Source organism: Chinchilla lanigera, unplaced genomic scaffold, assembly GCF_000276665.1.
Source record: "Chinchilla lanigera isolate Chin_1 unplaced genomic scaffold, ChiLan1.0 scaffold00083, whole genome shotgun sequence".
Classification (NCBI taxonomy): domain Eukaryota; kingdom Metazoa; phylum Chordata; class Mammalia; order Rodentia; family Chinchillidae; genus Chinchilla; species Chinchilla lanigera.
Genome location: NW_004955484.1, coordinates 805,010 through 877,098, shown reverse-complemented (window position 1 = coordinate 877,098; position 72,089 = coordinate 805,010).

Genomic DNA, 72,089 nt, shown 5'->3' with positions numbered 1-72,089 from the left:
TTTCTGATAAAATGCACTTTCATTTTTCTACTATGTTCTCTGTCTTTTTCTGTTGCATATATATACATATATATGTGTATATACTATATTTGTGTGTGTCTGTCTGTGTGTATAAACATTCTTGATAATCATTTGTGGTATTTTTTGGGGGAATGGCTCCTCCATTTCTCTTTGTTTCACCAAGCTCACTCATATTTTTCCTATGTACTATTATAAAATTTTTGTTAGTTTTTTCCTGTATTATTTACATTCTCAAAAATTTCCAAGTGATTTTTGTCTATTATGTGACAGTCAAGAATCATTTTTTCCACCTTGAAATCTGTGAAGCAGCACTTTTATTGAGAAGACCATTCTTTTTGACATTTTCCTAAGTTTGACTTTTGTTAAAATCCACCTGTCCTTATCATTGTCTGTGTTTGGACTCTGTTTTGTTTAATTGGAATATTTTTTCTATCTTGTTTTGTACCACGTTATCTTAATTACTGTGGTTTTGTAATGAAAATCTTAATTCCTAATAGTGTGAATCCTTCAACTTTATGTTCAAAATTGTTTTGGAGGGGTTGGGGATTTGGCTCAGCGGCACAGTGCCTGCCTGGCAAGCACGAGGTCATGAGTTCAATTTCCAGTACCAGGAAAAAAAAAAACCCAAACAAACCAACCAAAGAAACAAAAAAATTGTTTTGGAGTTTTGTGGGCTTATATATTTACATATATGTTTTACTGTAAGCTTTTCAATTTTCTCTATATAAAAATTCAGCTGGGATTTCCTTATGTATCATATTGCATGCATATATCAGTTTAGAAGGAAATGTTATCTTTATAGTATTTTGTTTTGAAATTCACAGGCATGTGTGTTGTTTGTTTAGATTTTTAATATTTTCTCTCAACAGCATCTTCAGTTTTCTGTGGTGTTGTACATTTTTGATTTGTCTAATTCCTAAGTATTCTTTATACTTTTAATAATTATTGATTAAACATGCATTGCGACTTCTTTTTGGTATATAACAATGAAGCATTTACATACTGTCTTAACTGGGTAATATTGCTAGATTCACTAAATTCTAAGAGCTTTTCCATGGACTATGTTTGGATTTGTCAGATAAGTAATTATTGTCTGTGATTAATCAGAGGTTTATTTATTTTTCCATTTCCTTTAATTTGGTAGTTCTTTTACTTAATGCATAGCCTGGGACCTAAATTATGATGTAATTTATTTCTTATTGCCATTTAGATATTAATAACAAATTAATTTTTGTTAATCCATGTTTGTAGTAAATAATATTTAGACTTCTTATGTGGCGATGATATATGTACATAACACTCAAATGTTATACTACTGCATACCTTTCATGTCCCTGCTTTTAGGAGGTAAGATTTCAATATTTTACCATTAACTATGATGGTAGTTATCAAAGTAACACTATCAAATTAAAGTAGTATTATTCCACTTTTAGTTTGCTAGAATGGTTTTTTGAGACAGAGTCTCAGTAGGTAATTAAAGCTGGCTTTGAATTCACTATGAAGCAAAGGCTGTCCTTGAACTCGTAGCAGTCCTCCTACTTTAGCTTCTGAAGTGCTGAGATTACAGGTGTGAGGCACTATGCCTGTCATCTGAAAGTTTCCGTAATGCATTTCAAGTGGCTTTCTGATACCTATTGCAAAGATTATGTTTTTTCTTTTATTCCTCAGGCTTATAAATTATATTATTTGGTTTTTCTAATGCAGGAACAACTTCTGCATTCCTGGAATAAATTTAACCTGATTATGGTATATTATCATTTGTATATATTTTTACATTTTACTGAAATCAGTTTTGTGACTATGTTCATGATGGATTAGTCCATAATTCACATAATACCTATTTCATGTTTTAATAAGAAAGTTATCCTCTTAATTTTGGCTATTAAAATTTTATTCTTTTTTTCTTTAAATCATCAAATATTTGAGAGGAAAATGACTCCGGATATTGAATTCATTTTTCTGGGCTTTCTGTCTCTCAGCTACATGGTTCCTTGAATACTGGATGCCTTGGTAGTTCTCTAATATCTTCAGTAAAGATGTTTTATTAATCTTTTCAAGATTTTCTTAAAAATCATTCTGCTACAGACTCACACATCATAATGAAAAGGGAGACTTCTCTCTCTTTTTATATTTTTGTGGCATTGGACCTAGGGCCTTTGCACTGAGCTATCTCTCCACTCTGTTAAAAAATTGTTTTTATTAGTGTATGCTTGTAGTACATAATGTTTAAATATTTTATGTGGAGTTAGTATAAGTACATAACACATCTTCACTCCTTTTTCCATCCCTTTCCCCTCCCCTTCTTTCCCTTTTCTTTGTCTCTAGATACTTCTCCCACTTGAGAAAGATCTCTCTGTATTTCCTACTATATCTCTTTTAGTTTGATCTTTCTTTATATTATGGATTTCTCATATATGATAAACCATGCAATATTTAATCTTTTTTGTCTGATTTATTTCACTTAACATTATGGCCTCAATGTGCATCTATTTTCCTACAAATGACTCAAGTTTATCTTTCTGTATGGCAGAGTAGTACTACATTGTGTGTAAATACTCTAGTTTTTTTTAACCCATTGTTCTGTTCACAGACATAGGCTATTTCAAGATTTACCTATTATGAATTGTACTGCTCTAAACAGGTATGCATGCATCATTGTAAATGATGCCTTTAACTCTTTTTAGAAGATATCTAAAAGTGGAATAGCTGGGTCAAATGGAATTTCTAGTTTTAGCTTTTGAGGAAACTCCATACTGGAGTTTAGTGGTTTTACTAGTTTACATTCCCACCAAAATGTAGAAGGGTTCCTTTTCTCCTGCAGCTTCTCTAGCATTAATGTTTTTATTTGGAGACAGTGTTTCACTAAGTTGTTAATTGCACAGTCTGGGCCCAACTTGAAATCCTCCTGCCTCATCCTCCTAGGATTACATGCTTGTGCCACAATGCCTGCCTCCTTTTTCTTATTTTTAACCCCATCTCTTCAGTTTCTATCTCTCACAAGGAGCAGATAGATCAAAAGTTTTTCAGGTTGTGTGCTACAATATTCTTTAGAGACTTTTGGATTGTTGTCTGTTCGACTTCTTACGCTTGAATGGCTTAAGAATGAAGAAGAATATTTACCGAGACAAATGCTCTGTCAGTTTGACAATGCTCTTTTCAAACTGGATGTCTCTCAAAGCAAGTCCTGCATGGTTCATTACCCATTTGTTGCCCTAACCTCATCTTTTAAGATTTGCTTTAGATGATGCTAGTCTGTAGAGGCTTCTGCTTGCTGGTACATACAATGTTTAGTTGTAGAGATTTTGGAAAAGTTAAGAAATATGTTCTTATTGATTTCACTAATAATGAATGCTCATGCAAATTTTGATAGGGTCTCTTCCAAATATGCTCGTGAAGGGAGTTCCATGGGTTAAAAACTGGGTAAATATTAAATCCAGCAAAAACATAGGCATACACATACACTCACTAATTATGAAAGATTAAAAGTTTTTAACAAAATAATAATTTCATAGTTAAAAATATTTTTAGTAATTTTTGGTGGTAAAATTGCAGATTAAATAAAATAAATCTTTAGTATGCTTGTTATTCAAATTCTGAACAATGGATATAACAGTCTAAATTGTGTTCAACACCAAACTTTTAGTCTTTTACAACAATAATTTGTAAGATTTTGTGGTGAAAATAACAACAGTAATCTGAATTCATATATTTGGAGTTTGTTTCACTACAAATGAGGCCAATTATAGCTTGTGAATGAGCAAATTATTAGAAAATAATTTTATGAGCAAAACATATGGTCTCTCTTCATGTAAGAATTTATTTCAACATGATGAAAACTTAATTCATATTATTGTTTGCATTTGAGAAACTGGTGTGCTATAGTTTTGAGTCCATTGTTCAAGGTAAGACTGAATAAGATTTTGGTGCTTGAACTTAAGTGTCTTTTAGTATTACAATTCTTCCCTAAAAGACTAATGCTAGAAATATTTAGAACCAATGTGGAATTAAAGACTGACTCCAGTAGTTACCCAACCATATGATTTTAAAAATGTAGATAATAACATCAGCAGAAACATTTTGTTATAAGGATGAATAGAGTAGTGTGTGTGAAAGTGCTTACTACAATACTTGGTGCACAGTAGAGGAGCAACATATTTTCTCACTTTCTGTCTCAGGAGAAGAAGCAGTTTTTGCTTTTGTGTGATATTAATCTTTTTTCTTGTGCTCTAGGTCCTGTTCTCTCCCTCTTTCACTATCTATTATCATTTCTCCAAAAATCTTGCACTCTGATTTTTCCATTAGTCAGCTTTCCTTTACTGTAACAAGTAGTTGGGATAATCAACTTATAAAGAGAAAAGGTTTATTTTGGCTCATGGCTTTGGAGGTTTCAACCCATGATTGGTTGATCCTGTTGCTTTTTGCATGTGGCAAGGCAGCACATCATAATGGTAATGCATGGCAAAACCATTGACCTCATGGCTGGGATGAAAAAGAGCTAGAGCAAGAGACCAGAGTCCTACACTCCCCTTCCAGAGCACATATGCAATGACCTAAAACCTCCCACAAATCTTTGCCCCTTAAAGATTTCACCACCTCTTAACAGTGCCTCAGAATGTGAGCCAAGCCTTTAATACATGGTATTTTGGTGGATATTGCACATCCCAACTATATCACTCTACACTTGTGATTTACCAATTTCAGTCTCTCCAGGCAGTTAGGATTTTCTCTCATTTAAACAAAAGTTCCTCCACCCACCCCTTCACTCCCCTCCAATTCTTTTTCAGCTTCTGTTGAGCTTCTTTGAAGGAGAGCAATCTTTCCTTCTTGTCTTCAGTTTTATCTGCTATTTTCTTCTCTACCTGGTATAAGACAAATATGACCTGGGCTACTCACCCACAACCCAGGAATCATCAAGCTTGCTTTCTCCCCCCCCCTCAAACTTGTCAGTCCCAGTCCAATCTATTTCCACACTATTTCTAGGTACCACTTAGCTCCATCTTCAGCTCTGTGTATTATTCTCAATTTTTGCCTTGTTGATTCCAGTATTAATCATATTAACCAATACTTCAATATTAACCAAACTAATGGAACAATCATGAGTTTAAAAGTTACTAGCTATTGCTTTTGTTCCTAGGCTCATGTTTTTTGACATGGCAGGGATGATTTTCTTAATTGTGCTATGTGCTTGGTCTAGAAAATGGGTACAGTAAAAACTACTACTCACATTTGTTATGAGGGGTAGATGATAAGACCATGAATCACTTACAACTTCTAAGTGTGAAGCAGGGGTTATGTCATCTGTTTGTCTTTTAAAAATTAATTATTTCAATAACACAAATGTATGGGTTAAAGTATGATAGTTTGCTATATGTATAGTGTGTAATATAGAAGTAGTAAGCACTTTCACACACACTACACTAATATATAGTTGCTATATATTACAGTGTGTAATGATTAAATTAGTTTGCATTTTCTTCTCACTAAATGTTACATTTTTTTAGTAACATGTAATAATTGTGCATATTTATGATGCATAGTATGATATCTCAATACATATACATAGTATGTACTGATCAAATTCAGGTAACTAGCATTTCCAACTTCTAATCATTATTTTATTTTATTTTTTTGGTACCAGGAATCGAACTCATGACCTCACACTTGCCAGGCAGGGACTGTGCTGCTGTGCTATGTCCCTGACCCAATCATTATTATATTTGAAGAAAATTTCAGCTCTTCTTTTCTAATTATTCATACAATATACAATGTTATTGTGAGCTATAGTTACCCCACTGTGCTATAAAACATTAGATTTTATTGTGTCTATCCAACTGTGTTTTGATATCTGGTACCTAATGTCCCTTTACCCAACCCCTACTCTTTCCATGCCTAGTAATCACCATCTTATATTGAGATCAATTTTTTTAGCAACCACATATGGAGAAAACATGCAGTATTTGACTTTCTGTGTCTGACTTATTTCACTTAACCTAAAATCCTCCATTCTATACATTTTGCTACAAATGGTAGAACATCATCCTTTTTTATGGCTGAATAATATTCTGTTGTGTATGTATTCCACAGTTTTTTTTCATCTGTTGAAATGAATGTAGTTTGATTTCTTTGCTATTGTGATAACTGTGGCAATAAATGTGATGTACAGTTATCTCTCTGACAATCCATAGTGGCTGCATTAATACATTTTCTTTCCACCCTTTCCAGAACTTGCTGCTTTTCTTTTTTTAATAATAGTCATTTTCACAGGTATGAGAAGTTGTCTTTCTACAGTTTGGATTTGCTCCTTGTTTTTCATGTAAAGATTGTTTAATTTCTTCTTTAATTTCATCTTTGACCTGTTGGTTGTTCAGGAGGTTGTTGTTTAATTTTCATGTGTTTATGAAGTTTTTGTGACTTTTGTCAATAATTTGCAATTTCATTGCAGTGTGGTCAAATAATATGGACGGGATAATTTAAATTGCTTTGCATTTACTTAAGCATGTTCTATGGGCTAGTTTAAAGCCTATTTTAGAGAATTTCTCATGGGCAGCTTAGAAGAATGTGTATTCTGATGTTGAGTGGAACACTCTGACAAGGTCTACTAAATGCATTTGTTCACAAGTTTGGTTCAGCTCTGATATTTCTTTGCTGATTTTTTGTCTAGTTGATCTATCTTTTTGTGACAATGGGGTGTTGAGGTCCTCTGTAATGACTTTGTTATTGCTTATTTGATTTTTCATGTCTATTAATATTTGTCTTGTATAGTTGGGTGCTCCCATATTTGGTGCATATATATTTATGATTGCTATCTCTTCTTCTTGAAGTTTTTCCCTAACAAATGTGTAGTGACCTTCTTTATCTCATTTGATAATTCTTGGTTTGAAGTTCACATTGTCTGGAAAGAGAATAGCTGCTACTCCTTTTCTCTGGGTTGCTGTTGCATAGAGTATTGTTTTCCATTCTTTGACTTTCAGTCTGTGAATTTCCTATTGAATTAAATGTTTTTTGTATACAGCATATTGTTAGATTTTGTTGCCAGTCTATTTCTTTTGATTGGTGAATTGAGGACATTTATACTAATGGTTATAACTGATGTGTATTGGCTTATCTTTGTCATGTTATTTTCCTGCTGTTGGTTCCCTACTTTTCCCCTCTGTTAAATTACTTGCCTTGCTTGGTGATTTCTTTCTATTGTTGTTCTTGAAATTGTGGTCATTTTCTTCTCTTTCTAGAATATCTTGCAGTACTTTTTGTAGAGTTGGTTTGGTAGTCGTGAATTTTTTCAGTTGTTCTTTGCAGTGGAAGTATCTTATTTCTCCATTAAATTTGAAAGATAGTTTTGCAGAGTATATAAAGCTGGGTTGCAAATTTTCTTTCAGGACCTGAAATGCTTCACTCCAAGGTCTTCTTGACTTGATGGTTTGTGTTGAGAAGTCTGCTGTGATTCTGATGAGCTTTCCTTTATAGATGACCTTTTTTTTCCTCTAACAGCTTTTAATAGTCTGTTCTTGTGCTTAATATCTTGGATCTTGACTATTATATATCTAAGTGTAGATTTAGTTTGGTTATGCCTAGTTGGAGTTCAATATGTCTCATTACTTGTATGTCAGATTCTTTTCCCTGCTTGGGAAATTTTCTGCTGCTACTTCTGCAAATAGGCTTTTTATGTCACCCATGTTGATTCCTGCTGTTTGGCTGATGCCTATCAGTCTTATATTGTTTTTCTTTGCCTCATCTTGCAGCTGTTTAATTATTATTTCCTGGTTCCTTGTTATCTGTGAGATTTTTCCTTTTGTGATCACTAGCTGCAGTGCTGTCTTCAAACTCTGAAAGTCGATGTTCAGTTTTGTTCAAGTGGTTTTGCCAGCTTTCAAGGGAATTTTTAATTTCCTGCATATCTCTTTGAATCTGTTTCATGCATTCTAATTCTTTCTTATACTGTTCATCAAGGATTTCATCATTTTTCTGTGCTCCTCTATTTTTTAATCTATGTCTTCTTTAGATATGCGGAGCAATTCTTTCATTATGATTATCATTGCTTTTACCTCAGAGATTATTTTTGATCTGATTTCTTCTATAGCCTGATGGAGTTGTTTGTTTTACTTCAGTTGCTATCATTTCACAAATTGTAAATTGTGGCTTCTAATGTCTTCTGTGTTGATCCCTCCTGAGCTTGTTTTGTATAGGATGGAGATCTGAGATTGCATTTGCTCCTTTATTTTGACATGTTCTATTTCAAAAAAATTTTTTATTTTATTTTGTGCGATGATTCTTGTGAGTTTTGCTAGTAGGTACTTATATCGCTAGTATTAAGGCATCCTCCCAAACCATCTGTACTTCAGCAATATTGTCTGTGTGTAGGAGATTCTTGCTTTGTGTCTGTCCCAAGATCCTATTTTCCTAATTAACTGAGAGTGAGATGTTCGGCTCTGTTTGGCTCAGTCTGCAATCGTTCAGTGTAGGGCTGTGCTGAGGTTATTACTTCAGTGCTTCCCAGTATTGTTGCACAATGGAGAACAACTGATTACAATGGATATGACAACCTAGCTACAGTAGTACAATTAGCAATAAGTATAATTTAGAAGTTGACAAACTGTGGTAACTACTGATTTTGTACTTTAGATCACAGGAGCAAAGTCTATAGTTATATAACAGAACCAATCATTAATTAGGAATTTGTATGCAAAGTGTTTCCCTTTGTTAGGGTGGATTTCCCCTGAGTTCCTCAGGACAAGATGGTTACCATATTCTGTGCACTTCTTATGCTGGCTGCTCAATCTGTAATGTAGGAGTGTGGGCCAGACACCAAGATTCCTGCAGATTTAGGCTTCCACAATGTTGGGGGGCTGAGTTTCTCCCTTGTTAAGCAGATTGCTGAGGATTCCGAGGCTCCAAAGTCTCACTGTTGCTTCTGTGACAGTGAGGCAGCAGTGGGTGGGATATCGTCCCTCCGAAGTGGCTCACTGTGGCTCCTGAGGCTCGCTGGAACTCACTATCACTCTCATGATGGTGGGGAGGTGGGGTGCAGGGTTTCTTCCCTCCCAAGTGACTCACTGAGGCTCCCAAGCCTCACCAGGACTCACTGTTGCTCCTAGTATGATGAGGGAGTAGGGGGTGGAGTTTCTCCCCTCTTGTGAGGCCCACTGAGGCTCCCAAGGCTCAGCTTCACTCCTGTGATGGTAGAGGTGGGGAGAGGGACCAGATTTTGTTGCTGGTTTCTATTTTTTCTGGGTCATTCTTTTCACTTACCATATGTGTTCTTTCTAAGATATTTCACCAGACCTTAAAATCCTTATTAATTTCAAAGAAATTTCAAAACACATGTCTGACATCAAGCCATTTTATGGACAGGATACCGTCATTCCAGTTTCACTTTTCTTTCGTATGTTTTATTTTCCATCATATATCTAAGCCTTGTTCAACAGCTGTGGTTACTCAAATTAAGCTCCTCTGCTCTTGTATGAGTAAATCTGTCTTCCTAGAATGCTCTTACCTTGCCAATCTTTCCCCATCTAACTTGGCTTACACACATTCCAAGAATCAGTTCACGCATCATCTTGGGAAAAGCTTAATGCAGAAAACAGACAGAGAAGTTTCAATATTCTTGAATTTCTTGAGGAAATAAGCATAGTACAATAGAATGCATAAAGAAAAATATCACTTAAGAAAAGTTTGCCAAAATAAAAGGATGTGTGGATCATGTACATACTGAGAGGACACATCACAGATGTGAAAGCATTGACCAGAATGGTCAGCACTAGATATATTCTAGTACAACCAGGCAACAACACCAAGTCATGTATTAAGGAAAGGAAGTAAGATCGGCAGTAGCCTTCATTTTTGTTATTGTTTTGTTTATAGCAATTTAGTTTTAGCCCAAGAAACAGTTCATTTTTTTCAGACTGAGATCAATCAAGACAACAAAATCACTTTACCTCACCTCCTCTACTTCATGACTGCCCTATGCTTCTTACCTCTGGAGGCCTTGACAGTTCCTCTGGACCCTGGTGAGGTGCTTTGCATGAACTCCCACCATCATCCTCTTCTCTTGTCATCTTTGAAATCACATCACATGTGCTCACTTTGCAGAACCCTCCCTGCCTGTTTCCATAACACTCCAGGCCATTAAACATTTTGGAAAAAGTTAGCCCTGTATATATGTATTTACTAGATGAATAAGAAAGATGGAAGATGCTGTATTCCAGTTCAAATTCCAGTTGGGCACCTTGTGCTTGTAAGTTGCTTGCAGGGTGTTGATGTAATCTGTTCTGAGAAGAGTTCATACTTCATTGAATTAGAGATTTAAAAATTTGTTAATCTGAAAAAAGCTTTTTTTCTATACAAAATAAAGCTACTCACTCAGGCATTAGACTTTTTGAGAGCAAAATTTTGTGACAGAAGATGGTGGAGTAACCTAATTAAGACTCTCCAGGAAAAACTAAAGAGAAGTACATCATATGCAGCCAACCTGATGTTCAAGTATACCATCTATATTAAACTGATGAACTTTTGAGAGTTTGAGGAACATTTTCCCTGTGAACTCAGTATGAAGAATCTATAAGAGAATCTGTTTAAGGATGTCCCTCTAGCAACCACACAAGAAATACAGGAGGCAGGAGGATCACAAGGAGTTCGAGGCCACCCTGGACTGCATCACAGCAAGACCCTGTCTCAAAAAATCATATATATATATATATGACATCCTAGATGTTAAGTGTTAGAGATAAAATCAGCAATATCTAACAGGTGGAATACTTCAGAGAATAGGTGACATGATATAGCAAACAGCTAAGTTGCCAGTTGAGAAGTAGACAGAACAATTGAGGAGAAACATGGATTAAAAGAGATCCAAGAGACATGCCAGTTAAATGCAAAGCATGGGTCTGATCTGGATCTTTGTTGAAAAAGCAAATTGTACAACTTATGAACCAACTACATACATTAATTGAGTATTTGATGACAAATTGTTATAAAATGTGAGGTGATGAGATTGTAGTTTTTAAAATGATGAGGCTGGTTTTTAAAATACACAATGAAATATTTAAGATGAGTTAATATAATGTGTAGGAATTTGCTTCTAAATCTTTTAGTGGAAGGGGTTTTGGGGTGGTGTATCAATGAAACAAGATCACAATAGTTGCATGGTTTTATGAGAATTCATTCATTCATTCATTCATTCATACACACCATTCTTTCATTTTTTGATTCAATTATGATTTTACATAAGGAAAAATTATTCATAAACAGATGGGACTGTGGAGGTAGGAATACTTAACAGTAGAAATCAGTGACAGATGGTCATCTGTTAGTTGGGGGACTATAAAACTACAAAATGACAAAAATGTTAGCACCAGAGTTATTAGACTTACACCATTTAACAGAAGAGCTAGCATACATCAGTAGTCCCCAAGGACATTACTGTGTTACCTGTGGGTCTATAATTAATCTTACAAGCAAAGACACTGGATAATCCAACAAATGTTAAATTATGTTTTGCATAGTCATTTCAGAAAGCAAGGGCTTAGTTATTATATTTAAAAATTTTTTGTTAATGTCTTTTCATGTCTGAGATGTCTCCACATACAATATGATTTGATCCAGAGTCCCCACGACACTTTGGCATGTGTCTGCAATGATGTAGGGACCCTGGAAGAGCTCTGCCAAGGTCTCCATCAAAAGGACTCACCTCTGAGAGTATAGTGGACTGACAGCACCATCTGCCACAACTTGGGCTTCTCCATGGTATTGATGCTGAGACCATGTTTTCATGGGCTGCTTTGTTCAATGTCTGAGCATGGTGAGGGCTACCAGTATTGGCTTTGTTTTTCAGCCTAACACTGGATTCTTCTCATAACAAGCAACTTGATCAAGGATATTCCTAAATCTAGATCAAATTTTTGCAGAACTGCACTGAGAGAAAAGCCCTTTCTTTCCTGTTACAACTGCCTTCCTTCCTATCCTGCTCACTCTCTTTACCCACCACAGGCACACCCCCAGTGAGCATGCTGTGTGTCTGATTATGACTTGGCTTCTACTTCCAGGGAGAATCAAACTGTCAGTGACATGCACTGAGAAGATTGGTTGAGAATATCTCTTGAGAATTCTGTTGGCCTGCTTAGATCTTTTGTTTCCCATTCTAAAAGGCAGTAAGAAAGTTAAATCAGCAAATAATGAATTATCCTGTGAAGTTTCAAAGAACATCTGATTTTTGATAAAGTCAGCCACAGGATTCTGAAACATGGCTTTGGATTTATGCACACAAGTAATTCTCATGGCAGGGATGCTAATATTTAGAATTTATTAACTGATGTTAGGACCAAATTTTTTCTTGGGGCACAAAGAAAGGTTTTCTAACACCATGTTGAACATTATGATTCTCTAATACCATCCTGAATGACATACGATTCTAATATCTACATGTTTCATTTCTTTAACCACTTAGCACAAAGTGCAGAACATAAAATAGTTCATAAACTTATGCATATTTTTAAGTATCTCTACGGAATGAGGGTTGTTATATGTTTTAAATTTATTTTAACGATTTCTTTTTCACTATTGTTCCTCCCATCTGATGAATTTCACCCGTGAAGTAGACCAAGGCCTCAGTGGTGGTGTGTAAGGGACAGGGAGAATGGTTTGTGCACTCTTGGCCACAATACTCCAATGTGGAGTAGGAAAGATTCTTGGAAAGCGAGCTCCATTCTACTCAGGGCTCATCTTTACCATCCTGCAACAGTGCTGGCCAATAGGAACTGGGTGAGACAATACACTTTAAACTCCTTCCTTATTGATTATGGTTAAACACCTTACCTGTGAGAGAAATAGCAGGCCAGTATCCAGTTGGAATCTTATGCAATTCCTCTGGCTGAACATGTTCTCTTTCTTCAAGATTCATGCAACTCCAGCTATTATTGCATACACAAAACCTTTCTCAACTTCTCCCCATCTCCTCCCACCTTCTTGGGTGTCCACACTGCCATAGCTATGCATTCTCTTCCTCCATTTCACACCAGCATCTCCATAACATAGATGAGCTTGCTCTAATTTATCATCTCAGTGTGTTTAATTTCCACAAAGGAAACAAATTATATCAAATGTGTCTGACTGTGCCTGTGTAAGCCCAGAGAGTTTGGTAATGTGCATTTCTTACATACAGATTTCTTAACCTAACTTTTCACTTTAAGAAAATAAATACCTTTACTGATCTTATTAAGATACTCATATTTAGATATTAAGATATTCATATTTTTAATATGAGCACTAAAGATAAGCACACTCTATTTACAATAGTAATCACATCCACTCTCAAATTCTGAAAATTTCCTTTAGGTTAGGGATAAAATGTATTTTCTTTTTAACATTTTGGTGCTATATTCAAATAATGCAGACCAGGCGGAACATTCAAATTTGTTGTGAAAGCCATCCATCTTGAGCTGAAGGACAAAAATTAAAACAAACTGCAATTGTATATAAAAAACCTTAGAAAATACAGTTCCCACCATTTTGGCCAACATGTTTTAAATGCACTCTTTAGTGTAAGAACATATGGCACAGTATATCATTCTTTCTGGGATTGGGTTAGAAATAAAAGGTAGCTCAAAGAGAGAAGGAGATAGATTTTCAAAACATAATAGATTAGAGAAGATTTAGCATAGCTGGGGTTAAAGTGAGAGCACAAACATGATCCCAGGACTTTGAAAAGGTCAAGATAACGTTGTTGTCACCTGCACACCACACACCATTCAAGAGGAAGCATTTCATGAGCATAGCTTGCACTCAAACCTCTTGTATTACTGTTTAGTGAGTAAGAGCAGGGATCCTTCAACAGCAGCTGGCTCTAAATCTTAGAGTAGAAAGAAACAGATTGAGCTTGGATCATGCTTTGTTTTTATAATTTATTAGAGTTTTGAAGGTTATCTGTTGTAGTCTGATAAGAAGAGAAAGGATCTAGCCTTGCAGTTATTCTAGGAACCTAGTAGTGATGTTGAATGTGAGAAGTATGATGTGTGATTGAAAAGCACATTGCCTATTTAAATTAAAAAGATTTATTGCAGTAAAAGACACATTGCCATTAATCTCCCTCAAAATGCTCTTCCTCACTTAGAACACATTTATTTTATCATTCTTGTCACTCTCTGAAGCAGTTCTGGAAATCCTCCTTTGTGGGTGTCTTTAGTTGGCTTATCATGATTACCTTGAATTTGCACAGTGCCAGGTCTAGTGAATAAGGTAGATGATGACACCCTAAAATACTTTTGGAACCCTGCTTTTCCTTTGAATCACACTCAGCAGAAGTATTCACCATTTTTTTTTTATTTTAAAGGAAAAAGAAAACAAAATAATAGCACAGATAAAAACAAAACAACATAAAAATGACACAGAATTTCAAAACAAGATTATAGGAAATTAATTATGGTCTATCAGAACTTAATGTCTCATCAAAAATGCCACAATTATACAGTCACATTGAAACAGGGAAGGCTAAGACAGCAAACACACCAACTTCTAGAGCTATCTTGTGTATGAAATTTGTATGTTCTTCAGTTATACTTGGTTAATGTCACATTAACTACCACCGCAGTGTTTATTGATGTGGATGATATTTTCAGAACATATATTAAGAAGAAAAGTAGAAAACAGTGGTTTTATGCTGGAGAGTGACTGGTGAATATTGGTTATGAAAGAAGAATGGTCAAGAAGCAGATAACTGGGATGAGTAAAAGGAGAAAAGAAAGAAGGAAAATTATTTGTATGTACAAGGATAGCTGGGATAACTGTCCTGCTGCTATCTATTGGTTTATTGAAAGGAACAGTTAATGCTTAAATGTTTTTCTTTTTAACTTTTTTGACCAATTTTGCATGTTTATATCTGGTAATATGAACCACTAATTTGAAGACTACAACATGCAATATAACAACCATTGTTGAATTCCTAACATCTTCTTTAGTGAAATTCTGTGTCATTTCTAATGTTTTTTAGTTCTCTTTAAAAAATTCAAAAAGTAATACAATCAAAACATCATAGTAAATACAGTTAGCTACTAAATTACTTAACAATAGTTTCTATTATTAAAGAGTTATATACATTATAATTAATGGTAGTAATATTTACTTGGATGTCAACCTGCTTGGAAATTCTATTAAGATACTTTGTGTTATGAACAAGCACCTTTTCCCTACTAAGGGAAGTTCTCTATGTGACAGTACTGTAAGCCCAAATTACAATGTAAATCATGCTGTTTTACCTTCAGTGTTTTGGGTATCAATTTTCAAATGAAAGCTGCAAACATTCTCAGGAGAAAAAAGGAAGCAGACAAAGGAATAATGTGCTGGGAAAAAGCATATTTTACTAAGATGGGAAAATTATCAGGTCAATTTAGATGCATAGGAACAAAATTTCACTTGTAGTCCTGCATGTTTGGAAGCATGTTGCCTATTAACCTTTGTGAATAAAGTCAGTAACACTTAGAGAAAAATGTATGTACTAACAATGTTTCTATCAAGAGCATATTTAGTGTGTATAAGAATGAGGTTCTAACTATTGTGACTTTTTGTGCTAATTAAGAGAATCAGGTTTGAAAATTTTTCTAGCGAATAGTGGCTTCCTTTCCACTCTGAGTTTCTGCTCTGTTTTCCTTTGAACTCTTTTTTAGTGCCTTGCGGAGCCCTCAGAAATTAGTATTGCTTTTATTTCCATCATTCTGAATACAGTTTGGAATATTTTCTCAGCTCACTTTTATGTCACACAGAGCTTTAAAAACTGGGATTCTAATTTATTGTGTAGTTGAAATCCTTTTTTCTTTATGTCTGTTCAAGTGACTTTAGGCAGAATATTATTGATTTTTTGTGATTGAGAACTCAACCCCCAAATACCCAATTCACTCAAATCATGGAAGAGAGATCAACAAAGACATAGGTGCCCAGATACAGTATAATGGGCTAAGTGGTGTCTCCCCAAATTTATATATTGGAGACCTACTGCCCAGCACCTCAGCACATGACTGTGTGGACATAGGGTCTTTAAAGGTAGTTAAATTAAAATGAGGCCATCCAGGTAGCTCCTAATGCAGTCAGAATGGTGAAGAGGAATGTGGACAGACACATGGGTGAAGACTGTGTGAACACACAGTAAGAAGGTGATGACCATCTGCAAGCCAAGAAGAGGGTTTTCTCAGAAGAAACCAATTCTACTGACATCTTTAGCTTAGACTTCTCCCCTCTGAATCTGTGAAAAAATACATTTCTGTTGTTAAGCCACCCAATCTTTGGTGTTTTGATGTGACAGCCTAAACTGAAGCATACAAAGATTCCTGGATTTAGAGCCATACTGTCTTCTCACATTCAAGTCAGACATTATCTTGTACATGTGCCACTTTTGGCAAGAGACTTCCCCACTGTGAGGATGGTGAGATACTGTTGGTAGGATCTTTAGCGTGACTTCTAGAAGGATGATCATCGAATAAGCATCCTGATAAAGAAATAGTATCCCAATAAAATGGTGTTTTATTTTTTTTCTCACAAAAGCCATCAATTGACCATGGAAATAGTCCTTATCACTTTTCTGACAAGGGAATGTTATAGAGATTAAGTTGAGGAACACTTTACTGTGTGGAATAGCTTTGGTTCAGCTGCAGACCTAAACCCGCACCTCAGTTCTAAATAGGAACTGGCTGTGAGTGTTTATAAATAAAAGCTTGTCATTGGCCAGGTATCTTCTGTACAACAAAAGACAAGAACAGGTGTTTTTTTTTAGTATTATTGTGTTCTAACAACTGGTTTATGTAGTGGAGTTGCTGACTACCCTTGTGTGCTTTGTTAAATTATTGCTTTTCTGGCCTCTACAAGAGAAAAATCGCTTCAAAAAGATAAGCTCTGGGCAGTACAATGACAGTTTCTTGTACATACATACTTTTATCTTCTTTTTTTCCCAAACCCATTGAATTTTGCTCAGCAGATTAAAAAATATTACCAGTCTGTTTCTTCTTATCTAAGCAATGTCTTATGTTAATTCCATTTATGTTTGTTTCAAAATTTGATTCCTTTTGAACTTATACCAAACTTCTAATGAAATATAGTAATTATAATTTTTTTTCTTGATTTCATGTTATAAAGTATTTGGTTCAGCTTATAGGAGTGGCTATATTGTAACTTCCTCTAGATTGCAATCTTTGGCTCTGTCCTTATTTTTTGTCTATTTTTATCCTTTCTGAAACAAAAGAAAAGTAAAATACAATGCAGTATCACAGCTACAAAGGAAATCAGTATGAATGTTTACAGGTGAAAGTATCATGCAGAGCTGTTAGGGTAGGATAAAATTTTTGCATCTGCACCTCCTAGGAAGCACAGTAAGAAAGAAAACACATTTGTTTGCAAAGAGAATACTGTAAGTAAGTGTAGAAAAAGCTATTTGAGCTTGAGCAAATGAGGTAATTATCTGGTCCTTAGTTTCCTTATAAGTTAAAAGGTATGACAGAAGTAGCTTCTTCATAATCAAATTATGAATAAATCAAATATGCCAATCTTAGTAGATAATTTAGAATGGAAACCAACACAAAGTAAGCACTGTTTATTTTTAAAGTAAATTTCTCCAGAAATGTACAGTTTTTCTCTGCAATTAATTTTAAAACAGTTCACTGAAGCTTTACTTATCGGACAGTGAGAGGTGAAGTAAAAATGTTCTCTGATGACTTCTCTATTGCAAACACATTTATGGGATTCATGGAATGTTTTCTTGACTTATCCCTCAATAAACACTCAGAACAGAACACTGAGCTCAGGCAAAGCAATTTTGCAGCAAGCCAAGGTAATATGTTCTGAACTTGCAATGTTCTGATGATCAGGCTTTAGCTCTAGATTATAAAGAAATGGATGGGCTCATTTCCTTCAAATAACACTTCATAAATACCAGTTCTCTTATCTAAGGATTTTATAAGTTGTGCAGGGGAAGCATGGAGTTATGGTGTCTGCTCGGGCTTCACATGAAGAGACTGCACCCTGCTGATAAAGCCAGGGAGGCAGCGTAGCATTTGCTGGTCCATAGCAGACACCCCTATTTTTCTATCCTGGCTGCAATGCATGGGCAACTTGCTAAGCCTGGGCATGTGATTCTCCTTCCTTGGATCCCTGGTTCTCTATCCGAGCATCTTCAATCTCATAATAGTGCTTGAGAATGAAGGAGATGATGTATATGTAGCATTAACACAGTGAGTGATTACACAGTCAGGATGGATGACAAATAGCGACTCTGCCTTTGGCTGATTTGGTGACTGTGCAGGGCCTCAGACTTCTCATCTGAAAATGGGTGTAGCTATGGCTTCTTTCCTAAAGGATTATTTCAAGAACTGAATGCGATCACAGAACATAGTGATTAACAAATATAAAGTGTTTAATGAAGATTCCATATTACTATTTTTTGTCAGTCCTATTAAATGCTGTAAGTAATACATTTAAATTGAGTTCACATTTGGGACAAATGGTATTTTGGGGAAGATACTTCTAGAAAACATTTTATAGCATTTTCATAAGGAAAAGTGAAGTTACTCATATAAAGTTCTATTATTACAGAAGCAGTACTGGACATTGTACAGGATTAGAAAATACCTGCAAGCCAAAATACAAAATAAAAACATGACATTCCCTTGCACAGATATTACTGCAGAAACACTCAAGAGCATACTCATTCACAGCGTTCTTATGAATATGTGTAATATATTTTTAACAACACAAGATCGATTTTATACACACCATTTTATAATATACCTTTTAAGATTACTATCTTGGTCTGCAATTGATATATTTCTAAAATCTCATGCACCTAAACAAATTGAAATACTCTCAAATATCCTAAGTATATTTTTATAGCTAGTTTGTCCTATTCAATACCCAGCATAGAACTATGAAGCAGCTCGTACCTTGATAAGTTTCTGTTCGCTTTCTGATTAGCTCTATTTTGGTCTAATTTATATACAGAGAAGTGTACAGATCTAAGCGCACACTTCAGTGAGTTTTGATAAATGTGTAAACCTTGAAACCAACATGCAAATGCAGGTAAAGCTAATTCCGTCACCTGCACAGTTTCTGAATACCGCATTTCAATCTGGTGTACCACAGAGGCAACTGCTCTTCTTCTATTGGGGTAAGTTAGTTTTGACTCTTTGTGAACTTCGTGTGAATGGGCTGAGACAATATTTACTCCTTCCAGAATGATTTCTTTCACTAAACATAATGTTTAAAAAAATTCATTCATGTCGTATGGATTAGAAGTCCACTCCTTTCTTTTCCTGCTAAGTAGAAATATATCAGCATGCCAACATTTATTTGCTTTTTCTTTGGTTGGAGTGGATTTAACAGTCCCCAAATCCTTTGACACACTCTTACCACTGAGAAGTGAAGTTCACGCTTAACAAAAGCTGGCAGCTACTTCCGTCTCATGGGACACTTGGTCTCAGAACTCAGCTGCCATATTATGAGGCAGTCCATGCTACATTTAATTATCTGAAAAAAATTGTGTTTTTATTGTGATAATTTCAATTTTTATTTTTGGGGGCCTGTATTCTGGGGATTGAGCCCAGGGTCTCAGGTGTGCTAGGCAAGCTCTCTACGCTGAACTACCTCCCCAGCCTTTTAATACTGATTTAACTTCTGGAGACAGAGTGTCCCTAGTTTGCCCAGGTGGAATTGTGATTGTCCTGCCTCTGCCTCCTGTGCCCCAGTTTCAATTTGATGTTTTAAGCTTATGAACCCCTCATAACATCCATCATCTATTGACTCATCCAACCCTTTTTTTTCTTTAAATATTTTTGCACATTTATGATAGTTATTTTAAAATCTTTGTCGGAAAATTTCATTTGTAGGTCTGCTTTTATTGATTTCTTCTATTACTTATGGGTAAATTTACCTATTTATTTATGTATCTCCTATTTTTTATTTCTTAGCAGTCATCGTGTTTCAAAAAAAGTGGAGAATGAAATATGATGCTTTTTCTCTTCTCATTTTTCTCAGAGGGTATAAGAACTTTCTTTTCCTCCAGACAGCCAAGTCGAAGCCTCCTCTCTTAGATTTCACTTCAAATAGCATCAAGGTTGGACTACAGCTGTAGTTTGTGGGAGTTTTCTTTATTTTTGTTTTGGCTTTGTGAGACAGGCTCTCACTATGTAGTTCAGGGCAGTCTTGAGCTCACTATGTAGTCCAGGCTGGCCTTGAACTCATGATGATCCTCCTGCTTCAGCCTCCTGAGTGCTGGAATTACAGGCAGGCACCACCATACCCAGCTTTGTTGGAGATTATGTCTGGGTTTTAAGGTGATTTGGAGCTCACTTTGTTCTTCCACCCTCCGCTTTCTTCACAGCTGCTGCTACCATAAAGACACAAATAAATCTCTTTGATCTTCTGAGGATTTGAACTCAGAAGGTTTGATTTGTAGCATAGTTTGTTATGATTCACCCATGGCTTCAATTTTAGCAGAACCTTGGGATCTGAACACCTTGAAATGGCTAAAAATTCTGCTTTCTGGCCACCCTGCCTCCAGAAGTAGTTCTGCTACTTTCTCAGAAAAGTTCCCAGCGGTGGAGATGTGTTGGTTTGAGTAATTTTTTTTTTTTTTTTTGCATTTAAGCAAAAATTCCACAAATTCCATTTTCTTTTGCTAGCCCGCACTATTGCCAAACCTTGGATGGATCCTCCTCATGCCTCCCTCTCCCACTGATGGCCAGCTTCTTCCTCCACATAACTGCAGTCAGGTTGAGCTTCTGCCCCCAGGTATTCAAGCATCTGTGCCCTTTGCTCATCTCCCTGTGGAATTTAGCTCACTAGGACTTGTTTGCATGTACTGCTCTTTTATAGCTCTATTGAAAAAATATTTTCTATTGCCAAATTGTAATAAATAATTCTCTCTTACACTATTCTACATCCTCACAAGAAGCAGATCTGCCCCAATAATTTAAAAACATTTATTCTTTTCCAATTATGAACTCTAGCTTGGGTTAGTTGGGTGATTTATAAGGTTTGCATTGTAGAATTCCTTTAAATATTAAACAGAGAGAAGGATATTCGATGTGCAATTGGAACTTCGGAAGCACCAAATCTACCACTTATTAATTTTGCAATTCCTTGCATTTTTTTTCCAGAAAGGAGAGAGTGATTGACAGTGAGCTCTCAATACACCCAGGCAAAGGACACAAATCCTGTGAGGTAAGTAAAAGATAAAGGACTTACCTGTGTAGAGCTAGCTAACCAAGTTGGGGGATCTGCTGTGTCCTTCTTTTTGAAGGGGCAGCTTTTGTGGCTCTCCCCACGTGACCCAGCCCATGTGGAGGGAATCAACAAGCACATTCTCTGGGAAGCTCAGGCTGGGTCCAGACAAAGCCCATTCTGCTGACAGCTGTTCTCTCCGATGACCGTGGAGAGGCATCTGCCAGTCTGCTGTGTTATGTATTCTGGAGCCAACAGGTGAAAACTTGAATGAACACGGCCAGTTGTCCTGGGGATATTGTGTCTGTCTTTTACCACTTTGGGTGCACTTTAGTCTTAGCCCCTCCTCAAAACATACAGTGGGACGTAGCAAATCAAAGATTGCTTCAGTGAACCCTGGAATCTGATCTTCCCATATAGAAATGGGCTCTAAGCCTTTCTTAAGTTTTATCTTGATACACGTGTAAGACATTTAAACTCTCTCAGCGAGTAATTGTAAATATTAAGCAGTTTTATGTATCAGTTGTGCCTGAACAGCAGGATTTTTGTGAGTTCAAGGCCAGCCTGGGCTACAAAGTGAGTTCAAGGCCATAGTGAAATCCTGGCTTGCAAAAGAAAAAGGGAAAATAAATTATGCCTGAATAAAGCTGTAAAAATGAACTCAGCATCAATTTTCTCGCTAATGAAGTGGGATCAATGGTAATTCTTAACTTATTGCCAGTGATAAATAATTTTGAACTTACTTTGAAAAATATAGGAAAGCTAGTCATATTGAGCTGTTAGGGTATCTCATAGGGACTTTGGGTTTGGATGTGTTCCAATGTTTGTATTACCCATTTGCAAATATTATTATGCAAACGAAGGCTTTAAGAGCAGTATTAATAGACTTGGCAATTTCCAATTCTTGGATTTTATTTAATTATAAATTAAAATTATTTATTAACTTATATAAACAAAGCTGCACAGGTTAAAGGAGTTCTATGTTCCTCATTTTCTGTAATACCAACTTTTCAATATTTCACATATATTTGAAATTGTGCAATACTTGTCTTTCTATTCATGGCTTATTTCACATCACATAGATTTCCAGCTCCATCCATTTTATCACATATGACATGGTTTCATTCTTTTTTATGGCTACATAGAGTTTTACGTTTAAGGGGCACTGGCTCTGCATTCATGACAGGATGTAAGAGAAGGTATTTGATTTGCTCCAGATTTGGTCAGTTTCTGGTATGGTAAGAGAAGAGTTTATGCTTTATATAGTTGCAACTTACTGAAAGATTTTAAGAGAGGAGATATATATGCTCTGGATTTTTTTCTGAGACGTAAACATTACTCTCATTTATCTTGTTTTATGCTCATTGATATTTCCACATCTTTTAGTTAAAACATTCTTGAGCTAAATTAACTATATTTAAATTATATTTAATATCAACAAAAGTATAATATTGCTTTTGCTTAGATGGGTACATGTACTCTAATGTGTCCAAAGCCATGCTTTTGTAAGTTTGCATTGAAATGCATTTATTCTGCAATCTGCTTTGTAATATGTAATGTTCTAATGCAGAGAAGAGAGGATGGACACTCATTCATGGTAATGACTATGAGGGAATAATTTCACATTCCTCAGCTTCTTGTAAGTTTAACTTGAAAATGTATACTGAAATGAACTCATACTGATGATGCTGATGTCTATATGTTGATTTACATATGGAAACACATGCTTTCATTGAGAGATCATTGTTGGATTTGTCAGTTTCAGATTAGCTCCTCTCTTCCGGGAGGTTATAGGTTATTAGAGTAGTGTGAGATGTAACTCTGTAAGTCACAAGTGGACTAGTGAATTCTAGTATATCTTTATTCTCTTATATATTTATGTTAAAGCAAAAATTGCACAGAGCAGAGTCAAACAGGCAAGGAAGACTTTATTTAAGGCTGTTCCAATAAAAGAGAGGCCAGAACTAAAGTCTGAACTTAATTCTCCTGAAATACAGGCTGGGAGAGTTTTTAATAGCTGAGATATAGGGGAAATCGCAGGTCATCAGTGTTTCCTCACTGACCTCACAGAAAGGAAAAATAAATTTTCTCTTATCTTCATGGAGGAGGTAGTTTACCTGGAGCAAACTGCCCTGGAAGTTAGGCTCCTACCCTCCAGAAAGTGCAGATGGGTGTTCTCTATCTTTATGTTTGCACCTCAGAGACATGGCAGGTGCTTGAGGAAGAAACTCCTAGTTTGCAAAAACAGGTAAGAAGCTTTTAATGGGATTTATATGTCAAAGAGTCCGAGAAAGAATTTGCATTATGTGTTGTATTACATGAGAATGAAAGGGTGGTATTTTGGGGTGTCTGACTCCTATGCTCTTCCCACCCTACTTCTGATTTAAAGGGAAATTGGTGATAATTTCTTCTAGAAAACAAGGATAATAATCACATTATATTTTGTTACTCTAGATTCTAATATTTTTCCTCTTTAAATTTCTTTAATGCAAAGAAAGTAGATACTGTTGGAAGATAATCAGTTATGAGCTATTAGATGTTTACAACAAAAATCGATTATTATGAGTTACCATTTCTAAAAAATTCTCCATGAAATAAACCTATAAGAGCATTGTTTAGAGAAGGTATCATAATAGACAGATTTTATTATAAATATCTAATATCTCAATTATTTTTATGCTTATTAGAAATACTTCCTAGCATATCTGACATTTCTTGCTAAAAAATGTATGGGAAATACTTTAAATTTTAATACAAATACAGGAAAATGGGAACTTTTAATTGAGGTGTGTGTTTCTTCAGCAGATTCTAAACGTAATTTCTCTGTAGTGAGAATCAAGGTGAAGGTTTTCTTTGTCATGATTTCAACTTAATTTGGGGAAAATTCTGCTAAGGGAGAGAAGATCTTTTTTTTTTTTTTTTTTTTTTTTGGTTTTTCTCTGGTACTGGGGATCGAACTCACAACCTTGCTCTTGCCAGGCAGGCCCTGGGAGAGAAGGTCTTTCCCTGAGGACTTCTTGCCTAGGACCTCTTGAAATATGTACAACAGCTTTGTAAGTGTCCCCTTGTTTACCAGTAGCTCCAGGACAAAGTCATCTGCTCTGGAGGTCTGTCACAGCTGGCACAGGTCTCATCCCTCCTATGTGCTTGAGATTTTCTGTCATTCCTTTATGTCTCCTCCTCCTCATTCTGTTTTGAAATTTATTGCAGTTTTGATTTCTTGCCGTGGTATCAGGTTATCTTTTATAACCACTGATGAGTGGTTCCATTCCTGTCAGCCTCTAGGCAACAGCTTAGAAGCCGTATTCATCTAGTTTCTTAACTATGTCAATAGTTCAGGACACCTTGTCATCTGTTTTACAGTGTCTGATGGTGTTTTCAATTCATACAATACAGGGTTGGAGTGTTACTGAGGTGAGCAGCTCAGCAACTTTTACAACTGGGGACAGAGGAAGGTCTATAATGACAAAGGCTGGTTGAAAAGGGAGGATGAGAGCAATTTCAGTACATACAGTTATTCTCTGGTATCACACCAAAAATTTGCATCTGAAAGCTTTCATCCAGTGACTGTAATCATGGTCATTCTTAGCTGAGGGTCTTCTTTTTTTGGTAGATATTTTGGCAGCATTTAAATGTCATAACTGGAGACATACAACTGTCTCTAATGTGTAGAGAAATATACATCTCTGTGGAACACATCCTTCTATGCACAGGAACCTACATCTCCCAAGAATTATCCACTCTAAAGTATCAATAGTACTAAGATCGAGAATTGACCCCAAATCACTTTATGTTATTTTATTGTAATTTTTTTTTAGGAGTAGGAAAAGTTTACTGAGAGAAAACTCCTGAGAGACAGGAGGCTTCCCTAAAGCAGGTTGCCACTGAACCTCTTTGTCCAAGGACATCTTGTACAGCAAAATCAAAACATGGGTACAATATGGGTCAAACTACAATCAACCTATAGGATTACAAGTATAGTTGCTTAGCTAATTTTGATCTAATAGGGAAGTGAGGCACACACCAAGGGTAATGTATATGGCAGGCATCATTAATTTTAGTTTATCTATAATTTCTAACATAGAACAAAGGTAAAGGATGGGACTGTAGGTCTGGATGTTCTGGTCTCCCACCTAGGTGCCCTATCTTGGCTCAGTGGACCAGGTAGTGCTCGTCACAGTACAATCTCAAGCTGCTGTTTATTGCTAAGAAGGCCAGAAGGTCTGAATTTTCCATCTCTATCTTGAGGTCTTGTTCTTTTCAGATTGTCCTCCAGCCACCATTTAGATGGGTCTCATCTTCTGCACTGATTTCCCCCTTAGGCCCGAACCCTGTCTGAAGCCTCTTAATTTTCTACCTAAACCTACTATATAATACTAAGACCTTCCTTTGGAGTCCCTATCTGAAGATGATTTGAAGCACTTCACTATTGGAATCCTGCTTTCTGGGTGCCTTTAGCCTCAGGTTCAACTGGACAGTGTTTCCGAGGTGAAGGGGCATACTGCATACAGGTAGCTCCCCAAAAACACTGGAAACATTTTTGGTAGGAGAGAGAAAAAGGTTTATTCAGAGTTGGCTCTGACTGATACAGGGAGGCCTCTTAGCTGTATTTTAATACTACTAACTGATTACATTATTATAAACAGTACTTTTTATAGTACTTTTCAGTATCTGATTTTTTGGTTTTGTTTTTGTTTTTTCTGGTACCAGGAATCGAACCCATGACCTTGCGCTTGCCAGGCAGGCGCTGTGCCACTGAGCTAAATCCCCAGCCCCCTGATGTTTTCTTGTTATTTATTTTTCTTGTATGGAGTTTCTCCCTCTTGCCTGTGTTGGCCACTCCCATTTTTTCATTACACTGACAAAGTGCTCAATAAGAATTTCTTGGATACTATTAGTTCCACTTCAGTTGTTTCTTCTAAACAATAGGAAACTGAGGCCCTAAGTGGGCGAGAAAGTTATAGTACAGCGTGGCAGCAGTTAGTATCATGACTGGTGTCTTAACATATGTCAGTGTCCCAGTCTGCTGGTATTCTGGGTTGCTTTCAGTAGGATAATTTGGAACATGCTTGCATGTTGAAGTAAAGTAGGTGTCTTCTGTAGTCCCCATGTTTCAAGAGATTAGCAGTATTTTCCTGGTAGTATTAAGTGCCTGATACCACAGAACTTTGCCCACTTCTTTAGTTTAATTCTCTGAAGTTGTAGAGAAAAAATAACCGGGAAAATTAGGACATCATGTCTTAGTCACTTTCTTTACGCTGGGACAAAATACCCAACACCCACAAGTTAAAGGAGCAAAGGTTTATTTCAGCTCAGTTTATGGAGGTTTCAGAGGAGAAACAGTCCATGGTAAGGTAGTCAGAAGATGGCATCAGAAAGCAGCAGCGACCTGCCTTTCCCTTTTAAGATACCCAGGCTACAACCCTTTTGGATGGTGCCGCCCACACCCAGGTGGGGCTTCTGTCTTCAGTTAATCCATTCAGCCACATCCAGAACTATACTAATTCCAATCAGTGGGCTAATTTAGCATCACACACCCTTCATCCAAGTACCATGTGGCCTAGCTCCAGCCAGCTCTGAGAAGCCCACCTATGAGTGCATGAGGCTTTGGGGGACACCCGGATATGGGCCGTACCACTTCATAACTACTGCAGAATATATGAGTATTTATTCTCACTGATTCTAGAGTTTCTCTAAGAAACTTGTAGATGTGGTTTATATAGCTCTTCATTCTTTTTGCCTTTTTCATTTTAATTCGACATCATCTAGGCATATAAACCTCCATTTGACCTTGAATTTTAGTAACCCATGCTTCATGGTGAATTTTTCCTAGAATCTCAGTAATATCTATTTTGATTAAAATTTTTAGAAAATGTTGTTACGCCTTCTCCTTTGCTGTGCATAGTTAGAAGGGGTTAGTAGAGAGTAATGGGCAATTTCTTTTTAAATCCGGCAGGAAGTTACAGGTTTAAATATTTTCAGTAGGGGATCAGCCAGTAAGAGACAATTCAACACTTTTACAAAACTGAGCAGAACCAGTATGTATTTCAACCACCATTTTAGGTAAAAGCTTTATGCTTTAATTTACACATATATTTATATTAAATTTGCTTAGTATTTTCTGACTTATAAAGCATTTTCATTCTTAATCTCCATAACACCCCTTTCAGATACATAGGGAAATATATTCCAAACCCAGTGTGCTTTCTTCTACAGCATGCAAATTTAACTCTGAACAGCCCCAAGCAGACGGTAAGCTTTTGTAAGGCTGGAAGCACATTTTATACTTCTGTGCAGCACATCAGTACCCTTAATAGAAAAAAGCAAATGTGTTTTTGTGGATTTATCCATCGTAATATTTTAACACAGGGAACTCAGAATACCTATATAGCATGCCAGATTTCTTTTAAGATTAAGCAAATTTTAAGGATCTCAATCAATCAGTTCCCAATGTACATTTACAGATGTGAGATCTAGAAGTTGCAAAATCCATGAGTTGTTGTGAAACATTTTTCTGTGCCTGGTTAAAATTTAGCTTTATTTTAATTCCTGAAATCTAGTCTGTTCCTTGTACTGCTGAAGGTAAAATTACAGAGAAATCATCCTGTTATTTTCAAATATAAAGAAAAGCAAGAATTGGCTGCCATTTAGGCTCTCTAGGAATTGCTTTATTATATTTAAAAAATTTATAAGAACATATAAATGTGTGAAGAGACAGTCAGTCTGGAAGCAACCAGCAAACGACTAACACTGTTAGTTTTTCCATCTTCATCAGTGTTTTTGAATACATCAAATTTTTAGCCACTTAAAATATTTCATCACATTTTCAGAGGCAGCCCTGTGTTAAGGGCCATTGTTTTGGAATAGGATGACATGGATCTGAGTTATATTTGGCATATTAAACATTTGTCTGAACCTCAGGGATTTGTAATAATTATTCATGCTCACATGACATTTATAAAAACCAAATGAGATAATTTATGAGGTAATTGTACTTTGAAAATTGTAAATTGAAAAGCGTTAGAAATATTAGGTATTTCTACTTCGAAATTTGGGGAATGATTAAAATTGCTTTTCATAGGTTGTTTCAGATACTATTGCTGCACAATAGATTACTTTAAAATTTAGTGGTGCAAAGCAGCCACTCTTTGAGTGGCCCACGTTTTCGTGGTTCAGGAGTTTAAAAATGGCCTGACCAGGTAGATTTTTCTGGAGGGTTACTTATGCAGTTGCAATCTGATGTTGGCTGTAGCTATAGCCATTCAAAAACGTGTGTGTGTGTGCGCGCGCGCACGCGGGTGTGCGCGTGCAAGATGGCTTACTCAGGTGACTGAAAGTTGGACTGCAGCTGGGGCTGTGGGTTTAGAACTTCTTCACTCACCTTCCCAAATGGTGGTCTCGGGTCAGACATTTGTTAAATGAAGGCTGGATCTTCTAGCATGAGCACCTCTAGAGAATCAGTTGTAAACTACATCATCTTTCCTTACCTAGCCTTGATAGTAACTCCACAATCACTTCCTTCCCATCCTATTGATTCCAGAGTAATGACTGATATCCTCAGCCCAGTTCTGGAAATTCTGAGAGTCTTACAGAAAGCACGTGCTGTTTGGATGAGAAAAAGGCAACAGGAGAGCTCTCTCTTCTCTCAGTGGGAAGCATGTCAGCAATATTGCAGACATGTCTTTTTTTATTTTAAAGAGAGAAAAAACCCAATAAAAACCATACAGAATTTCAAAACAAGATGGTAGGAAATTAACAATGGTTATTATATTGCATATTGTTATCCTCAAAGTAGTGGCTCAGGTTATAAAACATAGGCATGCAAAATTGATCAAACAATATAAGCACTAACTGTTCCTTTCAATGAACCAATAGAAATTAGTAGTACAATTAGCTATCTTGTGTGTACATATATATATATACACATATATATATACATATATATATATATATATATATATTTTTCCCCTTCCTTCTTTTTCTCCTTTCCCGCATCCCAGTTGTTCTTTCCTTTTGAGCAGTTTCTTTTCCTTTCACAATATCTATTGTACCTTTTGGATCTTATTTACTCTTTCAGTTTCTTATATTAGGGAGACATATGATGCTTGCATATGCTAGTCTGGTTTACTTCACTTATGAGTATGATCTCTAGTTGCATCCATTTACCTATGGAAGCCTCGAGTTTATCTTTCTTTGCAGACATGCTTTAAAGCTGCCTTTGTCATTAGAACATGCATGGCCAGGAAGAAAAGAAAAAAGGGAGTGTTTTAGAAATGATTTAGGCCATAGATTCTAAAACTCTTTTAAGAATATTTTTCTGTTTCTGGTTATAGTCTGTGCTAAAATCATTATTTTGGTAGGTTTGTGTTAGAGAAGGTTCAGATACCAATTTTAACAGAAAACCATCTGTCTCTTCATGAAAAAGGATGATCTTTCTCCTAATTACCTACTTTTCTTTTGCTATTTAGTAATATGTACAATATCTTCCTGTAGAATTGCATTTCATTAGTTTACTTGTACTTTGATGGATTTCCATCCTCATGAACTCTGTAATCAATAGGCAAATGTTCCTAACCTTTCAGCAGGTTAATAACCTTGTGACTTGATTCTATTATTAGCATTATCTCTTTGAGGGGCCAATTATCTTAGTAAATGACTAGCGTTATCTCAGGCATCCCAGGTGGGGATTTTCCCAGCCTGCTTTTTGGCAGTCCCTCAGGTACCTCACAATCGCATCCTCTCTGTCTGGCACTCCTACAAACTGATTTCCAGGTGCAGCTTACTCTTCCAGAGAAGGATTAGCTTATTTGCATCCGTATGTGTTTTGTCATGTAGAAGGACTGGCAGAGAAAATTGCTAGTGGTACAATTTCTTGCCTCTAGGTAAAGCCAAACCTCTCACTGTGAAGTCCAGTGGGCATATTTTGAATAGGCTGCCTGCCAAAGAGCGAACCGACCTTGCTGGTTTGTTCTCAGCCAAAGAGTGTTTTCTTTAAGACTCTCAGACTTTCCAGAACTGGGGTAATGAAGCTGACTGAAGTGGTCGTCCTTGGAAGAAATACATCAACGTGTGCTTTTCATAAAAGACCAGGAGAATACAGCTAACATGTCTCCCAGTGACGTGATACCTGGGGAATAATGTTTTTGTGGTTGTTGTTTTAAGTACAGGTCCTACACTCAGCCTTTTTGTTAGAGATTTTATGACCCTTATGGGCCCCTTCCTGTGGGATCCATGGTGAAATGTTCTCAGGATTTCATACACCAACATAACTACTACTGTAAACTGGTTGAGAAAGTTTCCACAATACTTGGGGAGAAGAGAAAGATTTAAGAATGCCAATGTCATCACAAAATTAGGTATAATTTACCTTACATGAATTATCAAAAATGATCAAAATGACCACTGTCTTACCGTTTATTCACCATTGTGAAAAGTCAGTTCCTGAGGCAGAAAATGGTTTGGATATTAAGATGGTGTTTCCTTTGCTTTCAAATTCTCCTTCCTTGCTGTCGTCACTAAGGACAAGTCAAGCTACATATCTAAACTGTGGGATCCTTGGCGATAGATTGGAGCTGATGTTTGTGGGATCATTATCAATATTCATTGATGGGATCTATGTGAAGGACAGTGCTCCTCTGTGGTCAGATGGATGCTGTTTAATTAACCAATCATGGGGCTGGGGATTTAGCTCAGCGGCAAAGTGCCTGCCTGGCAAGCGCAAGGTCGTGAGTTCGGTTCCCGGTACCAAAGAAAAACCAAAAACCAAAAAAAAAGTACCAAAAAAAAAAAAAAAAATTAACCAATCATGTGATCACATGCTTCCAGTTTGTGTCTGAAGGTAAAGTATAGTTGGAAATAGTTATTATTATCTGACTCAAAAGAAACACTAATTTTAAATTATAGCTGTACTTGTTTGAATTAAATGCAAAATACCATTTCGTATTTTAAACATTAGAGCTACCAATCAGAGAAAAGTTTTTATTCCTCACTGGATTAACCAGGATTTGGTCAGGAGACGAAACCACTGTTAGTATGCTAAACTGCATGGGAATTGGTATGGGGAATTAGAGGCTTTCAAAATGAATGAAAGGCTGGAGGGAGAAAATGTCTCAGGTAAATTCAGGGATTTGGGAGCCTTGACCAGGAAACCTGTTTGTCTGCATCTCTGAGGTTGGTGATTTGTGGGAGGGCATTCTGAAGGCTTGGCTAGCTGTCACTGCTGCCTTTTGCTGAAGTCTTCCATCTACCCAGCACTGCTGCAGGGGAACCAGTGGCTGTTTCTTTTCCACCTCCCAAATCTCCTCATTGTGTCCAAAGAACGAAGAAATTGATCCGCATTCTTCTGAAATAATTTTGTACGTGAACTAGTATCTGCTTGAATATAATTTTGCAGATTTGAACATGGGGTATTATGGGTAATTTTGGCAAAAATGACAATATCTTTTGTACCATGAGGTTTTGTCTTTAGATGAATTCATTGGGAAAACAATAGACTGAATTTTTTTTCTGTTTTTTTTTTTTTTTTTTTGGTACTAGGAATCAAACTCAGGACCTTGTGCTTACCAGGCAGGTGCTGTGCTTCTGAGCTATACCCCTGGCACAGTAGACTGAATTTTTAAAACTATAGGTAGACACAGATTTGTTTTTGATTGTGTACTCTTCAAATTAATGCTTTGTATTTGACAGTGAGCTGCCACTTACTACTTTGCTCTGAGTGGGTTGGCTAAGGAAAGGGTGTTCTCTCAAAGCCAAGCTGCTACCTTCTTCTGAGGATGAGTTCCCTGGATCTATAGCCTTTGAGATCTCCTTTTACTGAAAAATTGCTAAGTACCCTGTTGATAGCCATCAATCCCAATCTACCAGGTATATATAGCTGTGTCACAAGCCATGTCCACGGTCTGATTCATTGACAGGATGGTGCCATTTAATTAATAAGAAACTCAGAACAACCCATAAAACTATTCTACTACTTTAGGTCATTTTCTGCTTAGGGAGTGCTCTGTGTGTGTGTGTGTGTGTGTGTAACAAGGCAGACAAGGGATGGAATTGACTGATGCTCTCTCTCCGACTTTAATGAACAATAAGTTTAATGAATAATAAGTTCCTTTGTAACTTATGCTATGCTGGGGGAATTAGAAAGATGAATGCTGTAAGGGGAGAAGCCCTTTATGGACGATTCTATACCCAGTTAGGCTAAGCTCCTCCGTTTTAAGTAGTCCAGGGTATTTACTGTGGTGTTTCCTGTGCTCCTTCTAGTGTCTGCTCATTTTTTTTATCACAGCATTGCTTATGTAATTTATTTTCTATGCCATATATATAAACATATATATGCATTTTTTTAAAGTATAAGTTTGTACATTTTAGTCTCAGTGTTTTTTTAAAAAATTTACATTAATATAAACTCTTTATGTGTTCTTCCTTGTCCTCTAAGGAAATGGTGCCTTTCTCTATTCCCTTATTTTGTTTTTGTAATAAAATTTTCATAAAAAATTTGCTACATCCATGAATTGCCCTTGAAATGCTAAAAAATCCAAACAAAAACAATCCCCCCACAAACCAAACCCAAACCCAAACCAAACCCAAACAAACCAAAGCAAACAGAACGGAGCCAACCGATCCAAACCATACCAAACCCAAGTGATAAAGAAAACAAAGCTTTGTCCGTGGGAGATTGTAGCTCAGTGTAATTTGACTAGAAATAGTTTTTTGTTCTTTTTTTTTTTTCTTCCTGTGCTAGGAATCGAGCTCATGACCTTGCACTTGCCAGACAGCCGCTGTGCTGCTGAACTAAATTCCCAGCCCCTTGACTAGAAATAGTGATTGTAAGTGAAGTTTTACAGCACTGGAAAGAGGTGGAACCATTTCAGATATTTGTCTTGGTTTTAAGACATTTGAGTCAGTCTTTAAAGCCCTATTAATCAGCACTTCTTTCCATCCCCTCTCGGCCTGCTGACCCTGAGCTGGCAGCAGAAGTTAAGTCTTTATGTGAAAGTGATTTAATGTTACTTCTGCATGGATAAAGGTACCGAATAAATAGAGGCAAAGCAGAAGGCTCCTACAAAACAGAGGTTAAAACTGTCAAAAGTATTAGTGGTAGATAATGCAGTATGTATTCTTATTTCCAGCCCTGTGTAAAGCAAAAGCCACTAGAGCTTGATAAAGAGTGTATGCTTAACTCTATATGTATATATAAACATATGTAACATACTATATATCTATGTTCCTTACATGTACTTGTCCATAGACTCATACTACTAAAAGAAAATAAAATAATACTATTACTCTTGTACCTTTTGCTTTTCTTTAAAAACATTTGGGGCAGTTTTATTTTTCATGTAATCTCTACACTTAATACAACAGGCTCAGATTTGGGGCTCATGAGAATTCTGTAAGGTCACATTTAGAAAAGGGCACCCACTTGTGTCAGTGTCCGTGAAGGAATTGAACCAAAGCGGCAGCTCAAGTGTTAGTTGTGATGCACCTAAAGTTCCCTGCCCCCCAGCATCATTTGTAATAGGGTAAAACAAAAGCAAAAACAAAACAGAACAGCCAGCACAGAAGAATAAATAAGTAAACATTTGTATGAATGTGCAGTGAAATACTCTACAGCAGTCAAAATAAACAAACCTATATCAACATTGACAAATGACACCTCACCTATTATTATTTTGTACCATCACGTTTGCAATTCAGAATGGTGATGTTTATTTTTGGGAATTGGTGCATGTATATAAGATATCTGGATGATTTTCAATCATTTCACCTCCCTGTCCCTTTCCTCCTCTACCTCATGGTCCCCCTCACCATCTCCAAGAGCCTGTCTACAGCTAAGGCTTTTGAGTGTATGCTGATGCGAGTGATGGGAAGAGGAAACGGAGGGGAAAGAAATGACCCTCTTTCCCCTCCCCACTCTTGTCCCAAGTGCTTGTAATTCGACTTTCCTGTACTGTGTTTGCTTTCCCCACTGCACTATAATTTCCTTAAGGGTAGGCTTACTCCAGCTGCTTTTTCCCCCCTCAAAACACTTAGCAGTACTCCATGTAAGCATTTCCCTCAATAATTTAGGAGTACCTGGAGACTTTATAACTTACCATACTTAAGTTATGCAATGTGATAAAAATGTGGTGAATATTAAATTTAAAAATAGAAAAAAATGATCACAGTAAAAGCGACATTTACTCCACATTGCTATAAACTCCCCCCACGCAACACTTTCCCTTGCTTCAAACATACTTATCCCACTTTTCTTGCCACTTTCGGAAGCAGTTCTGGAAGTCTTTTTTTTTTGTTTTTTTGTTTTTCTCCAGTACCGGGAACCGAACTCACGACCTTGCGCTTGCCAGGCAGGCGCTTTGCCGCTGAGCTAAATCCCCACCCCCTGGAAGTCTTCTTTCATGAGTGTCTTTAGTTGAACTTTTGTGGCTGCCTCAATGTCCTGAACTGATTCAAAACATTTCCCATCACGGTCATGTTGACTGTCACAGTCATGTGACTTACGATCATTATTTCTAGTCAAGGGGCTGGGAATTTAGCTCAGCAGCACAGCGGCTCTCTGGCAAGTGCAAGAAGAGCCAGAAGTTTTATGGTGCCAGGTCTGGTGAATTAGATGAATGATGACATGCTGAAATGTTTTTATTTGACAGAAATCACAGTAAACATTTTGAATCAGTTCAGGACACTGAGGCAGCCATGGCAGCACAATGAAAGACATGAAAGAGAACTTCCAGAATTGCCTCACAAAGTGACAGGAGTGATGGGATATGTGTGTTCAAAATGTTGGGAAGTATTTTGAGGGGATTAATGGCAATAAGTTTTTTACTGTAATAAAATTTACAAACCAATTTAAACTTTCAGCATATATTTCTATCACTCCTCATAAATGATGAGCGTACCTTGTGAACATCATTGTTAGAGAAAAAAAAATCCATCTAATTAGGTTACTATGAAACTTTGAGTAGTGGACTCAATAGTGGCCTGGCCTTAATTCTTAGAATCTTGTGAATGCGACTGTATTTGGTAAGAGGGTCTTCGCAGACATAATTAACTAAAGATTGTTACATGATGAGACCATCGTGAACTATGTAGATGGTCTCTAAATGCAAATACTTTTCCTTATCAGAGACACATAAGGGAGATTTGACAGAGGCAAAGACAGGTGACCTTGGAGACAGAGATTGGAGCAATGCTGCCATAAGCTAATGCCCACCAAGAATTGTTGGTGGCCACCAGAAGCTCCTCTCCTCTCTTCTCCTCTTCTCTCCTCTCCTCCCCTTCCCTCTCTTCCCTCTCCCCTCCCCTCCCTCTCCTTTCCCCTCCCCCCCCCTCCCTTGTTCTTTCTCTCTCCTCTTCTCTCCACCCCTCCCCTCCTCTTCCCTTCCCTTCCTTTGCTTTTTCTTTCATTCTCTTGTCTTCCCTTCCCTTCCTTTCCATTTGCATCTTTTCCCTTTCCTTTTGCTTTTCTTCCATCTCTTCCCTCTCTTGCTTTTACTTCTTCCCCCTTTCTTGCCCTCCCCCTCTTCTCCTTTCAGCTTCTTCCTCCTCCTCCTCCTCTTCTCTTCTTCCTATTCCTGTTCCTTCTCTTCTTCCTCATCTTCTTTCCTCTCTGCCTTTATTTTTGTACTAGGGATTGAACCCAGGGCCTTCACACTGAGCTACACCACAAGTCCTTTTTTATAAGTTTTTAATTTTGAGATGGGATCTCATTAAGTCACTAAGTTTTCCAGGGTGGGCTCAAACTTGCCTTCCTCTTGCCATGCCTTCCAGAATGCTTTGATTACAGGTGTGTACCACTGTGCTCTGTTCTGGTGTTCCCTTTGCACATAGCATACTAGAAGGCTAATCCTCAGTACAGATTTGGGGGCATGGGAAATGTATTCTCAGTGAAACAAGATTTTAACTGCTGCACTGGCCAGAGATCAGCTCAACCTGGGAGTTAGGGAACAGGGAGGACATACTGTCTGTCACAACCTTCTCCTTCTTGAACTGTCTACTAGGACCCTTAATGTATTATATTTTAGAATTTTGCCCCTATTGGGAGACAGGGTACTCAGAGAGAACACGTAGTATTATACTGGAACAAATTTATGGCATTGCAATAGAGAAGGGAATTGTGGTAAAGGAAATATTTGTTACACAGGCAGATGCTTCTTGGAGGAAGTAAGGTTTGAGGTGGACCATGGAGAAAAGTAGTGGCAAGGAGAAAGGAATACACTTTCAGAAGCAGCTCAGAGGGAAGAATAAGCAGGAAGGAGGAAATCCATTGTTGCTTAAAGGGATGATCAAGAGAACTACATTTAATGCAAATTAGGCTGCTGAGTTGCCATCAGAAGATTTCAGATTTGTTGACTTATTATATCTAGTGATCAAGGTAGGGATGTTACAAGCCTTTAAGCAATTATTAGTAATGGGGTGATGGATGACTTTGTTCCCCATCACCGCTAAGTCTGCTCCCTGAGCAAATCTTTCCTGACTTTTCCAGGCAAGGATGATTGCTCCCTATCTCCTGTACCCTACTCATGAATCCATCACTGCTATCAAGTGTCTCCCTACCTGGTTTGGATACCTTCTAGATTAAAAAGATCCTATAGAGAAATGTATTTCAAACATCTACATGAAGCCTGGCTTCCAATAGGTAATTTAGTGCCTCTTCTGTTGCGCTCTACTGAGTTTTGGGAATGACTCCTGTAGAAGACTAAAGACTCTCACTCCAGCCCTAAGAGCTACTATCTCTTCATAGCTAGGAACAGTACAAAGGGTCTTAGCATTGTCATGTGTGGGAAAACCATGCCCATGGTGTCTAGCTCAGGAAGCACACTCACATTTTCACTGTGTACATATGGCTCTCCAGGTGGGAGGGATATCTTCTTTGAGTCTGTAAAGTTTAGAGAAAACAAGTAAATAAAGTCAGAGAATTGTCCTTGTTTGGTCTGCACCTGATTGTGTACTAACCATGATATTTAAGATCATATGCTGGGGAAGAGTTTTTTAACGGCTTGGAAATTGTTCGACTTATGTTTTTGTCTACTTTCTCTTTGGTGTGTAATGGCGAGGGTGAGTGTTATGGTTTGGGTCTAGATGTTTCCTCAAAACCCCATGCAGTCATAGGTGAGGCTTTTTCAGAGGTGGCTGAATCTAGAGTGTGTGATGCTGGGATTAAAGGGCGTGTGATTACTAACTCAGCCCACTGATTGGCTTGGCACCACCCAAATCCCAGCAGCCTGGATACACTATACGGGAGAGAAAGAGGCTTGTCTTCTCCCTTGCTTGCTTGCTTTTGGTGTCTTCTGTTGCCATGAACTGGTTCTTGCTTGTGATCCCCCTCTGCCTTGCCACCCTGCCTAGGAGCCAGCTGATTTTGAACTGAGGCCTCTATAAACTGTGAGCTAAATAATATTTCCCCTTTAACTTTGGGTGTCAGGTATTTTATCTCAGCAATGAGAAAACAGTAACTAAGACAGGTGGGAAGAAAAGAGCCTTTCTTTGGCCATAGGTTTAGAAAAGAGATTGGTTGGAAACATATAAATTGCCCTGGTCTTTGGGAGACATGAACAGGAAGCCCTTCTTGCATGGAAATATTTCAGAGGTGTCAGGAGGAAGGGGAGTGTAGCATGACAGTCACTCTAGGTATAATCTTTGCCTTGCAAGCTACCAGATGTCCAAGAATGGAGAAACACTTGTTATGATGGACACGTGAAACAGAATTCTTGCTTTTAAAGTAGTGGATGGAGAGAGGAAGTGCATTTCAGTCCTGATGTATAAGTTGTATTTTCCTAGGTTGTATATATCTTTGTCATTTGGAAGTACCACCCCTACAGTTTAGAGTACTGGCTTTCCTTTCTCTTATTGTGGCTTCTTCCTTATACTTATTAATAATTAAGATGAATTGCCTAATGATAAGTTCCCAAGTGTTTGAACATATTTATTTCTTTAGAAGAATAGAGAATATTTGAAAGCTGGGAAAATTTGCTGCAGCAGTTCTGCATTTCACCCATGTCACTACCCATGTTGGGCACTGATATTTGAACCTCTTTGCTTTCCTAGTTGGAAATTTTAGAATGCACATATACTTTAGAGCTACATTTAACTCATCCTTATATCAAGTGGTTTGATGAGGACTATAAATATAGGAGATTAGGAAAAATCCTGTCCTCCCAATAATCCTATGTCTTCTCACTAGAAGTAACCCAGGGTTGGGTCTCATTACAACAAAAATGACTACATTTTTCTGCCCTGGAGCTAAAATTAGAAGACCAGATGTTTACAGTGTTTATTTGACTTTTAAAGGATAAGTAGTTTTTTTTTTTTAAATACGCCTCATCAAATCACACATGTAAAGTATTTCAACAGAATAGAAATATTGTAGACATAAAAGTATGTTAGTTAGGCTTCTCTGGAGAAATAGAACCAAGAGGATGTATATAGACAGGTAGAAACTTAGTATGAGGGCTTGGCTCATGTGATCACAGAGGCTGAGGAAGCACAGTGTCAGTCCTAATCCAAGGAGTGCTGTCTGATAGCAGTTGAGCTCAGTTCAAGAGGGAAGAACAAATTTGCACTTCCTCTGTCTTTTTGTCCCATTCAGGTTCTGAATAGGTTGGAAGACGCCACCCTTGTGGGTGAGGACAATCTTCTTTACTCCGTGCACAGATTCTCTGCTAATCTCATCTAAAACACTCTGAAAGACATGCCTAGAATAACCCAGGCAAGAGGACATGTGAAGTTAACCACAGTGTAAGGAATATTTTGACTCTAAAAAAATGCTTTTATTCAATAGGAAGCTGGCTCAAGAATGGATACGCATGGGTGTTCAGGAAGTGATGGTGACTTGTGGTACCCCATTTGCTAAACTCTCCTGGAGTGTAGTCACAGAGATGTCAATATTTCCACCTCTTTTTTTTTGCTGTTTACATGAGGTGCAAGGTGCAGTTATCCATTTTGTGTAGGAACATCCTTTTATTTCCTATCAGCATCAATAAATTTTCCTGTAATCTTTTTTGAGTAAAGAAATAAAAGCAAGTCTTAGCATGTCTACAAGAATGTCCAAAATGAAAAATATTGAGGTTGCATAACTATAGTGAGGAATCTTTATGCACTGTGGGTGGGAGCGCACACTGGTACAACTGCTGTGGAAAATTGTTTTGTAGCATCTACTAAGCTAAGCAATCCAAACCCTTCAGCCAGGCAATTTCATTGTTAGGTACAGAATTAACTGAAATACCCATGCATATTTACTCAAAAACAACTACTGAAACAGTTACAGCTGCAGTAGTTCTAATATCCCCCCAAAGGAACCACCCAATACTTATCAATAGGCAAATAAATAAATAAATGCAATATTAAATAAAGAAATATTCATAACATGAAATATCTTACAATAACAAGAATGCATACACCTGATTATAGACAAGAATAACCCAAATATAATATTGAATATGAGAAGCGAGCTGAAAATAGGCATTAAGTGAAGTAAATAACAATTACTGGCAAACTAATCTACAATTTTAGCATTCAAGTAAGTGCTATGGAGTGGTAGTGAGGAGGAGGGTCAGCTGTTGGCTGGGAGAAGGCGTAATTCTGGCTGTGCTGTGGATCTTTTCTGAGTGGTGTTTACATTGGCCTGTGTGCTTGTGAAAATTCATCAAACAACACATTTTTTTGTTTTGCTTTTTATTTTTGTATTTTCTTATTTGGTATATGTTTTGTCAGCCTGCCAATAAACATTTCACGCGTTGACTTTTGTCTATTACTATAACTCAATACATCCTTTTACTTAATAAAAGCAAGCATAAACCTAATGTAGTGACCATGCTGATGGTGTTATTGATCTCAAAATAATTGGGTAAAGTAGCTTACGTTTCCTTATACTTGTATTAAATTCCTTTCAACAACGAATGAGAAAAAATATTTGAGAGAAATTAGGAGTCACAGAACAAGATAACTTTATTAAATGACCTTTTAATTGGAGTAACTGTTTAAGAATATTTCCAGATTGAGAATGAGATCTTTTCTTGGTAAAATGGAAAGTGGTAATGTCAACAAAAATTTTAAAAATCCGAAGTGTTTAAGAATATGTTAAAATAACAGTTGACAAGTTTTAGAGAGATGAATGATAATCTTTCACAAAAGACAAAACAACAGATAACTCAGAGTAATCTTGTTAAGACAACAGACAATACATTGTCTTTGTTTGTAATGACAGTTTGATTTATATTGTATATAATACTTACCAATGGAATAAATATTTGCTCTGCAAAGTAAAGTGCAGTAAATCAAAGTGAATGAGGTATCAACTCTGTTTTAAATTAATCCTAAGAAATTTGAGGGAAGTACAATTAGCAATTAGACTTGATGGTGTGGGAGAAATATAACAAAGCCAAAATAAGCAAGCAATAAAATAAACGATGGTAGAACATTTCCTAAAATTATAACCTGTCTGTATTTCTTTCTGGAGTAACAAAGCAAAGCAAGACAAAATCCCATATGCCTTCATATAATATAAATTCAGGTCGTGAAACCTTAAAATCCAAGTGCAAGCTCATAAACATCTATAAAAAGTGGCTTAAGGAAAGTTCTTTAAAACTCAGACAGTTGGGGGTTGGGGATATAGTTCGGTGGCTCAATGCCTGCCTGGCAAACACAAGGTCCTGAGTTCGATTTCCAGTACAACAACAAGAAAACCCCAGACAATTGCTGAAAGAGTTATGCAGAAATTTAAAAAGAAAGAGTCCTTGAGATTTCCTTTTAGGCCTGTCAGAAATAAACATATGCAGGCAAATTGTGTCTGAAATAGGAGAGAAGATACTTAGGGGGCCATGATTGTTAGAAAGTAAGTATAGTTATTATAATAGCTCAAATATCCTGGATGTAGGCCTACTTCAACATTCCAAGTTTCTGCCTATAATAAAGTGTTCATACTAAAGCAATCATGGCCTATGCTTGGTGTTTATATAAAAGTAAATTACCAGTCTTTCTTTTTTATGACATTTTACATGTACAATCTGAAAATGCTTAGTAAAGAATGTAAAAGTGTACAGGTGTAGAAGGTTTGTAGCCATCACATTCAGAATCTCCACTTAGAAGATAATTTAGGCGAACAGCATATTTACCCTATTTTATTTCTCTTACTTATTATTTAGGAGAAGGAGGAGAATAGGAGGAGGAAGGGTAAGGAAGGAGCGGGGAGGAGGAGGGTAGGAGAAGAGGGGAGAGGAGAGAAGTTGGAGAAGGAGGAGAAAGAAGAAGAGGAATGAGAGAGAAGAAAGGAGGGGAGGGGGGGGAGAGGGAGCACAGTAACTGATTAAAGACAGAGAAGGGGACAGGAGAAGGGGAGAGGGAGAAGAAAGGAGACAGGGAAGAAGGAGAGGGCAGTAGAGGAAGGACACAGAGGCAAGGGAAACGGAAGAAAGTGGGTGAACACAAGTTTTAGTTTCCAAGCTGGCTGAAAAAATACAGATTTCCTTGTTCTGCTTTAAACCTGTAGAATTGGGAGGAGGCTCTTTGGATGTCTAGCTATCAGCAGAGTTGAGGCTAAGTGGACCAGATGATCCTGAAGTCATGCAGGGCCAGCCCTCCTGCGTCTGGCTGTGAGGGGTCCTTCAAGTGCCAAGATGCCTGCTGGGTGCTCTCAGAGTTGCTCCAGTGCCTGGCTTCAAATGTGTGGGGATTTTGGGCTCCTCAGACCCTGGGTAATAGTTTTGAACAGAGGGGTTCCTAGGCTCCTAAATTCATAATGAGTTCAATGAAGACGAGAAACATGTCTTTTCCACCTCTACCTCTGATGCTCGGCAGGGTGCTAGTGACTCACAGGGAGAGTAAACATATTGAATTCGATGCATTATTTAGTACGCTGTTTATTGCGGGTGCTGCCCAAGACTAAATTCAAGCTGAGAATTTGATATGTTAGAAGTTATGATGGTTAATGAGAAGCCTGTGATGCAGGAATTTGCTTTAAAAGAAACCCATCTACTCCTACACCGTGAGAGCTTTGGTTGGCTTTGAACCTAGGGCATGACTATTTTTACTATGCTGTCACTCAGACATACCAAGCAACCACATTTTGAGTGGGGTAATGGCACAAGAGGGAAAGAGACCTAGAAATGTCAGATATAGGAAAACAGGAAAATATAACTGTATTTGTCTCTTGGGGATTTAGGAAAATATAACTGTATTTGTCTCTTGGGGATTTAGGTCTAGGAACTTCCGTGGATACCCAAGTCTGAAGCTGTTCAATCCCCTTATATTAAATGGTATAGTATATGCATATAATGTGTGTACCTCTTCCTATATACTTTGCCTCATTCTGGTCTCCTTATAATGCCTAGATCAGCATAAAGGCTACTGAAATATTTGCTGTACTACATTGTTTAGGAAGTAAAAAGCAAGAGAAAAGTTTGTGCATGTTTAGTATGGTACAGCTATTGTAGGCCTTCAAATATTTTCCATCCATGGTTGGTTGAACTCATGATCCATACTTTGTCAACTTTCCTACCATTGAGCCTGCATGGGTAGAAAGTAAAGGCTAATATCCCAAGTGCAAGAGAAAGTTCTGACACATTTTTCAACAGAATCAAATAGAAGCCTTCTGTGGGACAGATATAAGATTTAAAACCCTTTCTGCTCAATTTTAATTAAAATTGAGTAAACCTGAAAGAGGGTTCCTATCAAAATCATCACAAAGAAAGTATCACAAGGAATGGTGGTTGGTTTGAGAGGTCTTTTATTTGTTCAAAGAAGAATTACATTTTATAACTCAGCTCTATGAGACTTCCCATATGATGCAAGTATTTTATAAGCTTAAATGAAAGGGCTCTTAATTCTGTGGCTAGTTTGTAGTTGAGACCTCATTAAATATCCTACACTGTAAACAGAATAACTTTAGTTTAAGGATGTTTTGGTTTCCATACAGATAGAACAATTTCTGCGAGCGTAGACATTTTTGTGTTTTATTACGGTAATTCTGGAGCCCCACACTTTTGTGCAAAAACAGGTACCCGATTAGCTGTGCGCCACGGTCTCCGTACCTTGCAGCAGATGGCAAGACATCTGATTTGGAGTTGAGCAGCATTACACTTTAGATAAGGTAGCCAACTGTATAAACACATTGTTTCTGTAAATTTCATACCGCCTTGTTATTCTGGCACCTGCTGTTCAAGACAGAGGAAAGCCGAAGGAAATGAAAGTCAGCACAAGACAGAGCCGCAGCCTAAGTGCCAACTGCTGAGAGGCACAAAGAGGGGGCACCAAAGGCGAACGCAAGGCGCTGCAAAGGGTTCTTAAATGCCAGGTGAAGCTTATTTCAGATAGAATATTCTTAGGTTTAATTGAGAAAAAATGAATATGATGAAGTGAAATGTGAGAGGAAAACACCAAGGTTTTCACTGCATTTGGCTCACAGACCCTGAGACCTGGGCTGGACTTGGCAGCGTTCCAATCTTGTCACTGTACAGCTAGGAAACCTGAAGCTCAGAGAGGAGTTTAGCCGATGGTGGGTGTGTGCCATTCACAGGATTGCTGGTACACTTCTTGCTACAACCATCTTTTCCTTTACAAATGAAATACCCACTTTGTTGATTTATTTATGTGTGTTTTCGTTTTTGGAGGACAGATGAGAGAATGATATTCACAAAACATTTAGATGATTTCGGAAGAGGAAAATGCTAGAGGTCTCAGGTCTTCCCTCAGCAGCAGGGGCTCTTCAGCGAGTCTGAGCCTCCGAGACTTCCCTCCTGGCACCTGTGAAGGGGCCGTGCAGCTTACAGAGACTGACTCGGAGAGCTTTGATGGGTGCTGGAGAGTCTTGCAGTATAGCCTAGCAGCAGAAACACTTGTGAACAGCTTTGTGAGAGACAGAGGTTGTGCATTTTATGGCTACATGTCCAGAACATACCTGTGGAATTACACTGAGTCCCTTTGTATCTGAGTACTTTGCCCCAGTGGGACTGGGTTCCTGAGATGAATGCACGCTTGGAGCCAATACATCCTGGGTTTGAGTTTTGTTTCTACAAAGAACTATCCTTGTCATTATGAGCAGACACTGAACTTTCAGGATCTTTTTTTTACTGAGGAGAAAATGACACATTGGATATAAAGTGCATATAAAATGATGTTTTCTGCTAAACATGGAAGACTCAATCCTAAATTTGTATGTTTCCCTCAAATTCTTGAAGCTATCTCTTTGATGCAGTGCAGAATCTGATATTATTATTGTTACCTCATTTGCAAGCTGAGAAGGAAGAACATTCAAGATCCTTCCAGATCACTTATATAGAATCGGTGGCCAAGAATTTCCTTAAAAATAAAACAACATTATTAATCACTACATAATACAGTTTATTATTGAGGCCACTAACTTTTCCATTTTCCTATCCGAATACCAGCCCTGGGTTGAATGCTGTCTTTAGGAATGTGGTAGGTGGTGATACTTCTCCAAATGCAGACAAACAATGGGGTGAGTTCAGTGTACAGGCAGAGGTGTAATGCAGGTGCTGGCAAGTTGCAAGCTTTGTGGAGGAGAGGAGATTACAGATTGTTCAGTGCTGTATGCTTTGATTAGATGGGGGAGGTCTGAGGAGGCAAAGAACACTCAGAGTCTTGGTCTCAAATTAAGTGAAAATCACAAACAGAGAATATTAGCAAGGATTTTAGACAAAATAAGGTAAGAAAAAAGAGATAAGAATGTTATCTGGGTTATAAATTACAGCAAATAAATAATAGTTCCGTTTACATCATAAGTCTTTGAAAAGTGATTCTAGTGTTTTGTAATTTTTCCAGAATTCTTTTCTACCAAAGGATTTAAAAAAGCATTTTCACCAAGCCCTTCACTTACTCAGCTTTATTTACTGAGTGCCTACAATATGGCACAATTCGACCAGGTAATGAATGAAACCAGAGATAACATTCTGGCTGTGGAGGACACTCAGTCAACAAACAACATGCTTCTGGGGCTGGTAGGTCCCATGAAGGCAGACAGGTCTGAGATCGATACAGGCTCCCGGTGTGTGGTGTGTCTGAGACAAGCTGGTTAGGAAGTGCTCTGTGAGCACATGACATCAGAGCGGAGATCCGGAGGAAGTGAGGGAGGGAGGGAGGCAGGTGGAGGCATTCAGGTAAAAGAAGCAGCAAAGCAAGCCCTTCTGTAGACAGGAAGGAACACAGCCCATACAGAACAAGAAGGCCAGGTGGTCTAGAAAACAGGGAAAATGAGAGCAGAAAAAAAGTCCACCAAACTCGAGCCCTCTTCCCAAGACAATGGGAAGCTGTGAAAGTTAATTACGGGTCAACTTGGTTTGCACTATGGCACCAGGATACTGGGTCAAACACCAGTCTCAGTGTTGTAGTGCAGGTGTTTGTTAGACATGATTTACATTTAAGTCAGCAGACTTTGAATAAAGCATATTATTTTTCACAATGTGGTGGGCTTCACCTAATCAGTTGAAAGCTATCAGAGAAAAGTCTGAGGTCCTTCAAATAGGAAGTTCTGGTTCCAGACTGGAACGTAAAAATTCTTCCTGAGTTTCCAACTTTTTGGCCTCAAGACAACATTTTTTTGCTAGAATTGCCAGTCTGTGAGTCTGGCCTACAGATTTTGAGCTTGTCAGGTCCCATAATCATGTGAGGCAGTTTCTTAAAATAAATCTCTTTCTGTAATATCTTCTATTGGTTCCAGGTCTCTGAAGAGCCCTGCCTAATGTAGAAACCAGCAGACTGGTTTGAGCAGGGGCATGATCTGATCTGGCACATTTTAAAAAATTGCTCAGACTGCTAGGAGGGAGGATTGATTCTTGGCGGGAGGAGAGGAGCAGGGAGGCTGCTCTGGTCTGGCAGGTGGACCTAACAGTAGCCAGAATATGATTGGACAGTGACGGATTTTGGGAATATTTTGGAGGATTTTCAAACAGTTTGGATGAAGGATACGAGAGAAAAAGATAAGGCAAAGCTTAAGTTTGGGGCTGGAGCAGCTGGGTAAATGGCATGCTATTTATAAATAAGACAGTTCTGGAGCCTGGATGAAGAGCAGGTGTGCAGAGGTGAAAAATAAGAGGAGGGCAGTATGTCTTAAGAGATTCTTCAAGCTTTATTTATTTAATTTTTTTTTTTTTTTTTTGCAGTACTGGGGATTGAAACCAAGGCTGTTACACCAAGCTACATTCCCACACTTTTATTTTTATTTGAGAGATTGTCTTGCTAAATTGTTGAGGTTGCGTTTAAACTTGTGATCCTCTTGTCTCACTCTCCTAGAGTGCTGGACTTATAGGTGTGTACCATCACACCCAACTAAATTTTATTATTTTTCTTTATTTTATTTTTTTGAGACAAGATCTTGCTCTGTAGTTCAGGCTGGCCTTAAACTATGTAACCCAGGTTGACCTCAAACTTACAGTGATCCTCCTGCCTCAGCTTCCAGATGCTAGTATTACAGATGTACACCCACTGGTTAAATTTTATTTTGAGTGCATCAATTTCATGTTGCCCATCACAGTCCAAATGTAGATATGAGGTGGACTATCAGATGCAGAGAGATGGTTGGATATCAGCATCACTTGGGTAACCAAAGCATTGGTACACTGTGCAGTGGGAATTAAGAGACACAGTGTCTGTGTCCAGGGGTATAGCTCAGCAGCATAAGCTCTTGCCTGGCAAGCACAAGGTCCTGAGTTTGATCTCCGGTACAAAAAATAAAAACAAGAAAAGAGAGACACAGTGTCTGGAAACACAATGTTTGGATTCAAATTCAAGCTCCACTCTTCATAGAATGAATTTAATTACTTTTCTCATTGCTGAGACAAAATACCTGATCCCCAAAGTTAAGAGAAGAAAGGTTCATTTAGCTCAGAGTTGGTAGAGGTTTCAGTTCATAATCAACTGGCTCCAAGGCAGGTGGCTTGGCAGAAAACAGTTCATGGTGGGCATACTATAGCAAAGCAACGAGCCGGGAGAGACAAGCCTACCCCTTATATTGTATCCAGTCTACTAGGATTAGGGCAGTGATGATCCAATCAGCAGACTGATCCAGCAATCACCCACCCTTAGCCCCAGCACCCTTAATCTTAGCATTGCACTATGAATCAATTGCATGCTCTAGATTCAGTCACCTCGGAAAAAGCCCCCCATAAGCCCCATCTGAAATTGCATGAGGCTTGGGGTGGACATCTAGACCCAAACCAAACCATAACATTTGCTGTCCTAGTCTTCTCTTATGAAAACCAGGAATGACAATAAACATATCGTATTGAGGCAATATGAGCATGAAATTAGTGAACATATTATATTGGCCAAGATTCTTTAGAAGAACAGAACCAGTAGAATCTATACATACTTATAAAAGGAGATTTATTAGATTGGCTTGGAGGGTCAGAAGCTGGATAGTTCCACAGTGGCTGTCTGCATACGGGAGAGACAGAGAATCCAGTAGCTTCTCAGTCCAAGAAGCTGGAAGCCTCAGAATAACAGGGACCAAAGATGCAGCCCCCGTCTGAGGCTGAAGGCCTGGAAGTCCTCTGGGGAGCTTCTAGTATGGGTTCACATGGACAGGCTGAGCAAGCCGGAGCCTGGCGTCCATGGGTGATGGGAGCAGCAAAAGATGCACCAGCTCAAGCAAGCCCTGGGTCCCCGCCCTATTGGCTGGTGCCACCCACATTCAGAGCAGGTCTTCCCTCCTTAGTTTGCTGTCCCACACAGCCATCATGTCTGAAATTACTCTCACAGCCGCACTGCAAAATGTGCTTCCTAATTTCCTAGGTGTCTCTCACGCCAGTCAAAGTGATAATCAAGATGAACTGTCATACACATTAAGTGTTTAGAAGGGTGAGCGGGTCACAAATGCATTAGGCAAATGTTACTAATTATACAATTAGAGTTCACAGCTTTATTTTTCTTGTCCATCAGATCAATTACTAGATGGAGACAGGAGTTGGGATTGATTCCCAAACTTGCCTATTTTGCATAGTTTTTGGTGACTAGTTCAGGAGGTCAAGCTGCAAAGAGGAAATGGGGTGAAGCCAAGTATTTGGTTTGCCTGGGCAGTGGGTACTTTCAGAACACAAAGCCTGATGAAGGTCCAGATATTGCCTTTGCTGTCGGTAGTGTGTGTTTCTCTATTGAAGTAATCACCTTCTCACATACTATACAGGTTTGCTTTTTGTTGATTTCTGCCTACCTTTGGTAGGCAGAGCTAGGAAAGGAGGGATTTTTGATGATTTTGCTTACAGTTAATGCCTGGAAGAGTGCCTGATTTGGTAGGTATATGATGAATGAATGGTATTTCCTAGTTCTGATGTTTTTCCGTTTCTTCCTCTATTTCTTCAAATATTTTTCCCTGAGAAAACAGAGCAAAAAAGAAGACTGAACATTTATATGATCTCTGGGCCTTTCTGATAGGTGTGTTATGTCAATTTTCATTGAGACCAACCTCATCAATGGAATGGATATTCAGAGGAAGCTTCTGCTGCCAATTTCATTTTACCTTTGGAAATCTATTCTGGGATTGACATGTGGTCTTCTGAGAGGGTTGGAACTTTTCTTGCTGTTAGCTGTCTCCCCTCTTTCCCTGCTGGTCTGTGTGTGGGCAGTCAGTATTCCACCTCCATTGCAGATTCTGATCACAGGTTTTTGCTCAGCAGTGCTTGCCGATGAGAGGCATTGAGAGCTATGTAGTGTGGAAGTTGATACATGGCCCAGTCAATCCATGACTTATGAGACTTACTGCAGGTCCAAGGTACAGTATCGATTCTACAGAATGGACTAGATACTGACCTTCATCTCAGAGAACCCTCTGACTGGCTCCTGGTCTGTTTATTCCCCATGGAGCACTTGCATCATGCAGCTTTGCTCCAAAATCATTAACTTTTATTTCCCTTTACATCCCACCATGATTTTCCCATCATATGAAGAGTGGCCAAATTGATGTCTTTATTTAGCACAAAAGCCTCAGTCCTGTTTCAGTGTCAGCTTTTCAGCGGCAGTTAATTTTCTCTTCTCTCACTGCATAGTTTTATTACATACATCCTATTTCTTCAGAAATGTAAGCATTATGTCAAATTAAAGTTCATTTAATCCTTGTTTTTTGTGCTCACAATTATCACTCTTCATGGATTATATCACAAGTAATATTTTAAAAGTGTTTTGCAATTATCTTGATCGAGTTGATGTTAATATTAGGACCATTGTCTAATTTCTTCTCGTGGTTGTATGCAGCCAGCACATCGTGGTACGCACATGGTTAGAGCTCAACTCATGGTGGTTGAAGCGAGTTAAATATTCATTCCTGAGGCAATATGGGAAGGAGCATCAACAGTCTGCCACTCTCAGGTCTTCCTTTTATCTGCAGAATGAGTGATAGGCTGAAATAGGACTTTCTTCATCAGCCATTCTCTTTGTTCTTGAAATGTAGGTGTGGAGTGGACTTTGAGATACAACCTGGAAAAAACGACTTGTTCTTGCATTAGTTTTGATCCACTCATGGTGTTTGCAAATCCCAAGTAGGTTTTCTGTCCTTGGAGGATGGTTGTTAGATTCTAAAATCATAACTTCCATCCTAAGTCATAAATATAACTTCAGAAGTTAAATTTGAATTCTAAAATTTTAGAATGTGAGTTCTAAAATGATAGCATAGTCTAGCCAGCAGGAAGCTTCTTCTAGAGAATGTTCATTATACAGATAGGTAGTGAGGGCTGAGGATTTCAGAACCTACTCCAGGTCACAGAGCAATAGGCTCATCTGGGAAGGAAGTTCATGGCTCCTGAGCTCTGTCACAATATTACAGGATAGTTTGGAGGTAGCTATTTGATTTTCTGTGGTTTTATTTAAGGGAGAACATCCCAAACAAACCCGGCTTCTCTGTCAGAGGTGACTTGATATTCTCACGGCAGCCAACCTGGCAGGAATATGAGCCTAAGAGTATGGTTGTGAAAAACACACACTGAGTCACATTCTTGTGGCTGTTTCACACACAATGGTCCCATTATTACTGGTTTTTGCTGTTGCTATGCTCAGGTCACCTGAGGGGACAGAAAGTTGAACAGAGCAACAGAAGATATGTAGACTATAAAAAAAATCAAATAAACATTTTCTCCCCTAAGGCGAAAAGGAAAGGATTCAAATAAAACCTTCTAAGAATAATGATTGTTTCAAAATAAATGTCGTAGCCCTTGTCTTGACTCTAGCATGTCACCACTAGTACTTATATTCCAGATGGTGTGACCCAAGATGCTGAAGCCAAGTCAAAGGGAGGAGGATGTCTCTCTATCTGCCATAAAGCTACTAACTGACAGTATGGAGGGCACAGGAGTATTTTTATATCTGATCACATAAATGATTTTCTTATATAGAATGTTATATAAGAAATGCTAGGGAACAGAAAATAGGAATAGATAGTCTTTATACCTCAATCTGATAAAAACCATCTATGACAAACCAACAGCCAACATTACTCTAAATGGTCAAAAATGGAAAGCTTTCAGTTTAAAATCAGGAACAAGACAAGGATGTCCACTGTCACCACTCCTATTCAATATAGTTCTGGCAATATTAGACAGAGCAATTAGACAAGAGAGAGAAATAAGAGGAATAGCAAGAGCAATTCTGGGAAACAAGGGAAAGGCAACACACATCACAATCCCTGACTTGAAATTTTACTACAAAGCTACTGTGACAAAATCAGCATGGTACTGGCAAAAAAAAAACAGACCTGAAGACCAATGGAACAGATTAGAAGATGCAGACACAGTTACAAACACACTCAGCCACCGTATCCTTGACAAAGCGGCCATCTTATTGAAAAGTTTTTACACATGAAAAGAAATCACCAATACAGTAAAAAGAAAACCCACTAACTGAGAAAAAGTTTTAGCCAACTGCCTCTCAGACAAAAGACTTCTCTCTAGAACATGTAAAGAATTAAAAAAAGTCAGACCCCAAAACTTCAAAGACCCAATCCAAAAATGGACATCTGAGATGAATACACATTTCTGACATGAAGAAATACTAATGGCGAATACATTCATGAAAAAATGTTCAACATCATTAGTCATTTGAGAAATGCAAATTAAAACAACACTGAGATTTCATCTCACCCCAGAAAGAATGGCTATCATTAAGAAATCAACCAGTGACAAATGCTGGAGAGACTGTGGGGAAAAAGGAACCCTTCTCCACTGCTGCTGGAAGTGTAGATTGGGGAAATCACTGTGGAGATCAGTGTGGAGATTCCTCACAAAACTAGGATTAGAGGTCCCATTTAACCCAGCTATTCCCCTTCAGGGTATGTTCCCAGAAGAATTAAAAACATCATACCACAGCGATATATGTGCGCCCATGTTTATAGTAGTACAATTTGTCATAGCTAAATCTTGGAAACGACCCAAATGCCCATCAACTGAGAAATGGATAAAAAAATGTGGTATTTTTATACAATGGAGTATTACTCAGGTATAAAAACAGGTAAACTTGAGGCTTTTGTAGGTAAATGGATGCAACTAGAGACCATATTCATAAGTGAAATAAATCAGACCTGCATGTGTAAGCATCGTATTGTCTCCCTAGTGTAAGAACATGAAACAGTAAATAAAAACCAAAATGTACAATAGATAATATGGAAGGGAAAGAAATTGCTCAAAGGAAGGAACAACTGGGATGAGGGAAAGAGGAAAAAGAAAGAAAGAACTAAGACAAAGTGTATATATATATATATATATATATATATATATATATATATACCTGGGATAACTGTACTGCTGATGTTTGGTGGTTTATTGAAAGGAACAGTTAATGCTTAAATTTTTTTATGTGTTGACCGAATTGGCATGCTTATATCTGGTTATCTGAGCAACTGATGTGAAGACAACACTATGCAATATAACAACCCCTGGTGAATTTCTACCATCTTGTCCAGTGAAATTCTGTATTGTCTCTAATGTTTTTTAAAATTATTATCTTCTTATTCTCTTTAGTGGTTTGATCAGTCTTGCATTCTTACATCTGGTAATCTGAGCAACTTCATTGAAGACAACAATATGTAATAGAACAACCACTGTTACTGCCTATCATTTAGTTTGAAATCCCGTATCATTTTTAATGTTCTTGCTTTGTTTTGTTTGCATTTTGCTATTCCTTTTTTTCTTTCTGTTTTTGCTATTCTCTTTAAAGTAAAAAAAGAAAAAGAAAAAAGAAATGCTAGGGAGAAAAAATTCAAGAAGTGAAGGAGGGGTTATCTTACTGACTGGTGGGCACCTTGGACAGCGATGAAACATCTTACTGTAAATAGTTTTGAGGTTTGCAAGCTGTGTACTAGGTAGTGCCACGTGGAGCAGATGTGTGTGTAGGCACAGACACTGGGAGAACAAGGTCACACTCATGTCCACGGGGCATTTGTTCCTTTTATCTGTCCTTGGTCATGTGCAGATTGCTCCAAAATAAACAGCTGCATGTTGGATCCACTTTTTAAAAACTGAATTACAGTGTTCATTATTATTCCTATTTAGAATGAATTAAGATGTAATGAAGGATATTTATGAGCTTTATCTCTTAATATGAAAGCCAAATCTTTGCATCTGATTTTAATAGCAATTCAAGTGGTAGAAGAATCAATGAGAAAATTGATTAAATGAAATCCATTTAATTATAAAGAGGGATCTTTCCTTCCTTCTTTTAATGTTTGTACATCCACTCCACTTACTAAAAAACTTTTTTGTCTTAATTGAAGTTGTTTCTGAAGCACATTTCTTGGAGGTAATCAACACCACAAATTATTATGTTTGAAAAATTTTTGTCTTTTAAAATTTATGATAAATTCAGTGGTTCACAGGGGCTAATTTTCTGGATCTAGAGTATGAATAAGGAAAATAGAAGCCAAATTAGGCTCTTTGTGGAGGGTATGCAGTGCAGTGGTGTGGCTGAGCTTTCGCGAGGAACAGATTCGAAGTCACATCATTCAAATGTCTCCCAAATCTGAAAAGCTAAAAAGCCAGCGCGAAAGGAAGTGATAGCTCTTGTTCATTTCACGCTGAATTTCTGGGCATAGTAATGGGGAAGAAAAGGAGAGAGGCTGAACATGCAATAACAGCGAGATGCCCAACATGTGAACCTAAAGCCTTTGTGCATGGTATAGTAGGCACAGTAATGAACCTAAGGTACCCTAATTGCTAGAACCTGAATCCCTTCCCTTCCCTGGCAAAGAAAACTGTGAAGATGTGATCAAGGGTATGCACCTTGAGCTAAGGATTATTCAGGCGTACTCAGTCTAATCACATCCATTTTAAAAGTAGAAAGCATTCTCCTGGCATAGTCACAGAGATGCAATGATAATAGGAGGAGAGGTTCAAAGTGTGAGAGGGACTCGTTATTGCTGCCTTAAAGACAGAAGAGGGGGGCCAACCAAGGACTGTGGGCAGCCTAGAGAACCGGGAGCAGCTCTTAGCTGTGTGCTAGGATGAAAACAGAGACCTCAGTGCCACAACCACAATGTCTATATGAACATAACATTCTGCATGGATGTGGGAAAGGATCCTTCCCTACAGCTCCCAGAAGGGAACCCAGTCCTTCCCCATACATTTATCGTAACCTGGTGAGACCGCGTCAGACTTCCAACCTGTGAAACTTTATGTCAGTGTTTGTGATAACTTGTTAGAGGGAACGGTTATGGAGCGAATGCCCACAGACCAAGGGGTGTCTCCACTGAGCAGGTCAGCTTCCATCCTTGGGACCCACTGGCATGTGGAATAAGACGATGCTGTATTTGCATTTATGACCCGAAATACTCATTATCTGTCGACAATTCAGGCAACATCGAGGCTGGCTGAAATCATGAACAAAAGGGCACATTCAAACAAGAGTCATTTGTATCAATTATCATAGAACCTAGCTTTTCATTCTCAGACAGGCCTCCTAGGAGATACATACAGTGTTTGTGTTGAGGTATTTAAAAAAAGCAACCCAAATTGTGTTAATGAATGAGTCCTCTTGTTTCTGCATAAATGTTATATGTAAACACATCACCTGTAATCCCTGAAACCTCTTATAACAATCAATCATTTGCCACCAAAAAGTGATGTGCCCAGCAATTAGGTCAAGTTTGTGTCAACTCCTTTGCTTTTTCCTCCAAAGTTAATTGAAACTTTTGCAAAATCAGTGCTTGAATACGGTCCTTTTAGCCCACTTGCTTTTAGCTGATGATTTCTTCCGCTTGGGGCTCCTGAGTATCTCCTGCTTGTTCACTCCGTCTATTGAGGGTAACTCCTAAGTGTACCCAGGGCTGACACAGCGCTGTAAGGAAGGGGCACAGGCACTTTGGCTGTGCCTGGATGCTTGCTAAGGTTTAAATTGTATTGTAATTTCACTTGTGTAAAAGAGGGTTTGTTTTTCACAATACAAATTGTTCAGAGTGGCGGTGTCTGAGAGCCATAAAATTTATGCACACAGTCAGGCCGAGAGAGGTCTTTGCTGTGTTGATCTGTACCCCTCTATGGGTGCCTGGGGTGTGTTTGTGACTCTGTGTTGTGCTTTATTGTGTACAAACCTGTTAGCCCAGGCAAACTGTTTCAGGCTTTTATGGACTGAACTGTATTCCTGATAAATTCATATGTTGAGCCCCTATTCCCAAAATGCCTGTTTTTGGAGACAGGGCCTTTAAGGAGGTAACTAACATGAAACTTAGTGGAATTCAGCCTTCTTCCTTTCATAAATAAAAGCAAAAACATCACCGCGCAGTAATGCACAATTAAATGAGTTCTTTTGGTTCTTGCTTTCTGAATAATGGGGCTTATCAATTCTTTATAAAGCACTTTGGATTCTGGAGCTAAAGCTCTAAAGAAGTCTAATAACTAAATAAAATTTAAATGCCATTAGTACTTCACATAATTATCATAAAGTGCCAGAGATATTTTGAATGTCAATAAATCGAGTCAGCTATTTTGCTGTTTAAGATTTCTACTGAGATGTTAACAGACAGAAAGCCAGTAAAAATACTATATGAAATTTATTTTTGCCTTAATATTTCTAAACATCACATTGCTTGGCTCAGGAGCTTGTGACTGTAAGGGAGTTTTAGAGTAGTTTATTGGCTTTTAGAATAAAAATCAGTTTGTGAATTACCTAATTATACTCAACCTTGGTGCCATTGACATTCTGCAAAATTGCTACAGAACAGTTCATGTGTGGCATGTGTACACTATAGCTTAATCTGACACTCATTCTTTTTAAATGCCCATGTAATTTAGAAAACCACTGTAAAAATAATTGACATGGAAATTCGTAGTGTTTTTCTTTCTTAAATAACTGTATTGCACTTATAAAAATGTAATACTGAGAAAAAGTATGTTGGGAAGAGAGTATAGGGGAATACTGTCAAATAATGAATGATTTATATATACTTTTGATATTAATTCTCCATTATTAGTGAAAGGAAAGATCAGACAGCAAAGAGAAAATGGTATGAAATACTTAGGTCTGTTTCAAAGAAGCAGGGATTTGAGTCAGGTGAAATCGGGGTTCCAATTTATTTTTTATTTCAGCTGTGCAGAAGACTGTTAAGGATTTTACATGTATTAACTTATTTAACCCTTTAAAGTTTAAGAGAAGATGTACAATGGGAAAGACAATATTTTTTAAACAGTAAGTGTTTATGGATCACTTATGTGCCAGGCAACAATGGCAATGGAATTCAACCATCAGATACAGCTCCTGTTCCCTAAAATCTCAGTGTGGAGACCACTAATATACAAATGGAAAAAACTCACTAGTTTATAATAAGTTAAGCACAAATAAACAAAGGAGGATCAGTATTGATTGAGCTGTGGGTAGGCATATCTTAAAACAGTCATTCATTTTGCAATTGGAAGATTTCCCAGGATTGAAGGATTGTACGGCAGGGATGACTCACACCTCATTTGCAATCAAGACATTGATAATTGCTAAGAGAGGAGATGTGCTCTCTCTGTCTCTCTCTCTCCCTCCTTCCCTCCCCACTTCCCTCCCTCTTCTCTCCTTCCCTCTCTCCTTCCCTCCCTTTCTTCATGTCTTTCTTCCTTATTAAGTTCAATTTTAAAAATAATCTCAGGACAATTCAGGTAACTAAGTTTTGGGGGAGTAGTTTTTGTACCTGAAGAACAATAATATGCTCCATTTTTCTCGTAAATAATTATTGGCTGGATTAACAGACATTTTCACAGAAACAAAAAAAATGTTTAAAGCATAGGTCACCGCATTTATAATTATGAAAAAGCACAAATGAACATGGATTTTTCCTTTTTGAGTGTTCTCACTACAAAAGTAAGCATGTGAGGCAATGTGTATGTTAAACAGTTTGATTTAGCCACACTGTATACAAATATCAAAGCATCATGTTACACACCTTTCATACTTACTTGCCAATTAAAAAATAAATAAAACTATATTGTAGTCCCCAAATCCACGTATTGACTACAGACTCTACACATTTGGGCAAGTTATGCCAAGGCCAGTGGTGTGCCCAGCTATGCCTCAGGAGAGATGTTTCGGAAGGGCTGGCGGCCTGGAAGGAGGCACACGTAGTCCCTGGTTCCACCTTTGTGGAGTCCCCTTTGCCTTAGAGCTCACCTGCTATGCACCAGTGGAGCCTGGAGGGTGTGTCTCTGCTGGTGAGATTTCCTCAGAAGTCTCTGGAAGGGGGCAGTGCCGGGTATTAAATTACCAGGGGTGATGGCCCAAGCCTCTCCTCTGCCAGCAGACAGGCGCGGGTCTCAGCAGGAGCTGCCACTGTGGCTGCTGGTGTTTGGGATGGACTGCCTCATGGTTTACGTCTGCTCAGAGTTGGAGAGCAGCTCTCTGTGGGACTCCATTTGCCACTTGCCCTGGGGAGAGCTGGTTGTCCCGTGACAACCTCACGGAGGCCTCTGGTCTGTAGCCCAGCACCAAGCTGCAGCTCACCCTCTGCTGACTCCATAGCAGGAGCTGCAATGCTTCATGCAATTGGCCTGGAGACAACCTGTATGGAGGATGCTGGAAAATACAGCTGTGGGCACATTGGGGTCATTGTCATTCTTGTGTGACTGTGGCTCTTAGTCTTTGCATGCACATTAGAGTTTCTAAAAATACCTCTGCCTGGATGCTGCACAGACCAATTAAGACAGAATAGCTGGGGACGTGGCCCAGGCATCAGTATATCTTCTAGTCCTGCCGTGTGCCTCTAATGCAAGGCCAGGTCTTCAAATTATAATTTAATATGACTCAGGCTGCCCACACTGAATCGTTAAAAGAGGTGATTAATTTTGAGGAAAAACCAACAGGGAGATAACATAGGGCATTAGGACAAGAAAAAGAAACTTTCAATTAGATGAAGGAGAACAACAACAGAAACAGTACAAAGAAGAGTTTCTGAATTTTACAGTTCATTAAAGAATGAAAAAGATGGATCACTGGTGAGAGCCCCGTTATTGTTTCGGAAAACTGAATGTTGTAAGTAGCATGTAACACAGACAAAAGCAAGGGGGATTCAGAACTGAAGGCGCTTGACAGGCACAACTAAGAGGGAAAGGGAACAGAGGATAGATAATAATGAAAAAACAAAAAGAGTTTTTCCCTGAGTAGAAGAAAAGCTTCAATCTGAAATTTAAAGGGGATTTATTATAGCTCCCCAGTTACAACAGAATTAAAGGTCTTAAATATTTAAGTGGTAGATACCAGAACAACATACAATTATCCATGAGAGAACCAAGGGAGCATTCATTATACTCTTAGGAAAAAGTATTTTTTTTTTGAGAATGCAGGATTTAGTTGGTACACTGATACGTATCACATAAAAAACTACTCAAGTGAGTGTAATGAAAAGTTTGAGTTATCCGAAGGGGTGAGGATAATGAGTTGTCAATATCTACATATCTGTATGGATGGTCTCCAGCTTAAAGTGGTTTGACATGATTTTCCTACTTTCCTAAGGTGCAAAAATTATGAGCACTTATTAGAATTTTGCTTTGAGATTTGATATTGTCCTGGACTAGCGGTATTTTCTACGATCCTGTTTTGATATGCTGGGTAGCGGTAGCCAACTGCAGCTTCCAATCAGCCTTGAGATCATGAAGATGAGCAAAAGAGGCTCCTGGGTTGCTAAGCTGTGGGATTGAGCACATTAGGTACATTCAAAGCATTTCCAACTTGCAGTAGGTTTATTGAGAAATATCCCCACAGTAGGTTGAGGAGCACTGATCTCTGTGTGTACCTGTGTACACATAACTGATACGCATGCCCTCTCATACACTTATATGTGTGCATACAATAAAGATATATACTAAAGATATTTGAAACAAAAAAGTACATAATTTTAGGCAAAAAATTAAGAGATTAGATCGAAAGTTTTATAGCCATCTCTGCAAAATCCAAAGGGCATGGGTGCAAGGCCTCAGAAAACCCATATTTGCAAGCCTGTCTTGGTGGGAGGTGTTGGTTGTCCATGTGATGATAGATGGGAAGTAAAGACATTGTAATATTTTCATTTGGTGCTAGGGAAATATTAATGTGAAAGTAAATCATCTTGGCTGGAGGCAGAACTACTACTTAAACTTATTTGTAGTGAAATGTAGGGTTCATCATAATCAGTAGGCACAGGTAGGTAACTAGTCACTTGCCAGAAACAGTAAAAGTGAGAGGAACACAACAGTGAGATTAAATTACTACATAAGGGTACAACCAAGTAAATTATCATAATACATGAAAATACTGACTGAATTGTCATTGTAGGTCAGAGATTCTCACTGAAGTTAAAATGAAAAATACACAAAGAAGATAGAGTAATTACTATTACAATCTAAATAGTACAATTTAAATGCACAAAATGTGTGGGCATAGTGGTTCATGCGTATAATCCCAGCACTCAAAAGGCTGAGGCAGGAGGATGCTGCCAGTTTGAGGCCAGCCTGGGCTACATAGTGGATTCAAGGCCAGGTTGAACTGCATAGTGAGACAGTCTTCAAAACAAAAATAAAAACAACCAACAAAAAGCCCCCACCAAAAAAACTTGTATGAATATTTTAATACTAAATTTATTGAGACAGCAAAAAATTAATATATTACCTTTGGCCTCTATAATTACAAGAGATGCTCAATGTGGTGGACATTGGCTTCCAGACATTTATTATTTTTTTTTCTGAAGTGTATCTCAGAAAAAGAAAAATGTTTTTGCGGTCTTTCTCTCTCTCTCTGTCTCTCTCTCTCTGTCTCTCTGTCTCTCTGTCTCTCTCTGCCTCTGTCTCTGTCTCTGTCTCTCTCTTTCTCTCTCTATATGTATGTTTTGTTAAACTCATTAGAGAAATATTAGTGAGCAATTTATTAAACCCCAGGTTATATTACATTTAAATTATACAATTAAAAGCTGAAAGCAAAAAAAAAAAAAAAAAAAGCTAAAAGCAATACATACTAAAAAAACTTAACCTATGCACAAATAACAAACATTAGTTTTTGGTTCACAAGCATGAGTAATCTTTTAAAGTGAATGTTTTTTTCTTTTTGGCCAATTTTGTTTGCTTATATCTGGTAATCTGAACAATCAGTTTGAAGACAACAATATGTGATATAACAACCAGTGCTGAATTCCTACCATCTAGTCTAGTGAAACTCTGTGTCATTTCTAATGGTTTTTTCTGTTTTTATTTTTTATTCACTTTAATGGTTTGATCAGTCTTGTATTCTTACATTTTCATTGAAGATAACAATATGTAATATAACAGCCACTGTTAATTCCTATCATTCTGTTGTGAAATCCTGTATCATTTTCATTGTTTTGCTTTGTTTTGTTTTTGTCCTTGTATTTTTGGTGTTGTTGGTATTTTTCTATTGTTCTTTTTATTATTCTCTTTAAAATAAAAAAAGAATAAAATCTTAAAGTGTTAAACATGTTGCATGTCATGTTTCTAACTATAGCCAATAAAAATAGAAAACTGTAAAATCTCGTTGTACTTATTATTATAAAATCTTAGCTATTTATTATTGTAAAATTTTAGCTACTTATAATTTAAAAGCATAAATCTTCAAATAAAGAAGAAATTTAAACTATCACAAATTATCTAGGTAGGAAAATACCAAAAGATCAACATGCAGTATAGTTTATATGACATAGCCATTGTTTATCCAAGAATTGGCACACGCCTATAATCCCAGCGCTTGGGAGGCTGATGCAGGAGGATTGTTGTGAGTTCAAGACCAGCGTGGGCTACAAAGTGAGTTCAACGCCAGCCTGACCTGCATAGTGAGAACTTGTCTCAAAAAAGGAAAGAAAACAAAACTCCTTCATAATAAAGATAACAAATATTTAATTTAAACTATGAAAGGTTTATGCTGAAAAAATGAAGATAGCAATAACTAGTGAAATAAAAGGTAAAGTTAATGAAATGAAAAAATATATTGTGAAAGCATCAATAATACCCCCAAACTATGGACCTTTAGAAAAAGCAAAACACTATGGAAAATCTGACAAGATAAACATATGCAATAACTACAGAAGCATAGTTGATAATATTAAGGTACTAAAAATGGACAGTTTATGAGAGTATATTTCTTCTGAAGATTATTATTTTATTGATAACTGGCTTTTTGCTTATTTCGTTATTCTGAGTATATTTGTTTCACTAATAGTTTTATCCATGTTGTGAGCACAATACTGCCATCACTGTTTGGACTGAAATTTATATCTGACAACTTTCTTTATAGGACTAAATTCTCACATCATCCTCATACCAGCTTTCAAGCAGTACTTTAGTTTTAGGCCATAGAAGGGGGTTGTTTGTGATATAGTCCATGAGAGTCAATGTCTGCTTGATACATCAAGGAGGAATTCACCTGACAGCAACTGTGTGTGTGTGTGTGTGTGTGTGTGTGTGTGTGTGTGTGTGTGTGTGTTTCTGGACCAAGACTACATGCTGCAAAGTGTCTCCCTTCCAGCTTCTCTTGCACCAGACACAAACAAGAATGAGCACACTCTTCTTCGATGACAACTTTGTGTTCAAAACTCAGCAAGGGGTGCTGTTCATGTTTCAGCCTGCTGCCATCATTGAGCTGGTTGAAATATATTTTTAATGTCATGAACAAATTTTCTTGCATTACTAGGTCATTCACAAAAATGCATTAAAGAATCTTTGACTTTGTTGTGGAAAGCTTAACAACTGCATATGTATATGTCATCTCTTGAGTACAGAAAACATTGTCCCAGCATTGAGGCTCCTGTGGAATACCTGCACTTGGGAAAGTCAGGACTTTAAAATTTGCATAGAAAGTCTCCAGATTCAAAGCACAAAGATTTTATAGGACCAAAGTCTCACATCATCTTCACACCATCTTTCAAGTAGTACTTTAGTTTTAGGCCATAGAAGGGAGTTGTTTGTGATACAGTCCATGAGAGTCAATGACTGCTTGATACATCAAGGAGGCATTCACCTGACAGCAACTCTGTGTGTGTGTGTGTGTATACATGTGTGCAAGACTAGGTAAAGACTAGGTAAAACCAAAGACTGGGTAAAACCATACCGATAAAAATGCCCAACAGTGAGTGCTATAGCTTAAAAATTCTCATGCTGGAATATTAAAACACACCTTTTCCATTTCTCTCTTACATTTTCCCATTTATAACAATTACCATGGCTTCTGATGTGGGACCTGGGTACTTTGGCTTAAACAGGTCAAAACCTTTCCACTGATTTGCAGTGTTTTCACCAGTAGAGAGCTTTACACACACAGCCAAAAAAAGATTTTTATAAGCGTTCTTGTTTATGTTAATAAGCAAGAGACAGAAGATGTTTGGTTGCTTTATCAATTTCTAACGAAAGTGAAGCTTACTTCTGGTTTCTAGAGTTGGCCTAAAATGTTATATCTTATAGTAAAATTATGATGTTAATAGAGCTCTGAGTTTATTAAAAAGAATTGTGTACTCAAACTGATTCTCAAGCTGGAACCCAGCTTCTCTTTAAAACAAGGGAAAAAGCCCATGTATAACTTTTAAGATTTAAAATTTTAATATTGCAGTACACATATCCTTTGGATCTTAATTTATATTTTTTGTTTTGCTTTCTCTCCAAGGCAAAAATTTAAAATAACCCAGGTGAAAAGAAGAAGCCATAAGGTGTATGATTTTAATATACCTGTTATTGTATTCTGAGTTAAATTATGTGTTTGAATTTTGTGGTATCTTCGGTATGCTTATTCTTATGTATTTATAGACAGAGAAACTTTGTTCTGTTGAAAATCTCTGAATATGTAACTTAAACCTTGAATTATGACAGATAGAATTATCTGAATTGTTGCATTGCACTTATCACAAAACTCCACTTCCCTAGGCAGCAGGAGGAAGATGATTCAAAATGTTATTTATTATTTAAGAGATGTATCATGCAAGAAAAGTGTATAAACCAACACATATATTTTCTGGTGATTAAATGAAAAATAAATACTAAACTTAAATGTTTGATAGTCCAAGGAGCAATTTATAATGAGTAGATGACAAAGATGTAGGATTTATTTCTTCTTTACATCACTAAATTCCATATACCTTGGTCTTAAATTCTGTGGACAGGTTTGTAACTCTAACTTGTTCTTGTCTCTCATTTTGATCCTGCCTTGGGAAAGGGAATTAAGTTGTTTAGTAGCTTTATAAAAACATTATAGATTTCTGTTTTCTATCTGGGCTATCTTAATGATAGTTTATAAGCTGTTTTCATGTATGCATGATCCTGAGAATTATTGCCCTGATTTAATGACTCAATGAAGAACATACATCTATTGAATAATGGAGTTGAAAGCTCTAAGGAACTGCTGGAGGGTTTAGGATTCAAAGTGCGTATCATCTTGTATCTTCATGGATGCTATACCTAATCTATGTCAAGAGTGATTACGTGCATATGGGAATGTTATTATCTCTACCAGGTCTCTATATTCTTCCTTGCATACCCATCTCCACCTTGTTTGTCTTAGTTCAACTTCAGGTCTAAGAAATATCATTGTTTGAGTCAGTCGTCTTTCCATCATATTTGCCTGGCAAAATACTACCTCCGGATCACTCTGATTATTATAGTTTAGATCTAAAATGTCCCCCAAAGACTTGTGTGTTTGGATCACTGGGGCTGTATAGCTAAATGCGCTGTTAGTACATGGGACTTGGCTGGAGGTGTGTGATTTGGAAGGCAAATCTCCCTCTCTGGCTCTTGCCTTCACTTTCTGCCTCCTAGCTACAATTATGTGCGTAGCTTTCCACTACCAGGCCTTTTTTTCTTAAAACTGTGCCGTTTCTGCCTTGCAGACCTAAGACTTCTAAAAACTGAGCCAAAATAAATCTCTCTCTTTTTTTTTTCTTTTTCCGGTAGCGGGAATCGAACTCACGACATTGCACTTGCCAGGCAGGTGCTGTGCCACTGAGCTAAATCCCCAGCCCCTAAATCTCTCTTCTTTTAAGTTTTGGGTGTCAGGTATTTTGAGGAAAGTGACTAAGACAGATTTTGGTAGAACTGGGATCATTGCTGGGACTAACATGACCGTGTTGTTTAGATGCCCTTGGAACTGCTTTGTGGGAAGGGTTTGCAAAGGTTTGGAGATACTGGCTACAGAAGCTGTAGAATGCTATAAATTGAGCTTGATAGGAGATTCTGGTCACAACTCAGAAGATCAGAATGCTGATAGAAACGTAGATGGGAAAACTCAGGCTCACAGGGTTTCAGTTGGCAACAAGGACGCCACTGACTATTGGATTCAAGGCTGTGTGTGTTATGTTCTCACAAAAAATTAATCCATATTTTGTCCATGCCCTGAGATTTTGTAGGAGACTGAGGTATAGTGGGCTAATTAATCTGGGAGAGAAAATTTCAAGGAAGACCAGTGTTCAGGCTATGCAACAAGTACTGCTAGTTGCTTTTTAAACAATCTATTAAGAAACAGGAGGAAAAAACCCATTTGAAAAGTTTTCAGTTTCCCCTGAAATAGAAGACCTGCATAGCTGGGAACGTAGGAAAGCGTAGTTACTATAACTATTAACATTTAAAAGAACTCAAGTAATTTGGATCAGGACAATAGAAGGGATGCCTTAAGAGCCTCTCAGGCATCCACAAGACCCTGCCCTTTTCAGGCTTAAATGTACAAAAGTGAAAGAATTTTGTTTCTTGAAAAGCGAGTCCCCCGCCAGGGCTCCTTGTTTGAAAAGGGCTGCCTCAAGAATTGTGTCTCCTGATTTGTTGCACAGTGCTTGGCCGTCCAGACACCCAGAGGCCACTGTGGCCATTATCCAAGGAGGCCCGCCTATGGCCTGACCTGGCAGCAGACCTTGCATTATTCACATTATGCTGTCTTTAGGGGCATGCAGAATCGAAGAGTTGTGGAGTTAAGGAGGTTTCCACCCAGATTTCAAAAGAAGGTGTATTCCTGAGAAGGTAGTGTATGAAGCTGTGAGAATGAAGCCAAAAGTGGAGCTGAGGTCCCAGGATGCTGGAGATGCCAGCAGTGTGGTACACCTGAGGAAAGCAGCAGGCAGTGAGTGGAGCTACCCCAGGAACGAAGCCATGAGGGTTGCAACTGGCAATGTTGTAGAGAACGCTGCCCAAGCTGTTTGGAGTTCACAGCTTACAACAGCTTGCCACAGGTGCTAGACACTGAATGACTGGCTTTCCTCTTTTTCCTGCTGGGCTTTGGTCTTATTTTGGTCCCACTAATTTCTATCTCCCTATGCTTCCTTTTTGGAATGGGAACGTTTATTCTGTGCCTTTGAACGTCGGCAGTGTTTAACTTTCTTTTTGAACTTTACAGCTCAGAGTTTTTCTTGAATCTCAGAAGAGACTGGAACTATTAAGACTTTGGTGATTTTTAAAGACAGACTAAATGCATTTGCACAAAGAGATGCATATGAGTCTTTTGGGGCCAGGAGAAGAGCATTAGGGTTTAGATAAAGAATACTCCCCAAAGGCCTCATGTACCTAGAGGTGGGGCTTTGGGAAGGTGATTGAATAATGAGAGTGATGCATCTGACTTGCTAGTAGGGGATAAGGTCTGGTTGCTAGTAGGGGATAAGAGTAGGTCACAGGATGTGTGACGTGGACTGGCATATCTCCCTCCATACCTCTTTCTTCTCTCTCTGCTTCCTGGGTGCTGTGATGTGAGCAGCATTCCTCCACCATGCTCCTCTGACATGCCATTTCTGGCCTGGAGTTAGCCAACCAGAGACTGTAACTATAAGCGAAAATAAATTTCTCCTTTCCCCTCCCCTCCTAAGTTAGGAACGTCAGGTATTGAGTCCCAGTGATAAGAAAGTGACTAAGACACGTGTTCAGAACCCACCCCTTGTAGTTCCCATAGTGGCCTAGATTTACCAGTCCCATTTCCCTCCCTTCCTGTTCAGCTTTTTCCTCTCTCTTCACTCCTTATCCCTGGTATTTGCTCCCACGTTTACTTATAGGCATGACTTTTCCTTCATGTTGTAGCAGAAGTCCACTGGCTCTATAACAACATTTTTGCTTTACTGTCTCTCCTTAACTGCAATCTGCTTTTCACTCTGACCCAGAAATGCTTTTACTCCATCAAAATAAATTGCTTAGTACTAATTCTCTATGAACACTGTTATATTGTTGTCTAGTTTGACTCTGGTTGAATTGGATTGTCAGATTTCTGGTTATTACCTACTTTTACCTAAGGTAGGTTTTATGCAACTTAAGAAATTGGCTGATTCTCTTAAAGCACATTTGTCTTTGCATAGTTCTTACATGAAATTGTTTTTCAGATTTCTGATATTTTTAGGGTTTTAATTAGTATCTAACTCACTGTCTCAAGCACAAACCTCTTTCTTGAGTTTCAGGCCAAATTGATTTGTCATTTCCACATGGATATTCCAGGGAGTCCAAACACTGTCTGAAGTTCTGTTTTTTTTTTTTTTTTTTTTTTTTTTCTTCCCACAAGATTCTTCTATCCCAGTTATGTAAAAATCATTTATTTTTTAAGACAGAAACTGAATATCATGTTTGGCCTCTATTTTTCTTTTATCCTTTAGCTATCTAATCCAATCATACATTAACTTTGTGCTTATTTTATAATTTATATATATTTTAGAAGTATATCCAACCCAGCCATGCTGGTTCATGCTTAAAATCTCAGCTACTTGGGTGGATGAGAGAAGAAGATCCCAAGATCACTGCCAGCATGGCCAATTTAGGAAGACTATCTGAAAATAAAAAGTAAAAAGGTCTGAGTATATAGTTTAGTGCAAGGCTGTGGGTTCAGTCCCCAGTATGGGAAAAAATATCCATTTTTCTTCACTTCTATTGAAACAACCAATTTTTAGGACAAAATCTTGTCTTTCCATTGGATCTTGCCTCTTGTTTATATATTTCAGGTACAGTGCAAACTACTACTGCTTCCTTATTTATCAGTCTGCCTTGGGAATTAGCCCCCTCCAATATATACTACAGGCCAGTGTAATGGTCTAAAATCTAAATATAATTCTAAAACTCATTGGTCTTAAATAACCCCAACTTTTACATGCAAAATAAAGTCTGAATTTTCATCCTGGCATTCGAAATACTCAAGATATGATTCTTGCATGTCTCTCTGTAGTCTCTTTCTTTGTTTCCTGACAAAACTGGACTCCAAATATATCAATCTGCTTGAAAAATTTATTTAAATCTTCATAGTATAAGGTGAAATTCTGGTTTTGATTTTTTATTCTACATGTTATAAAGCATGTAGTTCACTGGAGGCAACAACTCAACCCAAACATAACGCAGTTTTTGGCAAGGTTGTCTCATCTCATATGGACAACTGGACAGAAGAGGCATTTCTGGCCAAAACACTATACACTTTAGACTCTTGCTATATACTTTAAGTCTGACAACTAAAGAAAAAATAGGGCTGGGAAGATAGCTCATTGATACAGTGTCTGCCTGTTCAAGGTCCTGAGTTTGATTGCCAGCACCAAAAAAAAAAAAAAAAAAAAAAAAAAAAAAAAAAAGGAAAAATAATAGAGGACATCTGACAAAGTAAGGAAAACAAATCATTATAAAAAGATAATGCAATCAACAGCACAAATATTACCTACATATAAGAGTTACTACAAAGGGAGTGTTAAAGTAACTATAATATTAATGGATCAGGTGGAAAAGATTTACAACATGCACAGTCAGAATGTAGATTTTATTTTATTTTATTTTTTAATTTTAAAATTTTTTTGGTTTTTCTCCAGTACCGGGAACTGAACTCACGACGTTGCGCTTGCCAGGCAGGCGCTTTGCCGCTGAGCTAAATCCCCAGCCCTAGAATGTCGATTTTAATAGAAATAGGGAAACTATAAGGATGTGTCAAATAGTAAAATTGAAATGCAAATATGATATCAGAGATGAATAATTATTTTTTATTTTAAAGATAAACAAATGAAAACATATTAACAAACATACATTTACAAGATAACACAAAAATAATACAAGCAATAAATAATTTCAGACAAGATGATAGGAAATTAACAATTACTATTGTATTACATATTGATATCTTCAGATTGGTTACTCAGATAAACAAATATAGGTAAGGTTACTCAGATAAACAAATATAGGTAAGATTGATCAAACAATTAAACATTAACTGTTCCTTTCAATAAAGCAGTAAAAATCAGTAGTACACTATGTTAGCTATCCTGTGTATACATATATATTTTTTCCCTTCTTTGTTTTCTCTTTTTCCTCATCCCATTTATTCTTTCCTTTTGAGCAGTTTCCTTCCCTTTAACAATATCTATTGCTCTTCCTTGATTTTATTCACTCTTTCAGGTTCTTACACTAGTGAGACAATATGGTGTTTACACATGTAGGTCTGATTTATCCCACTTATGAATACGGTCTCTGGCTGTGTCTATTTACCTATAAAAACCTCGAGTTTATCTTTCTTTACAGCTGATTAATATTCCATTATATAAAAATACCACAACTTTTTTTATTCATTTCTCAGTTGATGGGCATTTGGGTTGCTTCTATGATTTTGCTTTACAAATTGTGCTGCTATAAACATGGGTGCACATATATTGCTATGATACGATGTTTCCATTTCTTGTGGGAAAATACTCAAAAAGGAAATAGCTGGGTTGAATGGGACCTCCAGTCCCAGTTACTGGGAATCTCCAAACTGATTTCCACAGAGGTTTCACCAGTCTACACTTCCACCAGCAGTGGAGAAGCGTTCTTTTTTCTGTGGAGAAAAAAAAAAAAAGCATTTGTCATTGGTTGATTTCTTAATGATAGCCATTCTTACTGGAGTGAGATGAAAAGAGATGAATAATTCCTTCAATAGTTTCATCTAGTGACAGTAGCCTCATCCAGCTGAGGAAAGAATCTGTGAACCTGAAGACAAATCAGCAGAAATGACCCAAATTGGGATACAAGGATAAAAGTGGGGAAATAGCAGAACATCTAATTATTTTGGTATTGCATAAAATGAACTAAAATCTATGCAATTTGAGTTCAAAAAGAGAAGAGAGAACAGGAAAGAAGAACAAGTGTTTGAAGAAACAATGCTAGAGAATTGTTTAAAAATCAATGAGGTATAAATCACATTTACAAGAAGGTCAGAAAACTCCAAGCTGAATAAATAAAGCACAAGCATAAGCATACACCTAGGCTCATCAGAGTAAACCACTAACAGCCAACATTAAAAGGAAGTTTTGGAGATAGTAAGAGGAAGAAAGGGGACAATTCCATCAATAAGAACTGCAGCTGATTTCTCATAAAAGTATGCAAACCAGGAAACGCTGGAGTATTTAATTACAATTATTTTTACTAATGCTGAAATTTTCTCCATGTTGGCCAGTGGAACTAATTCTCATTGTCTTAAGTATTACTTTAATATAACCCTAGTGTTCTTTGACATATTCCATGCTTTTTCTGTTGAATGATATTTCAGGTACATGTTCATTTCCAGTTTCCTACCTGAAATTAAGCCATTTTTCTATGGAGCCCTTATTCCTTTAACATCCCACAATCTGAATAGAAGGGCTACTAATTTGATATAGTATCAGTGACTGATAAGTTGATTCTATCCATTTTTAGTAACTGAAGTAGGAAATATACTTTTATAAGAAAATATATGATAAGATCATCTGTTGAAGACTACAGATATTTTGCCTAACTTTATTTATCATGTTATCTTCACCTTTCCTCCCACACAAATAATCCTGTTTCCTGGTTATCCTAGAAAATCATTTATTTACCTTAACCCACACTTTACACACAAAATTTTCAGAGTGGTAATATCAGCACTCTGACCAACAAGTTTTCTGAATGGAAGATGAAATAACCCATGTGTGGTTTACTTGAAGCTTTGTAATGTAGCATATCTGACCACTAGGATGTATCCTGAATGAATGACTGAGGTAAGATACTTTTCCAAGGAGAAAAGAAGGTAATAGAAGATAGCTTCAGATGACAGATTGATCCAAGCAATATCCAAAAGTGGCAGTATTTTTGTGAAATAAAATGAAGAGGCGATGTCCAGCCTATGTTTGAATGAAGGTTTATATTAAAAGATGTTTGATGAAAGTTTCTTTGGCTACAGTCAACCCTTTAAAACCTTCTCCATTATAATCATGATTTCACTTTTCCCTGACTGCTAATCCCTTACAGCACTGTTTTTCTGGCCTTCTTTAGCAGGACATAAGGTTAGGGATATATTTTATTTTAAATTAAGGATGTATTTTTAACTTAGGATGTAACTAATAGTTTGAAAGTACATGTTTAGAACAAATGTAAGATAAAACATTTTAATATTAGGTTTCTATCATCAAATATTATAGAACGTAAGTCACCTTATCTCAAAATTGTCAAATGATAAAATAGTTCTGCAGACTATGTTCTTGAACATTTATTGTCCAAGGAAATGTTCTAAAGTGCTAGATGTTTCATTATTTGAGTGTATTTTTATAAAATGGAAATTCATTGATTGCCATCAGATGGAAATTACAAAGAAAATAAACTTTAAAATCATCTCAATTATTTTATCTGATATTTTAAAGCACATATACACATACACTCATCCATTTAAATATAGATACATGTGTATGTGTGTGATTTTGCTAAACCTATGTTGCAATAAATTTTCACTGGAATTTTTGTTTTGTTGTGTTTTTGTTTTTTTCCGGTACCTGGAATCAAACTCAAGACCTCACACTTGCCAGGCAGGCACTGTGCCGCTGAGCTAAATCCCCAGCCCTTTTATCTGGAATTATATATCTATGGTTATACTTCCAGTGTTTTAGAAGAAGAATGTGCTATGTGTATATGCCGAGTGTAAAGACACTAAAATTATACTTATAGCAGTTGAGGAGATGTGCATTTGAATTTCTTTTTAAAATAATGAGTCTTTATCTTAACTATGTGACATCAAAAATCAGGACATCAAGATTCATAGCATCAGCGTTAATCCCTGGGTTTACCAGTGTTCTTTATTTTATGGATTTGCTTCACTATCTAGTGCTTTTCCATGGCAACGTGAGTATTTGTTGTACAGCAGATCTGCTAGTAACTGAGCCTCTAAATTTTTATCAGGAAGTGCTCTAGCTCATGCCTGTACACTCAGAGGACCTTTTAAAACGCTGGCTATCCTGCACTTCCGGTTGGAGAGAGCCTCTAATTTAGGATATTTCCAGGTCTTTACAAGAGTGTGCAGAGGCCTCTATGTGTACAGATCTCCAGGAGTAAGAGCTTTCCAGTCCTCTCCATTAACATCTCATTCCCCAGATAACTCCTTTTAACCTTTGTAACTAACAGACTTTTTAAAACCTCAGCTGTTACCTACTACCTTAAGTCTCTATGATAGTTTAAGCATCGGGGGCTTAACTGCCCCTGTTTTCCACAAATGATACCCTCTTTCCTGAAAAAAGTCTGTTTTCACTGAGTAAACTCTGTCATTTAAAATAAAGGCAGCTTTGCAAGGAGAATCTTCTAGGGAAATACCAGACCAGTCAAATAATGAAAAGTATTTCAAACGGGGCTTTGAAAGTGGTCTTCCTTCTCCACTTGCTGCCAAGCTACTGGTTTTCATGTGATATGAAGGTATTGTCTTTAAGGTTAGCATGACGAATGGGAAGAGGGCAACCTACAAAACCCCACAAATCTCTTCTTCCTGAGGTTCAGCCATTTTCCTGCAATTTCTTCCTCAATTGCTGCAAGTTTTTGGTTAATTAGAATTTTGAATATGTTGATTCTGCCAATTTTTAAAATCAATTTTCTCATTTCTTTTCTGGAGGAGAGGATTCTTGGAGGTTTTTCCTCCATCATTTTCACTGACATCTGCTGCTCAGTTCCCCTTTGATTCTTCTTTGGATCAAAGTGAGATGGATTTCTTAAAAATGTTAAAAGGTGCCAGTTAGAGGCTGGTGAAAGGGACCTATTTTTTCTTCCCGTAAGTATGTGCACACAGTGTCTACTGAAGACATGCTTCCCATGATAGCTTTATAGCATTAATGGTGGTTAGAGACATTAAACACAAAAAAGTGATGAAACAGGGGGAGAGTTAAAATCAAGTTGGTTGACTTTCAAAATGGTATTACTTATTTGATACCATAGTGAATAAAGAACCAGTATCAATACATGCATCTCTGGCTGTGAATCCCATCCCAGTCAAGTTACTTGGAGAAGACAGTGGCTTCTTTTTGCCTGGTTCTCTGTTTCCTAATCTGGAAAGTAACACTATACACTTCCCAGAATTGTTTGAGGATGTGCTACAGCATAACTCAGTGTGTCACGTGGTAGAGATTTAGTTCAAGGCAGTTATCACTCACAGAAAAAATGCTAATGATTAACTACTGTTATGTTGCTTATATGCTGTGCCTCACAGGGACATGCTAAGCATATTTTCCAAAGCCACGTTTAAAAACTAGAGATGACTGTAAGTTTTGTCCATAAGCATATATGTAGATTGCA